Source organism: Hoplias malabaricus, chromosome 5 (genome assembly GCF_029633855.1).
Source record: "Hoplias malabaricus isolate fHopMal1 chromosome 5, fHopMal1.hap1, whole genome shotgun sequence".
Taxonomy (NCBI): Eukaryota; Metazoa; Chordata; class Actinopteri; order Characiformes; family Erythrinidae; genus Hoplias; species Hoplias malabaricus.
In genome coordinates this window covers 49551730-49612677 of record NC_089804.1, presented here as the reverse complement: position 1 = coordinate 49612677, position 60948 = coordinate 49551730, and the positions used below count along the sequence as shown (strand labels likewise).

General features: G+C 39.8%; 3 protein-coding genes and 1 long non-coding RNA gene across 7 annotated transcripts in view; 1 reads left to right on the top strand and 3 right to left on the bottom strand.

Annotated features, from left to right (window-relative positions):
• Positions 1-2248: 2248 nt before the first annotated feature.
• On the bottom strand, positions 2249-6750 carry LOC136698005 (uncharacterized). The gene is made up of 4 exons (XR_010802784.1): positions 6663-6750; positions 5248-5444; positions 4178-4363; positions 2249-3912 (listed from the first exon to the last, which is right to left on the bottom strand). It is a non-coding gene; the product is annotated as an uncharacterized lncRNA (long non-coding RNA).
• Positions 4188-10064, top strand: LOC136698004 (RING finger protein 223). Its single transcript, XM_066673383.1, has 2 exons — positions 4188-4319; positions 7314-10064. Exon 2 carries the CDS (start codon positions 7351-7353, stop codon positions 7990-7992), a length of 642 nt encoding a protein of 213 aa, XP_066529480.1. The 5' UTR covers positions 4188-4319; positions 7314-7350; the 3' UTR covers positions 7993-10064.
• A 1981-nt stretch (positions 10065-12045) lies between these two features.
• On the bottom strand, positions 12046-46067 carry ptpn11b (protein tyrosine phosphatase non-receptor type 11b). Of its 4 annotated transcripts, none has more exons than XM_066671638.1 (16): positions 45877-46067; positions 32204-32326; positions 25293-25487; positions 23792-23984; positions 22777-22893; positions 22467-22580; positions 21980-22076; positions 21776-21855; positions 21000-21155; positions 20484-20615; positions 19910-20064; positions 18467-18534; positions 18080-18231; positions 16792-16892; positions 16204-16321; positions 12046-14788 (listed from the first exon to the last, which is right to left on the bottom strand). In XM_066671638.1, exons 1-15 carry the CDS (start codon positions 45888-45890, stop codon positions 16237-16239), a joined length of 1782 nt encoding a protein of 593 aa, XP_066527735.1. In that variant the 5' UTR covers positions 45891-46067; the 3' UTR covers positions 12046-14788; positions 16204-16236. The 4 variants fall into 4 exon arrangements, with proteins under 4 accessions (XP_066527735.1, XP_066527736.1, XP_066527738.1 ...); XM_066671639.1 differs by having other exon boundaries at positions 12046-14785; XM_066671641.1 differs by lacking the exon at positions 45877-46067 and adding an exon at positions 29978-30114 and having other exon boundaries at positions 12047-14788; positions 32204-32285.
• A 5959-nt stretch (positions 46068-52026) lies between these two features.
• The window catches only part of agrn (agrin), a 330093-nt gene continuing 321171 nt past the window's right edge, over positions 52027-60948 (bottom strand). Inside the window, exons 33-35 of the mRNA XM_066672367.1 lie at positions 59786-60010; positions 58118-58221; positions 52027-53986 (exon numbers count right to left, since the gene is read on the bottom strand). Of these exons, the coding sequence (XP_066528464.1) occupies positions 53829-53986; positions 58118-58221; positions 59786-60010 (487 nt within the window). The 3' untranslated portion in view covers positions 52027-53828. The remainder of the gene's footprint in view (positions 53987-58117; positions 58222-59785; positions 60011-60948) is intronic.

Genomic DNA, 60948 nt, shown 5'->3' with positions numbered 1-60948 from the left:
CCCAGGTTGAAATGTTTGGCCATATTTCCAAACATATGATTAAAAACCAACACTGTACATCACCAAAAGAACACCACTCCCAGAGTGAAGCATGGCAGTGGAAGCAATATGTTTTATGGCTGTTTCTCTGGCGCCGGAACTGGGGCTTAGTCAAAGTGGAGGGAATTATGGACACTTCCAAATATCATTACATGATATGCAAGCAAAGATTGCCACGTCCCCATGTTCCATGCTTATAGACTCTTGCTCAAAAAACCTGAATGTTGTCATAAAATAAAAAGGTGCTTCAACAAAGTATAACTTTGGGGATTTGCACATTACACCATAGTTTTCTAAGATTCTTTTTAATTTTATTGTAGAGTTATATCTCATTAATCTTGTTCTCATATTTAGAAATCACAAATCTTGGCATTATAAAAAGGGTGTGTAAACTGGTATTTACATCTTGTTATATACTGAATAGCAGATTTTCTAAGAGGGGACTAGAGTCTAGGACTCTAGGTCCATGCCAAGCACATATTAGTGATTCCTACACTCAGATCCACTCCTGGTAGTAAACCTGGTAGTTGGCAGACAGGTTAACTCTGGTGTGTTTGAGCAGGAAAACCAGCAAATACTTGGACATTTTATTGCACATTGGTTTTCCAGGATCAGAGTTTCTTAAACAAGGACATTGCATTCTTTGACATAAGGTTCATGTGAAATAATTGGTGGTCTCCCACTTTCAACCACTTCTACAAAATGGTTTAAAAGAAAATGACTGTTCAATACTTTTTAACATCAGTATTTTCAGTGGTTCATAGAAGGACAAAAACAGCTGCAATAAAAAGTGAAACAAAAAGAGATTTCTGTGATATCTTAAACCATTATAGGGAAGGGGTTAGGTCACTGCTTGGAAAAATAAATGGGAAAGAAGGCACCCGCCCTTCAATAAAAAATCTGTAGACCACGAGCAGGAAAAGGCCTTCTTTTTTAAACTGAAACTAATGAGAATGGGTGTTTTGTGCTGAATTCAACGTGTGTTTTATGCTAATATAAACATAAATCGCACAATCCCTTATTGGGATTAAAAGGCCCATGAAATATTCTTCTTTTTTCCTTTTATCCTCATTTCCTTTATCACTAAAGGGCAGTTTATGCATTATTTTTGTTGTAAGGGCAGTGCAGCTTGCATTAAAATTAAGCCTTTTCTAAACATGATTGAATGGAATGTCTTTCGGAATAAAATATTGTCAGAGTTTGGAAGCCAAAGCTGCCTATAGCTTCTTTAAGCTCTTCAACTTATTATTGTTCGCTGCGCAGCATTAGTTCTTAGACACCTGCACCAATAAGAACAGAGAGTGCTTTTTTCCTGCCAGAAAATTCCCACATACTAAGGCTATAGTATCCTGCCTCAACCTGAATATCTACAACTCATCAACAACTTCACAATACGTTACACAAAGAGCCTGTTTACACCCTGCTTTAACAAGTGATCGGATCACATCATGTTCAGATTTCACTTCACTGCATTAAAAGCCAGGTGTGCATTTTAATCAGAAATGCTTAGTGAGCATTTTTTTTCTTGAAATATCCTGACTCTGTGAAACCAGCCAAAATTGTCTCCCACCAGTTCTGGCTTCTGCGCTGAAGCAGACCCTTCCATGTCTGTCATAGATGGCTTCCTCCAATGTTTGAGAGCAGGATATACACATGTAGCCTGCGAGATACTGCGTAAGATCAGATCTCATCTGGTCACACCAGACATGGTGTATATCCAGACATGAAAACCATGTTAATGCAGGGTGTAGACAGGTTCAACAACTTACACAAAAGAAGCCCATTCTGGTTGGGGATCACCATTTATTTATACCACACAAAGTTCATATGCTGTAGTCTCTGTGCTACATAAAGCAACAGATGTTGCTATTCAAAGACCATCAAGGTCATAGTGATGATAAACAGTCTGACAGAAGTGGCTAGGCCATAGCATTTTAGTTGTCAGACATTATAATGCCCCTAAACTAGAACTGAGCTCTGTGTGTCACCTTCATCTTTCAGAGAAATAGAGTGTGTTTCTCAGACTTTTTTTTTTTTACTTGCTTGGAAACAGTGGATTTATTTTAAAGATTTTGATTTGAGATTTTGACACAGACATTAAAGACAGTCAATTTATTGACATATACTTTAATTGCTTATCTCAATTTAATCTGAATCATGTTAGAGATTTAGATCCATAATGAAACATTTTTAAACAGAAAAACTTTGCAAAAAAAAAAAATTAATTTTTTTTTTTAACGACTGCTACACATCCTTTCAGACCAATATCGATTTGTTTTCTCACAGTGAAACGTAGGACAGTAAACCCTGTAGTATATATGTGGTTGTAATCTTAGCTCAGAAGCCATTGTAGAGGTGGAAAAATGTTTGATAAAACATTACAGAGGAGCAATGTTTTTCTATTTCTTCCAGTTTTTGTGATGTATATTGTATAAAAAGTAAAAAATTGAAAAACCACTGGCCTTTTAAATGTAACCTACATTTGACCCATATTTTTTTTATTTTATTTAATTATATATTTTTTTTCTTTCGAATGGGTCCTCTGTTTGGTCACACCAGTGCTCTGCTAGTGACCGTGTGGGCATTCATGTGTGAGATCATGCATGACTTTCAGGGTATCGGCGAGGCATACTTCACATTCTTGTAAAATGAGATTCGGGGCGGTGGAGGGTAACCTGAAACTGAGTGACCTGTTATTAAGTGTAAAAGACTGGATTAAATTGGATTAACTGATTATGAGCTGTTTGTGTTTACCGTCGTTGGCTCTTTACCATCTCTATGTTTACACACTGAACTGGTTGATTCAGTTTCACCAGATGAATGGAGAGTCTGAGGTCTTTTTTATGGGGGAGTGGTACACTGCTGTAGCCATTGTTGGCTTTGTTATCATCTCTCTCTCTCTCGCACGTGCATTGTCTGGCTTCCTCATTTGACTAACTGACCCGACTGGAAGCTTAACGTCCTCCCTATCCCTCATCAAAGGACAGTCCTTCAATTACAGGCCCTATTCTCTTAGTGAAGAGGTGGAGATGATGGCAAGCCTCCACCCGGACTCCTCATGTCGTCCACTCGTCCAGTAAATGTCACGGCTAATATGATACTGCAGTATTTGTGCCTGAGTTACTCAGTAACCAGCACAGAGCGTCTGTTGCTATCAGCAGTGGCTGGTATTCTTAATGCTTCCAGCTCAACCTGTCATAAAGCACATAGCGTAAACAAACAGAGCAGGCTTATAATTCAGGTTTACTGCCCAGAAACTAGTGAGGAGTTATTGCAGAAAAAGACGAAGATCTATTCAAGTTTGTGATTGGTTGTGTCAAAAAGATGCATCCAAAAAGTACAAATTATTTATGTAACAGAAACTTTAAAGGTGTTTAATGCTAATCTTTGGGGATCATTTCTAACAGTACAGTTGGAAACATTGTTTATTAATAAGAAGAGGACAGTTTTTCTTGTTTCTCCATGATATAAGCTATTTATATGAATGGCCTATATTTTGGCTTGTTTGCAACATATGGGGACCTTAAATGTGCTTTTCAAAAGTGTTGCTCCCAGGACTCTGATTGGGAACATATATTTTTAGGAGTGTTTTAAGAGTGTGTGTTTTTATTTCCTCCTCTAAAAGCTAAAACAGGACTTGTTTGATGCAGGTATAACAATAGTCCTATGAGGACTCCATTTTGTATAAGCAAACTTTCTTTGTCTGCTCAGTGTTTGCTTAGACAGCTCTCTGAGCTCCTGGCTTGTCGGTTGAGGTTTGCATACTGAGTCGACAGGTGGAAAACATACAGATGTATATTTCAGTATTGAGCAGCTTAAAATCAGTCCTAGTCCCAGAAGGAGAAATTGAGCCATCACACCTGGAATAGACAGCTGGAGAGAGTAGAGGAAAGGAACAAGAAAAAGACAGAGAGAGGGATTGGAAATGTTAGACTCCAGAATTCCCCCTTCGTTCATACCCCACTCCTCCCTCCCTCTCTAACACTCCCTCAAGGCTACATTATTGTTCCTGCCTATCAGTGTCATTTCCACAGGCAACACTGAGTGAAAAGGGAGGGTGGAAAGCGAGGCAGGTGAGAGAGGAGACCAGACAGAGACTGAGGAGGAACAAGAAGAGTATACAAAACAACTTCTACACCTTCATTCCAACTTGGACAGCGCTTCCCAGAAGACGACGCTGCTCTAAAACACCTGGACAACTGCAGACAACTTCAGATCCGAGAATGAGACTCCGTCCCTTGAGAGGCTGAAGCAGGACGTGTGAAGTGAATTCAGTCCAGGTGAGTGTTGGAGCTACCTGTGAGGATGTCTAAAACTGATGCATCTTATAGTTGGAAAAGGAAAGAAAAGCAGATGAAAACAGATCAGAATTTAATACCAAAAAAAAAAAAAAACGTTGACATAGTCTTTGCGGTAAGACTGGTCAGACATGTTGAACGGTTGATAGAGAGCAAACAATACACACACACAAGAATTAGCTCTAATGCTGAATATCCTGAAGTTCCTGATGTTTTCCCTGAAGGGCCTTAATACAATACCTCCTCTTTCTTTCTATGTAACTGACATAATGTCATAGTAGTTTCCAAGTGCCCTAAATACTGCTGTTACATTCCAAGACTAGTTTAAAAATTGTTTCTGATAAAGTTTTATTATTATTATTATTATTATTATTATTATCATTAATTATTATTATTATTATTATTATCATTAATTATTATTATTATTTACAGTCGTTCAAAAATACCAGGAAATTATTTTGAGTAATTAGTTTTCAGTAAGTTACTGAAAGGCACAACAGGTTCTAGGTATGAACAGGATGAGTGAGAGGAGCTTGAGTTATATTACAAAATTATAAATATAAAATGAGTGCAAAGACCTAAATTCCACTGAAATATCGAACAGATCTTAGGTGCACAGCAGAAAAAGAAACGATGATCTCATGTGCTCTCTTCAGAGCCATCCACTGAAAGATAGTGTTTGTGCCTTGGCACTGAATACAGAACTCTTTTAAACTACCAACTAATATTCCCCTGAAAATGAAATTTAATGGTCATCACATGATTATGCTCCACAGTATAGATATTTAAAGGTACATAGTTCTAATATACGTCCAACATGGTCAGTGTAAATGGTGCTGTATGATGTGGTTAAGGCTTGTGTCCCAGCACTGGGCTGAAGAATTCATGTTGTGTGTAATGTTTTACTCACAGCAGGGGTCAGGTACTGGAGGAAGTCTAGCGAGGTTGGCTTAATGTGTACACACACACACACACACACACACACACACATGGTGCTCCTCAGGCAGAAGAAGAGTAATGCTGAGTGTGTGAAAGCTGCAGGTGCTGTGAGAGGAGCCGGTCAGTTTGTCGGTCTATCTGTCATTGTGCTGCCCGGGCATAGGCCAGCTGTCCAGGAATGCCAAGGGGAGAGTAATAAAAGAGAGAACAAACAGGAGCATTGTGCACTGCAGGCAGAGTGAGAGAAACACACAGACAGACAGACACAGACATGCACTCTGCTTCTTCATAAAAGCTATTTGCTCATATGTTTACACTCAAAACACTCCATTAAATTAGGTTGCTCATTTTCAGGAAGCATTGCTGAGGGGATTAGATATTATACCCGCCTTAGTTAGGTGAAAGTCATAGATACCTGCAGTTCAAAACATCCTGCCACTTTGAGAACTCAACACCGTGGGTGTGAAAGGATGTGTAATCAAAAGAGCCATTACTGAGAAAAGAAATTAATTCATAAGGATCAAATGTAGGTAGAGCATATAAATGTGGCACTGCAGTCTCCAGAGCCCCAAGCACATCTTTATGATACCTGCTCTGTGGTGGTTCTTTGAGTGAAAGGGTACTAACAAAATATGTAGAGCAACTGATGGACTGTGGAATGCTTTATGGTCTAGATGGACCAATTTTAGGACGCAGTGAAACTGTATTGTAAGTGGACCTGGTCAAATGAATGAGAGTGGAATATAGGAGGCGCTTTTAATATTATGGCTGTTCTATGGTTGTTTTGGACCTGCATTCTAGCTTTATTCAGCTTAATTTCAGTCAATAGTGACATTCCACTCAACACTACATGGACACTGGGGTTTTTAAATAGTGTACTTCATCGGGTAGTTTGCATCTCCTGGTTTTGTGTGGTGTTTATGAACTCAGCTGAAGTAAGGATAATATAAAACAATAAAAAAAAGAGGTTATTTCTGGTGGTTAAAATAACTCATTATAATGAGCTATTATGGGAAGTTTACAAGGTGCTGACTTTGAATGTGTTGAAAAGGTTTCTGAAGGGCACTGGTGCTGACAGAAGCAAAAAAACAGTGATAACAAAGCAGTCTGTGTGTACTCGTTAACAGTAGAGAGGGAGTCCCACAGAGTTAGCATACATGCTAACGCATGATGATCAAGGTGCTGAAATGACTCAGCATTATGTGCTGTAATGTGAGACTGATGACATGAGAGAACTTTATGCTTAACACTTACCACACACCAGGGTTTTCAAAGCCTTTGTGAGAACATTATCAAATGCAAAGTGAAAGCTGTTGCAACTACAAGAATATTAACTGTATATGGTTTACTGAGGGACAAAACAGCACCAAATGCTATTTTAATTACCTCTAATAGGGTGACCAGACGTCCTCTTTTACCCGGACATGTCCTCTTTTTTAGACTAAAATGTCCAGGTGGAATTTCACAAACGTCCGGGATTTTGTTTTTCTAGAACTTACATAAAACTTCGAGAAGGGTTTCGTTCACAAACTAGTCCCGCCCTTCCCTACTCCGATTGGTTCGCTTGAGTGAGAAGGGGGCGTGGTGAAGTAGCCTAAAATCTTCTGATTGGACGGTCTGACTGTGGAGCTACCGTTATTGGTCGATAACCTTCTCTATACACATTTAATTGGTCAGTCTGCACCTCAGTTGTCCTCGTTTACGTCAGTAAAGAAAATGGTTCTGTGTAGAACCCCGAGCACTCAATTTTCTGCACGATTAAAGGTTCTTTACATAGTGAAGGGGTTCTTCAGATTGATGGAAAAATATATCGCACATTTTAGAGTATGAATATGGCACCAAAAACGGTTTGACAACTTAACAGTAGAGGGATCATTTTTGGTGCAATATATAACACTTTCACTAACAATTGTATGTCATGTGTATCAGTTTAATTTCTTTAGGATTTAAAAAGACATATTTTACATTAGTGTACATACAAAACAAAGTAGATACTGACCCAATTATAAACTTATTCTAAAATTATTCTCTTTTCAGCCAATCGAAAACCATAAGGAGAGGCTGTACCTATAAGATGGAGGGAGGGCCGATGGTGTGGCACACTCAGGTGTCCCCTGCTGAGGTGGATGTGGAGAAAGGTCCAGAGCTGCAGTGCTCAATCTGCTTCACCACCTACGACAATGTATTCAAAACACCAAAGCAGCTGGACTGCACACACACCTTCTGCCTGGAGTGCCTGTCCCGCCTTATGGCCATCTCCATGGACCCTCAGGAGAGCAAGATCCCTTGCCCCTTTTGCCGGAGGCCAACTCCCATCCCCAAAAACGGACCCCCTGCTTTGACTACCAGCCAGGAGGTGCTGTGCCGCCTGCCCAGCCACCAGCAGCAGGAGGAACCTGTGTGGCTGGAGGGTGAGAAACTATGCTACAAGCAGCCAATAGAAACCGGCACTCCTGCCTTCTGCATCTGCATTGATATCGGAGCTACCGGACAGGCTGTGAGTCCACCTGCCCAGACTCGCCCAAGACCAGGCCTGCTGGAGCGACTAACCGACTGGAAAAAGCTGCTTCTCTTCATCATCATCATGGTGCTGCTGGTGGTCATTGTGCTCTGGCCCCTGCAGTGCATGGTGACCACAGGTTCTATGCGCTGCATACCAAGACAACCGAGGCCCATGCCCAGCACACTGACCCCCTTCACTCTGTCCCAGCCGTAAGGGAAACACAAGGGAACTTCTTATACTGATCATATGAATCAGCATAATTTGTGCTGACCACACACTCCTTAGACTTGGGACTCTAAACCCATTAAGGAAAAAGGGTTAATGGTACGTCCTAAAGTCATTTAAAGGCCTTTGGATGAACTAAGCTGTGACAACACAACCTATTAGGACTGATGAGAGGGTTTTGTCACAATAAAATATTTTGTACAGTACTGTTCAAAAATCAGCCTTGGTGTATTAAATTTTATGTAGGAAATATCTCGCAAGTATGAGTTACAGTCAGCCATCTGTATGCATGGGATCTGCATAAAAATCTAATGCATTTCCAAAAAGAAAAATTGATTTTGATGCAGGCACTATGCTAAATCCACATGAATAATATGTTGGCATAATCTGCTTTAGGCTCCTGACGTTTTTTGCAGATCCTTCGTCTCTCTCCAGCACATTGTTTGAGCATTGTTTGCCTCGCGTCTCTATTGTTTATTTGTTCTTTAGCCATGTACTGTCGTTAGGCCTACAGTGATTATGACTGATCACATACATTTTCCTTGTTTTTATAGGGTGACCAGACTTCCTCTTTTTTAGACTTAAAAAAATGTCCGGGCGGAATCCCACAAACGTCCGGGATTTTGTTTTTCTAGAGCTTACATAGAACTTCGAGAAGCGTTTCGTTCACAAACTAGTCCCGCCCGCCCCTACTCCGATTGGTTCGCTTGAGTGAGAAGGGGGCGTGGTGAAGTAGCCTAAAATCTTCTGATTGGACGGTCTGACTGTAGAGCTACCGTTATTGGTCGATAACCTTCTCTGTAAACATTTAATTGGTCAGTCTGCACGTCAGTAGTCATTGTTTACGTCAGGCAAAGCTCATGTACCTACCCTCATCTTGAGCAGCTATGCCGAAACGTAAATGTAAGTTCTCAGATGAATTAAAAAAAAAGAAATTCCCATGTTTTCCCATGTGTAGCAAATAAAGGTGTAAAGGACCTAAAAGCACACATAGGTTCAGTTAAGCATTCACCCCTCCTCCCCTCCCCAGACGTGTCCTCTTTTTCACCATTCCAGATCTGGTCACCCTAATTTTTATTTCCCCCCAAAAAATACAGTGTAACGATTATGTACACAACAATCACATTATATTAGGTATTATTAGTAATCTAGAGATGAGGTAAAGTGTACGGGTGGATGTGTGTAGGTTATATATACTACACCGTTTCATAAATAAGAGGTTGATTTTGGCCTTCACTGGGGACCGAGACAATACTTAATTTCAGGAGATTAGATACAAGACTCATGCTGCAAACATTCTTGAATACGTTTGGATAAAGTCAAAATAAATAAATAAATAAAGCTCCTTCTGAGAAGCAGAAAATGTAGCCAACTCCAAAACTGAACTGAAGTGTGTGTGTGTGTGTGCAAAAAATGCCTGCAGTTGTTTTTTTGTTGTTTTGTTTCATTTTCTTTCCCCTTAAAGAGTGAAAGATAGTTTCCAGAAAAGAATGGAAGCTAAAATACTGAAATAAAAGCCAAGGTTGGAGAATAATACACAGGCTGTTGCTGTAACTTAGCTATTTTCACCATCCCACAGTGGAGCTACAGTGTCTAGTAGATTGTGATTCATGTTCATCTTCAAAAAGCTCCTGGAGAGCAAATGGGTCTAGATCAAGCGGTCAGAATGCACTGTCAACATAACTGAGCTGCTTTAATAGGACAGTGGTGATAATGTGTACTAGGATTACTTTTCTAAACGTCTAATACAGAAGAAGAGATGGCAGACAGATTCTTAACTAAGATCCACACACCAGTGCACTTTCTGAAAGTATTCACTTTATTTTATAATGCAGTCATAATGCTTGATTTTAGAAATGAACATGACTTCAGCGGTAGTTAATTGCCAGGTTGTGTGAGCAGTATAAAGACCTGTACTGGTTGAGTGATTTGCTTTTTGACAATTTTTCCAAATGTAATCACAGTATTCAACAAGTGGCTTTTTATAAGAGAAATGGCCAATGCCAACAAACATTAAAAGGTTATGTTAACCTTTTAATATATTTTTTTCTGTAACTGTATCTACATTGTTCATATTGTATTTGATTGCTCTGTATTGTGGAATACAGTATATTTTGTTTACAAAAAAATAAATGTTGGGAAGTTTTACCTAAAATGTCAGATCAGTTTTCTTCTGATACAGCAGTTACAATATTAACTTTATGGCGGGTAACCGGACGTGAAGCAGATGTTATGACGGAAAGTTAAACAGATTCACCAGGACATTTTCTTCACGACTTCCTTGTGTGGAGGTTAATGGCGTCCAATGAGTGTATTCCAGCTGAAACTCAAGCGTCTGGCAGCTACTGACCGAGTAAAAGAGCTCAAACCCATGTAAACCTACCTGCACTGTCTGAATGACACTGCAAATCTGAAGTGTTTGTAGAGAGTATTCACTCCATTCCTCATGGGCATTTTGTCATCCATGTGAAGCCAATTGAAGAAGTTTATTACAAAGCCCTGTGTGAGAATGAGGTTAAAAGTTAAACCATATCTGGAATCATCTTCAACATTTCCAGCTTCCTAATTTGGCCAAGTGTAAAAAGAAAATTTGATCATACCGCAGAGGGCAGACCTTTAGAACCACAGTTCAAATAACATTAAGGCTTTGGGGGAAACACAATAACCCTGATATAAACACAGGTGGAATAATACAATGAGGTCATAATTTGATTTCTTTCTCAAAAGAAATACAATATATTTTACACAGAAGGATATCAATGCCATTGTCCAAACAAACAATGTGAAGAGAAACTCAGTAATGTCTTGAACTGGAACAGTGATTGGTAATGTAGAACTGGCTGGTTTAGGTAAAGTTTAATATTAATGTGTCGAATCTAAAGGACTGGCGCCCCCTCCAGTGTGTATGCCTGCCTTGTGGCTAATGATTCCGGGTAGGCTCCGGACCCACCACGACCCTGAACTGGATAAGCAGTTACAGACAATGAATGAGTGTGTTTATGAGTTACAAGTGACAAGTCATTTGGCGCAGCAGGTAGGTGTCGCAGTCACACAGGGACCTGGAGGTTGTGGGTTCGATTCCCGCTCCGGGTGTCTGTGAGGAGCGTGGTGTGTTCTCCCTGTGTCTGCGTGGGTTTCCTCCAGGTGACTGTCTGTGAGGATTGTGGTGTGTTCTCCCCGTGTCCGCGTGGGTTTCCTCCGGGTGTTCCGGTTTCCTCCTAGAGTCCAAAAAACACACGTTGGTAGGTGGATTGGTGACTCAAAAGTGTCCGTAGGTGTGAGTGAATGTGTGAGTGTGTGTGTGTCTGTGTTGTCCTGTGAAGGACTGGCGCCCCCTCCAGTGTGTATTCCCGCCTTGCGGCTCATGATTCCAGGTAGGCTCTGGACCCACCGCGACCCTGAACTGGATAAGCGCTTACAGATAATGAATGAATTAATGAATGAATGAATCATTGTTGTCTAATTAAGATAGTTTAAAAAAAAAATGATGTAGAACACAAAAAAATATCCACAAAAATGGGGATACAAGGTTGTAACTGGACAGCAACGATATGCAAATGAGTTGATGCGCTGAAACAACATTTTCTGGCTCCATCAAATTTCTCAGCCCAATTATAAACGTGACAGTCTAAAATCTCCCATGTCTGCTCTCTGAAATTTTTGCTCCTACCTTTTGTTTTTGCCGTGTGAAATACTGTGACTCTTTGTTTAGCTGCTTGTGAGGGTGAGAACCCCCTGCAATGAAAATAAATGACTTTTCCACAAAGACCGCCATGTTGAAATAAAAAAGGACAGCACAACTACGGCCGGCTTGACTTTCAAGAGTTGTGTATGTCTGATACTATAAAATAGATTAATAACAGACACATGAACACATTTATAAATGTTAACTAGATTGCTTACCTGCACAGATGAATATGCAGTTTGCATTGTTTTGTAAATCTAATATTTCTTTGAACAATGTTCCACTGGAAAGAGAACAAATGCATAAACTGGTGAAGCTACAAAGCAGGCAGAAATGGCAAGCGTGGAAATGTATGAACCTATGAGTGTGTACTGTATAATTACAACTCCATACAAAATGCTTCACAAATCTCAGACATATTTTGAAATACCATTTCTCTTTATTCTCTCAAAATTTTATTATTATCATCATCGTAGACGGTCATCGCATCAGCTGTGTTTGCCAGGACAGAAGGCTTTTTTAGGCTGAGCCAGTGCAAGAGGGAATACGGTGTTCACACGAGGAGTCATCACACCACTACTAAGATCAGGCATAGTTCATCCACCAGAAAGAGGGATTTAAAAAAACAAAACAAAAAACTAAACAGAATATTCAAGTCAATTAAAAAAGTAGAATAACAATTTTTGATGATAAATCAACTTAATAATAATAACAATAGTAAGTGATGAATTGCCAAGGAACTCTAAAACAAAATACAAAAGCCATCAGTGAATATGTCAATGTTTCATCATACATTATGAAATATACAATTTTAAAATAAATCAATAACTGAGAAATTAAACACATCGTGTAAAATTCAACACCGATGGCAAAACACCTAAAAGACAATAACAAACTCATGTACTCTTCAACAGCTAAAAGACATTCTGACACTAGCCTGCAGCTAGGAATCAGCAGTTCATACAGAATTTCAAGTATTAAAACGTCAGTATCTCTGCAAATCGCCAAAGATTGACCTTCAGACATTTTTCACAGCGGCAAATTAAAAAGAAACGAGAAATAACCTTGCGTCCTAAAAGTATTAAGATTTAATAAATACAACTCTTCTTAATCTATTTCATTTCTGTGGTATATGATGTGGAAATAAGCTCGAGGTTTGTGACACAATCTCTTGCATCAACTGCAGTGTTTGGTTATTAGTAGCACAAGACACTTCATTTTCCACCTCTAAAAGTCCCATGCTCGGTTACATCTTTTTGTTTTTTACTACAAAAGTCATCCAAAGGTCACAGCAAATCTGCAGGTTAACGATAGTGCTCTAAATACTCAAAAACCACTGGACTGCTGCTTAATTGTCTGTGCGCGGGGGGGGGGGATCAGTGTTTTAACATCTGTCAGATTATGATCTAAAAGTGAGGAATCAAACCAAGGTGGAACTGAACTTAAATGAAGCACACATCTGTAGTCCTTCCACTCGTGACATCACTGGCTCCTCATGTAGCCCTGAATAAAACCACACACAAGGGTCATAGACAGTGATTAAACAGACCCATCGTGTTCTGTGGTATTTTAAGTTTGGAGAAACCACCACACAAGTGCAGCAATCCTCCCTCACAGCATTCAGCTTGTTTCATGACATCACCAGTGACGCTAGTGTCTTGCAATCATCGTGTCTGGATTATCAGCGTCTTTCAAATTACTTTTTATCCCCCCCCCCTCTAGACAAATCTATTCTTTTAATCTTGGGCTAGGGCCATCTGGCCTGCTGCTGTGTAGCTTAAGTCTGCTGTGAAGACTGTTCACGTCAGTGACCCAGGTCAGTGTGACTGAACACGTTTAGTAACATCACGGCTTTCGTTTACCGTCCTACGATTGAATAAATCTCGACCTGCAGTTGTACAGCATCATCCCTGAATATCTATTAATAATTCCTGTACACCCTGAATATCAACCAAAAAGGAGGAAACTGTGGAATAGCATAAAAATCCTGTCAACTCTGGTCAACATGAAATTCGACATCAGCTCACCAGAAACCTGCATGTATGCTGTACAGCATAAAACCACATTCACAAATATCACAGGACAGAAAAAAACGGAAGGAATCATAAGATAAAACATAGAAAACGACTAAAACCACCGAATAAAAAAAACACCTCTAGATTTGAAGGCTTGCCCACCGTGGTTCAAGAACGAGAAGGGGAATAGAAGCCTAGTTCTAGTGGGAGGAGCCCAGGCTGATTGGTCGGCGAGCCTGTCAAGAAACGTAGCATGCGACCCCCATACGTCTCAATTCAGTCAGGGGTGAAGCTTTCTTGTAAAGCAGCAATGAAGCAGACATTTCTGCACAAAAGCACAAAATACTGGCTGCTTATTGGCACAAATTAATCTTGCTGCACGCTAATATTTATTGCACCTGTCACACAAGCTACAAGACGTTTTCCATTCAAAATTACCCGTTTAGCACTGTTAGCCACAAACACCACCAGGAACAAGTTATCTAACCTGACATATGCTCCCAAAAGGGGGCAATCCTTGAGGCCTGTCATAGGTGTTAAACTTGTATGTGCTGAGATCCTCTGTTGAGATCCGGATTGCTTCAGTGTGCCATGTCCATCACTCAGCAGAGCCGCTAGAGAGATACAGTGAGAGATATATATCAAAAAAAGGTCTTTGGTTACAGTAGATCACATCCATTGAACAGCAGGCATGGAGAATGGACAGAAGGAAACATTGCCCCTGCTGAAGCTTGCATCGCCAAAGCGTATAAAAGTCCAGTTCAACAGACATCTTGTAGAAGTGAGTGTGTAGCTGAGTGGTGTACTGTGCAGGCTTATCATCAGACTGGAGGAAGAAGCACCGTGTTCAGGTGTGCTCTGGCTGTTTTTTCGCTGCACATCAGGCACTTAGACTGTGAGTCAGACACCCACAGAGCAGTCAGTCAATCAATCGGTCCGTCAGTCAGTCAGTCATCGAGGAAGGAGTGGATGAGCTGTGGCCCATTCAGGGCCGATCCAGGGCGAGGGCCAACACAAAAGGTGTCCACTCAGTGCCGAAGTCCAGAAACAACCCACAGCCAAACGCTTCCACACAACTCCTCTGCTGCAATGAGAAAAGAAAGTTAACACAACTTGTAAACAGTTAAATATACACTAGGTAAGACTTATTTTGGCTCCTGAGCTCCCCCTAGGATTGCAGAGTCTAAATCACTTTCACAGCTCTGTCCTAAAACAGAGAGAGGTCTTTCCCTACCCTCCACCAAAAGTTACACAGAGCAGTTTCTGTAGTGCTGAGCCTGGAGTAACTACAACAGAGGCTCTTTTCTTATTATTAAAGGTCGGTAAAGCATCACAATGATTTTAAAGCTTTGAATGTAGGGTAAAACTCCTACCTGGATTTTCATTCAAATTATCTGTTTTGATACTAATTATGTAAAGCTGCTTGGGAAAACCAACCTTTGGTCAATTTTCAGGACCAAATACATTCAAAAACTGAAATAAAACAGGCAGTTCATCAGCGCTCTTCTAACTATGGACAATACCCATGTGTATTATGATATACTGTGATATAATTGATAATTATATTATAAAATATAGCCATATTTCACTCTTCTAATTGTTACCTAGCTGTTGATGTAGTCTGGGAAAACACAAAAAAAGCAACAATCAAGTCTGTGTCACTGATGTATTGAGAATTATCTACCACAGCATGTTGAATGGGGGTTGATAAATTGTGCACAACAGATGGATTGCAGTCTGTAATTGTGCTCCCACTGTGTAAAACACAGGGCCCACATTTCATTAATTTATTTTTATTTTTTTAGTCAAAATGGCCTTTAAGTAAAAATAATTCATATTTTATTAATCGACAGAAAAACCCCAGAAAATTATATTTAACAGAAATTTCATTTTTTAGTGCGCTCCCCTGAGTCTTCATTACGGATTCCATGGTTTCAGTTTCTCATCTTGTGTTCTTCCAAGAAAAATAACCTGCAGATATATTTCTACATCTCTGAAGTATCTGGTCTTAGGAAAGTGATGCATATGTTCTCTTCCATGTTCTGAGCATTCTCAAGGAGAACCGAACACTGATTAGTCCATAAATATATGATGCAGGTTTGTAGCTCTATAATCACATAGAAATGTTGAAAAGGATATCAGTAATGTTTTTCAAGTAAAACAATTAATCCAACTATTTAGAACTCTAAAATACAGTTTGCTGATTTGTGTACGCTCAAGGACGAGCTCTCCTGCTCTACATAATTGATTCTCTTCTCAGTGGACCTGAGCTTTTCAGGGTCATCCAGCTATTGCTGAGTAAGTCGATACTAATGCTTTGTATCACAGATAGGCTTTGAAGACTGACACAAAGGCATAGTCGGCTCTACATCCTCTCACTCTATCTTTGAATTTCGTTTGCAGTTTTCTAATTTTCACACCCTTGATACCACCTGTGTGTGTGGGTGCTGCTAACTGCAACACAGCATGCAATATGTGTGTAAACAGATGCCTACTCACACAGAGGCAGTGTGAGGCAGAAGGCCACGTGGTCTATCTCCTGGTGTTAGTGCAGGCGGAGCTCTTTGGGTTTTTGATGTTTAAATTCTCATACACCCCGGAAGAGTCGTCGTTCATCCTGGAGAAACAGGACGGAATGGTTTACACAACTCCAAACACATCTCCACACTAAACTAACAGATACGGTGCAGTTTACAATATGTTATTGCTTCTCTCATGTTTCACAACGAAGTGTAGGAAGCGTCTGTTACATCCCTTTACGTCATGGGTTCAAACAGCAAATGTAGACAAGCATATCAAGCGTATATGTAAGCTACAGGGACAGTTTACATACTCTAAAAACCTTAATTAGCACACTGTCCTCAAAACAGTTTATGGAAAATGACTCCCATGGCTCAGTTGACTCACACATTTTGCCCGAGTCCTTCTGACTAGGACAACTTACGCAATTCAGCAGGGGACGACGACTCAGATGTACCAAGGCAATTATTTCCCATAAATCATGTGCATAAATTAAACGTTTTCAGACAGCAGTGAAGCTTTTTTGTGTGGGCTGTGCATGAGGAGAGGAAACTGAGCGCTACTCACACAGATGAAGAGCGTGAGGAGCTCATGTTGGGGTTGGCTCTGGCGTTCGTCATCTGAGGGTACTTGATATTGGAGTACTCTCTTTCCTTTGTCTTATTCCTCTGTAAACAGTTATAAACAACTTAATAAATCTTTATCGTATAAGCAGCAACTGCCCTATCAAAAATGATCTTGCAACTTCAAATAAGCAAAAATTATATAAAAGTATAATATCATAACACTACTTCACAGAGAGCATTTCAGAAAAGGTTCCAGGTAAAACATATTAGTGTTATGGTCCGATTTCAGTGGCGTACAGATTTTTCTTTTATACTTAGGCTCATGCTCCTGTTTATTATCGGTTTAGAAACATTTTTCTGACAATGAACAATTAACAACTAACACTTAAAAGCTGTTTTGATATGAAAGTAAATAAGTGTAAAGGTGATCTTTCAATTTTGCACAGAACATTAGCTGTCCAAATTCTGCCCTAAGTGTGCAAGGAGTTCATATAAATGTTTATTTTAATGAAGTTATATTGGTAATGAAATGTTGGATTAAATAATCATTCATTCATTCATTCATTCATTCATTATCTGCAACCGCTTATCCAGTTCAGGGTCGCGGTGGGTCCAGAGCCTACCTGAAATCATTGGGCGCAAGGCGGGAATACACCCTGGAGGGGGCGCCAGTCCTTCACAGGGCAAAACACACACACACACACACACACACACACACACACACACACCTACAGACACTTTCGAGTCGCCAATCCACCTACCAACATGTGTTTTTGGACTGTGAGAGTAAACCGGAGCACCCGGAGGAAACCCACGCGGACACAGGGAGAACACACCAAACTCCTCACAGACAGTCACCTGGAGTGGGAATCTAACCCACAACCTCCAGGTCCCTGGAGCTGTGTGACTGCGACGCTACCTGCTACGCCACCGTGCCGCCCTTAAATAATCATAACATTTTAAAAATGTGGCTTTGCAAACATACCACACACATACTTTGAAATTTATCACATATTAGAAAACAGAGTATCATACATACAAAAATATTACAGTATATTATTCAGGTTAATCATTTTTGTCACATTGCTTGCCCCTATAACAGACTACTCTGGATGTACACCCAGGCAGTGACGTTGCATTAGAGTAACAATGGATAATGGGGAGATCCCATAAAACCAAGTGAAGTACAATCTCATCAGGTGGGCACTATTTTTAGTCATGAAATCCCTTGTCCTTTGTAATACCCTGTGTGTTTGTGATTGTAAGTTAAACCCTGCTTGAGTGTATACCTGCTCCTCCTCCAGTCTCTTCTGTGCAGTATCGATATACTGTTGCACGGCCATGTAGATGAACTTATACTGAGCCTCAGTTTGAACCATGCCTGACCGCTGCTGACGCACTCTCTGAATGGTCTTTGGGATGTCAATATCACAGTCCAGCCCTAGAGAGAGAAGAACAGTTATGCACTTCATAAATATAACTTCTTTTTAAAAAAATATCGCTATTCACACAGAACCGCAACTTCTTAATGAACAAAACAAAAAAATAATGTGACAGTTGAATTGACATGCATTATTTATCTCATACATTTGCTTTGCGGTATCCCTCCTGCAATAGCTCTGTGCCACCCCTAGGAGGCCGCCCCACTTTGGAAACCAATACTATGACAAACATACCTTGTCTGTTTATGATGTCAATAAGGATGTCGATAACAATTATTGTGCCTGTTCTTCCTATCCCAGCACTGTAAAAAAAAAACCCAGAGATATCAATGCAATTCATTAAACTGGGTCATTGTTCTTTAAATCACAAGAAAATAACACATTATAAACATATATAGAGTATTAAACATAATACATTTTGTCAGCATGCTTAGTCATAATCAGTGCTTAGTTCTTCACCAGGTTTATTTGATTAGAAGGACTTAGATGATAGCCCTGGTATCAGTAGAAGGGGAAATTAGGTTTGTGCAGAAGGGGCAGTGTAATGGAAAAAAGCGGAGGGTGTTAATAATGATCAACATGTTGAAGGGCAAGACTGGAGGTTGGCAATGGATGCAGGTTTCATAGTGCATGGTGGTAACAAGCCTGAGGCGGGATATAGTGTTGTACTCAGACAACAAAATGATTGGTTCATTTGAAGGAAGAAGTTATATACAGATTTAGTGACTGAGGTGAGACCATGTGTCAAAAGAATTTTCAAAAACAGCTGAAAGGTCTAATGTGTATAGAAGAATAAGAGGAGGAAGGTAATGTGGGATTTTATTAATACCTTGGAGAAATCAAGTCTCTGCATTTAACCCATCTTTGATAGTGAACACACTCATTAGTGGGCGATATTTAGCGCAAATATTAGGGGGAAATAAACACACAATCCCAGAGCAGCAGGATGCTAGCCATAGCTGGGGGTGAAGGGCTTGGTTTTAGGTGTCTTGCTTAAGGGCAGTTTAGCAGTGGATACTGAGAGAGGAGAAGGCACTGTTTCTTTCACTTCCCCCACCCCTATTTTTCCTGGGATTTGGACTGGCAAACTTCCATTCCCAAACCCACCTTAATGCCACAGCTGCCCCACAGACTTCACTGTTGAGCCTTCCAAGGTGTCGTGGGTTTAACTGAGCAAAGCAGACATTGGAATGGGGCCTAACTGATGACCCGTATGCAGAGCTAGTGAAGTAGCGAGAGTGTATGGGTGTTATTGCATTACTGAAGGGAGTGGGCTGGACATTTGCCAGCTTATTGTGTGTAACGTAATTAAGCTGAGATATCAGAACCAGGCCAATAACAGGCTAGGATCTCGGGTCAATATTGGTGTCACTAGACACATTACAGTTCAGTACCATTATTTGCATTGCAAAAGAATATGAGGCATTATGCCAACTTTAAATATATATATTGGTATATATTTGTGTACAGACATAATACATAAGAGTCCATTGTTACTACAAGGAAAAAAATAACTTGAATTTCAAATAATTTACCATCTGGCAACGACATAATAAATTAACCAGTAGAAACCTCAAAATTATTATTTTTTTTAATATTAAAAGTTCATGATTTTAAACATGCAAAATACTGGTCCAATAGAAGTAATATGCTAAACGTAGCTGAGCTGTGGATTACCTGCAGTGGACCACGACAGGTCCAGTGTCTGGAATGGCACTCTGTGTTCTGTTGACCTGCTCCAGGAAGTTGAGAACTCCTCCTGGTTCATTGGGCACACCGTGGTCAGGCCAGCTCAGGTACTGGTAGTGCCAGATATACCTGATATGATCTTTCTACAATGAGACAGAACACCACTCACTCACTGAATTATGTCACTATTTTTTAGACGATCAGTACAGTAATGCTGATTTCATTTTCAATTTCATTTTTTCTAGTCAACATTGCGACCATAATTTAAGGGAGTATTCTGTCATTTTTCCATCAAGAAATGAAAGTTGCTCTTTATTTATTATTTTCCACAAATGGCAGCACAGGAGATGAAAAATCAAACTGCTTTGAAAAATCTACATGCTTCTTCATAGAGTGGGTTCCTCAAATGGGAGCAGTCATTTTAAATATTCCTCTTCACACTCATATTTTGGATTTTTTTTACTGCAAATTCAGTATAAAAAAATATACATTTTTCATCTTAAATGATGTGATGGTTTGTAAGAAACTTTTCTTGAAAAACGAAAGTATTCATTGCTCTTACCCTGTCTGTACGAGTAACCTCCAGCTCTCTAAGAATGTAGTCCTGAGCCGTGTGCTCCTCTATGTTCTTCACGCACACTTTTCCGAACTCCCTTGTTGTACCGATGTCTGGCCAGTAGCGAACACACTTATTCTGTGGATAGGCACAGACCCGGAAGTTCAGTTTAGGATAAATTAGAAAAGGCTGCTGATGTAGCTTTAATATAGAAACACATTAAAAATAAAACATAATGTACAAATAATACACTGCTACATAATACAATATAACATTCTCTACACCATCACACAAAGGGCCTGCTATTTAGTTGATGAGTCGAAGCAGTTGTTTTACAACAGGCAAAACACTAAAATATGCAGTGCCAAGCTCTTGGGATTGAAGAACGCTGTTGTAATGTGCAATATCTGTAGGCCTCCCATGAGGAGAATAAAGCCTGATTGTGTTCTGAACTCATGATGTGAATGCTTTCTGTACTGCAGCTGAAAATAAAGCACAGTGGCCTCCAGGGCCAGCCCTCACCCGGCCTCGCTCCATCTCCTTGGTCGTCATGACGATAACATGAGTGTTTTCCTGGTAGACCATTTTCCAGAAGTCTATCACTGTGTTCTGGAGGCAGCCCTGAGTAGCAATGAACACTTTGCCTTCATCCACATGACGACCCTCTTCATGTGTACTCTAAGGAAGAGCAGATTGTTTACAGCTGGAGAAACAAGCACCTGACAAGCAACTCAGAGGAAAAATGAAGTTTAATGAAACTCTTAGACATTTAACTGATATAAGCTGAGACTGTGCAATGAATGATAAAATCAGCAAAAAAAGATCGGCCTGAAGTGCTCATTATAAATGTTCAATCTATAACACTCTTGTGTCAATGTGTCAAGTACAAAAAGACTATTTGCATTTGATGTCACTGTTATGCATCTAATCTTGATATGCTAAAAACAAAACGTAAAAAGCAGAGTTACAGTTTAAAAGATATAATCATATAACTGACTTTGTACTTTGTTTTTTTTAACCAAAACCTCCAAAACTATTTTTAGTTTCTTTATACTTTATTTATTTCAAAGAAAAAGACTCTAACCACAACATCAACCTGAAGGAAGTCTCTTCGCAAGGAGAAAACACACTCAAACACTAATGTTCTCAAAGTCATTTGCCAAAAGAAAATGACAGCGTTGGTATGGTCTGCTTCAAACAACAACCTTGCTTTGATGTTAGTTTCCTAGCACTGTCACATATGTTCAAATAGCTTTTGAGGGCTCTGTATCTATTTAGAAGTGCTGAAGCAGACTTACTCTGATATAGTTGGCATTGATGTAATCAGAACCAGGCACGTCAGGATCAGCTTCTTTGATCTCCACACGAGTGGTGTCAACTATAACACACAGAAGGATGACTCAAACCAAACCAAACCACAGATGATCTGTAGATCTACATCACATTAGGTTAATAATATAGAAGATTTTAATAAAAAAATGTTTGTATGTTTGTTTACTCACAGGGCAGAATATTTTTATATCTGTTTTTGCTCTTGTTTTCTGGTCTCTGACCTTCTTTCCTGGGGTAAAGGAGTTTACATTCCTGCTGCTGTAGCACCTACAACAACATGGGGGAAGAGAAAGCTTTTAAAGATGAATAATGAACTACCAGCATTGTGATGGGACTCTGCTAAGGTAAGCTGCACTCAGAAATAATAAGATAAAATGGCTGAGCCATGGTTTTGTATCCAACCAGCGCCCCCTGGGGGACGAGCACTGATATTTTGAACAAACACTTGATAGAAGGTCATTTGTTCAACCTTCACTTAGCAACAGCGATGATTGACATACTGCAGTAACATACAAATCTTTCCAGACGCATATACAGTATAAGCTCAAATAAAATACCATGGCCCAACAGAAAGAAAATGATTGTGTATGGTATGTTCTACAGTATTTCATGGTGAAAAGAATCCACAGAAAATGAATAGGTAATCTATGGCTATACCTCAAATTCCTCCCAGAAGCCTTGCTTGGGTTTCTCTGAGTTGTCTGCCACTTTGTTTAATTCTCTCACCCTGTTCTCAATGTTGGCTGCATTTATCCGGGTGGCATTGAATGGCTGTCAATTATAAAAGAGAGAAAACACATCACTCACGATGAGAAGAGCGACTCTGGGAAAGAGCCTAAGATGTTGCAGTACAAACAGGAGAAAGCAGCTGCTTGGAAATTTTGAGCCAAATAAAGGACACAATGATCTCCATCTAGAAAGACAGAGAAACACTTGTGTAACTGGCAGCTTGATCACGATGACTAACCTGTTTAAGGTGCACTACAATGCCACTTTTTTCTACCATTGGGTTTTTTTTGTAGTGCTCCACCAAATCTGCCAGTGTGTCAAACTTCTCCCCTCCGCCGACATCATACTTGCCATCCTGCAAAGACAAATCTAAGTGAATCAATTAAAAAAATATATTGAAATAAAAAGAACTTCCATAACAAAATAGGTGCAACTAAATGCTCATTTCTGTTTGGCTCTTGTTCTTTCTTATCTGAACATCCATTTCTGATAGGCGGGGTTTCAGGTTTAAATTGTGACTTATTGACCATGTGACAATTTTAGTAAAAAATAATGGCAGCCATATTGTTGCCAAAATAAAGGATTTCCACAGGCATTAAAAGCCATAAATCAATATTTACTTTATGACATTTTGTAAATCGGATTTCATCAGCTTTGATGAATAGAAATGGATATTTCATTATAAAATCTCCTCTCAAACCATTATTTAACCCCAAAGTTTTGATCCGTATGAAATGTTCAGGGCAGCAGGTAGTGTCGCAGTCACACAGCTCCAGGGACCTGGAGGTTAGGGGTTCAAAGCCCACTCCGGGTGACTGTCTGTGAGGAGTGTTCTCCCTGTGTCCGTGTGGGTTTCCTCCGGGTGCTCTGGTTTCCTCCCACGGTCCAAAAACATACTTTGGTAAATGGAGTGGCAGCTCAAAAGTGAATGTGTGTGGCCCTGTAAAGGACTGGAGACCCCTCAAGGGTGTGTTTCAATTTGTCTTTCATCATTTTATCATAAAGTTTTTTTTGTAATTTACTGTGTTGTTGTACTGTTTTGTATTGCACTTAATTTTGTTGTACTACAATGAGTTCTTTTTTAATGCCATTTTACTCTGCCTTTCTGTAGTGCTTCTTATTGTACTGTTTTGGCATGTGTTGTATTGATGGTAACCACAGAACAACTACTGCTAATTAATTTATTTGTAAACTATTTACACATCTAAATAAAGTTAATTCAATGCAACTCTTTTTCAGTCTGTATTCTGTACCTGGTATCGTATCATGACATGGGTTACTTTTGTCTTGCGGTCCACATTTTCATGTTTCTCCTCATTAGTGAGGACAGATAGTACAAAGTCTCCAGGTTTGCTCTGACTCTCTCTCACCAGAAAGCTACCAGGCTTGCCTTTCTCTGTGAGGAGCTTCTCTGCATCCCTCCCTGAGAGATGCCCATGGTACCACCTGCAGAAACAAGTGAAATTTAAGGTATTATATCGCTGCTGTAGAAAAAGCTAAATGACTGATTAAAATGCAATGACAAAACGAGAGACCATCTGTTGTTTTGGAATGAAGATAATTCTGTGGAGCAATCACTGTCTATTAGTTATTAAGTAATCTTTTAATTCAACATTTAGTTGGGTAGTTTTCAAAAAAGGCCTAAAATGGAAGTTCTAGAGTAGTATCAAACTTGGCCCCATTCTTATAACAACATGAATTTGATCCCCAGAGATGCCACAGCCATTTGGTAACTTGCATAGCAGAATTTGCACATTTTGTTCTCCTCCAAGCACACTGAGCTATATCCTATGAAGATGCATTAGCAGCAGTTAAAAACGTGAAATGGCTGACATCACAAGATTCAGAGGAAGCACATGTAAGCATTCACTCACACCTTTGTCAGATTGTGTAATGGGGGACCACTGCACTCTAAAAAAAAATATTTATTTTAAAAAAGTATAAGTGTTGAATATACACAAGGATGTTTCCAGTAAAATCTTTTTAAATATGAATTATCTTCATGCAACTAATTGCACACAGTAGAATAAGTAAGTTTCAGGAAATCTTACAGCCTTAAATGTACAATTAGACATAATTGAACCACAAAAAATAGAGCACCACCTCTTTTGTATAATGAAATATTTTTTCACTCATAAAACCGACCTCAAACCTTTTCTCGCAGAGGAACATTTTACTGCGCAGTGTACATTTCTGCGACTATACGTTTGTGGTTGGAAAATTGACAAGTGCTTGTAGACAGCTCGCCTACATTATGTGGTTGTTCATGTGGAAAAGTGAAGGTATGTGTGGGAGGTTAGCCTGGTTGTTTTCATTTAAAGGAAAAACCACAAAACCAGAGCTATCATAAATTGTGAGCATTTTTTAACCAGAAAAAAAAAACCCAAAAAACACTAAAGCACCTCTGGGTTTAGAAGTAAACTAAAACATGGTGGCAGGATGGTCGAAGTCAATTAGGAAAGTAAAAGCAGCTGGCCTAGATATAAACACTACATACAAACGTAGCAACTGTGTCCTGTTTTGTGGATAAGCACAGAAGCATGGCTTGTGATTTGAAATGACTGAGCCAAGGATGGGCGCTGAACCAAAAAGACCAAATGAACAAATGTTGCAGACCGTATGTGCTACTGGTCAATGTTTTGTCTGCTCTGGCTCCAGTCCAAGCAGTAGCCATCTTTATGGTTTGTGCACTAGAGGGCAGGGTTTCCTACGTCCACAGTGAATGTGTGTGACATGCTGGTGCTACTGCTCTACCTCTCAGAGGTGGGGTCCTTGCAGTTGAGAGGGTATTTGAGCTCAATGATGTCACCGTTCCGCTCACGCAGGAGGTCATGCTGCTCCATGTAGTACTGCACCAGCTCGGCCAGAGTGGCAAACTTCTCACCTCCGTAGAGGTCGTAGTAGTCTCCGGAATTTTGGATCTTAATGTGGGTGACCTCATCGTTCCGTCTAATGAAATAAAGAACAAAACAGTGGATTTGTGGTAAAACAGATGGGAGAGAGAGTACAGATACAAAAGACAGACTGCAGTTTGCCCAGGTTTAAACACAGTGTGGAGAAACAGATGCCAATAATGCAGTGGTTCTCAAACTTTTTCTATTATTCCCCACCTCAGACGAAGGGGAAATTCCGTGCCCCACCTGTACCATATCGCCTCCAAAAAATGTTAATAAATACACATCCAATTTTACAATTTTCAAATTTATTTAAGTAACATCAACTTAACATTATAACACAAGATACATTAACAATATACAGTTAACAATAAACACATTTCTAATATCCAACAACATGACATGAATTAACAGGAACATTTGTTGTTTGTTACTTATTCCCTCAAAGGCCCCACTTTTCAAAACTTTTTAATTAATGTAATGTAAACATCTTTTTTTTATTGTTTTTTTTAATATTTATTTTGAATATTATCCTGAAACATTTAATGTTTATAGTACAGTTAAATTTTGCATGAGAAATGTTTTTACACTAGACAGTTTGCATGTTAATCAACTTTAAATCAAGGTACTGACATTTAATATGCAAATATGAGGTATGTTAATGAACAGAACATGTTTTTAAAAATAGAATCTGATGCGCTATTGCTCTTGCATATAGGAGTAGAATGACAAGAAAACCATCTTACAACATTTATTGTCCAGGAAATAACTGATAATACAGATTTTAATGTGATGGCAAAGCTAAAAAAGAGTAGCATTCATCACCTCTGGCTCTGCTTTTTATTCAACTGTGAGTGTCAGAGTGCTGAGAATGTGATGAGCCTTCAAATGCCAACGTATGGAAAAAGTGAAAGAGAACACCTGTGCAGATAGCATCAGCCGGGTTCAGGCACCAAGCCACAAGCTCACGCTGAGCTCTGATCGTATCTAGTACAAGGAAACGTTGCTTCAGCAAAATACGTGACCTCTTGTTTGGGAGCAATGAGCCAGTGTTGCAAATTGATTATGAGGGCTGTGCGCTAGGAAAGTGGAATAAATCCAATCTGTCTCCTCGTCATCTCTCGTGAGCCTCGTCCATCCATCTCTATATGGGCTTGGCTCATAAATCAGCACTCTCTCCTGGGTGTAATTGCATTATGGCAGGAGTTCTGGAGCCAAGGCATAGAAGGCTCTGTACGCTGAGGCCTAATGGCCGGGGGGATGGCTGCAAATGAGCGGCCAATGCTGGCTGTTTCTGTGCAAGGCTCTAATGTTATCATGTGCCAATAAGCCCCACCTGATCACATCTACCTCTCCGTACTCCGGCCATGTTCAGCTCACATTTGAGCACCAAAAAGATTAGTGAACAATATTTACGAAAGTAATTATTTTTATTTTGATTTCCTTACATGTGTTATAAAGGTTGTTTTATAAAATAAAGAAGAATCATTGGAGGAAATGACTCCTTTAAAGTTAATAAAGATCAAGAGCTGGAAAGTGGCTCATCATGGTTAGTTAATATGAATAGGTTAGGTATAAATTATTACAAAGTTAAAAAGGTCAGCACAACAAAGGTTACCTCACATTATCTGGATTTATTTATTAAAAAATTATACTGCTGTTCTGCGGATCAGTAATGTAGCATTAAAGACTGGCATTACTTGTTTTCACCAAGTAGATTTTGTTAAGTAAAAGTTGCAGTTGAAATCTCGTCTGTTATGCTGTCTTATCAAGATGCACAAAACGCTGTGCTAGGTTAAAGGGCTATTTTACATATTGTGGTCATCTATGTAATCTCTATTGATACATCCTGACAACGATTAATGAATGGCATTTTGTGCAGCACTATAGACTTTTAGACGCCTCGACGCTACAATGTTAATTCTGTGCTCACCAGCATTACAACACTGATTAAAGTCAGGTTGCAGGTTAGCAACTGCCTCAAGCAGTTACATAATAACTTTATGTAATTGGGGCACTTAGCTGCACAGAAGTCATAGGATGCTGAGCTACTCTCACCACCACTAAACAATTCTGACGGTTCTATAAATGGAGAGTTTTCCATCTAAACCTCGAATCCAAGAATTGTTTTATGCAGAATTTCCCTTTGATCTTAAAATTAAGATTATAGATTAGAGTTTGGGTTAGATTAGGTAGGAGGGTTAAGGGTTAGTAAAATATATAATTTAGATGCAAAACTTCTAAAGTGAACTATACATTTTTTTTATTTTTGGTAATTGGTGCCTAAGTTTACATTTAGTAAAGATAGTATAGAAGAGAATACCACTGCTTTCTTACCATCACTTCATTTGCCTACTTCAGTAACATGATTAGATTTCTAAGTCAATAAAAATTAGAAAACATGGTGAGATGTTGATTATTTATTATTTAAACTTCTGGCTTGTCTTTAAGTCTGAGAGAGGACAGACAGCACTATCTAGCCTCAGTGCTCTGATTCAAGGACGCCTGCTCACTAATTTTATCTTTCGAGCAACATGAGTTCATCATTGATTTTACTGCCAGAGGCAGGCTCGGCAGAAATGAGAGGAGAGGAACACAATAATGCTATTGAGTCACTCCACATGTCCCTGTTTAACCATTTCCTTCCTCAGTGCATAAAAACGTCCCTACCCATCCCCACACACACAAAACCCTTGTCCATCCCCCCCCCCATTTCTGGTCTAGTCACAATAGTGCACATTTAGAGTTTATGTTTGCACAATGCATTCGCTATAAGTCGATTTTAAAAATCCATAAATAGACAGAACACTGTCGAAATATGTTCTGCGAGCTAAGGCAATCCCACATTACGTAATTCACAGCTGAGAAAAAAATCTATAAGTGGCACTGAGGCAATGTTTATTTCCACAAGGTTGTGAAGCTGTGGTGAAGTGGGAACCACCATCAAAATGTAACTAGAAGTAACATGTCTTTATTTATGGTTCTGTGAAAAGATTAACCAGGGGTAACATATTTAACTCCCAGTTTCCAATGTGGATTCAAAACAGGTTCAGAAGGTCATTTCCTTCAGCTCTGCTGTGCTAGGCCTCGCTCTATCACCTGGCCCTGATGCATGACACATTTAAACTGCACTTCTGCAAGCTGTTTGTCTGCCTCGAGCCCCAGCTACATCCTCTCTGAACATGCTCCTGTGTTGTTAACAATAGAGTAAAACTGGGCCTGCAGTCTCCACCCAGGAAACACAGAGGGAAGGAGATAAGATAGAATGAGAGGCATGGAGGAGTAGATAATGCCCTGATGGAATCCCGCTGTGTCCATTTGGACGAAGAAAAAAAAAACTGAGTCCTTTATCTAATAATTCTCTTTTAAGGCGAGACTTTCCTAATGCCTTTGTAATTACCTTCTCATCTGTCACTTGAAAGAATTTACTCTCAGACTGAAATGTGTTTAGCTGTGATAGTCCAACTTTCTTTCTCTAACAGCCTTTAGACTGAAGACACACGTCAAAAGCCTTACTCATAGACACATCCAACTTTGCCATATTTTTAGATTGAGTACATTAAGAATTCAGCTTCACTGTTTGATTAAGGACCTGTTTTGGTAATTAATTAAATAAACATTAAATAACTATAGAACAACTGAAATGCTGTAATGGGCCTTAGAATATAATAAAAGATTTAACTAAAAACTTTATCCTATAACACCTTAAGAGGGCAGCTGTATGCTTGTTGAGCTTCAACTCTGTCTGATATGTAAGTATTTACAGCTAGTAAATAAAATAGATGGTCACTTTAGGGTTGTATTTTCCTATTTGCAAATCAGTGACTTGTGCGTTAAATCCGGAGATGAAAGGTGGACAGTAATGTCCAAGAGTTTATGCTAATTTTCATGTTCCTGTTGGCCCATGAGACCCTCTAAACAATGGCCATTTGGTAGGAATTATTGGAGCAGATCGTAAATGCTTGGAGAGGATCCAGTGTGGTGAAGATTAACTCCAAATCCACAACTGAGTAATTTCAACAGTTAGAAAATAATTTCCTGGGTAAAGTATTGGAGCTGTGGGGTCCTGGTATGTTATCACTATATGAGAAATGCTAATCATTATTCTGTGCAGTTACTGACCAGACGAATATGTAATTACATTAGTGCCTCTGACACAGCAATGCCACTCTGTCTCGGAGTACCCTGAATGGCACTATACCCTGACTAGATATTCCATTCACCAACAACCAAAGTTTATTACATCACCTTTTCAATGGGCTTATACAAGGCAGTGTGCCTTACTTCTACCCTGAAGAAAAGCAGTGGATAAATTGAAGTGGCTGGGCCAGAGTCTGGCAGAGCTGTGGTGGAGCTGTGCCACATGGTGCCAGTCTGTGTAGAACATTTCACATAGCGCCAGGCCTCACCGCCAAAGCCATAGTCTGTAGGTCATGGGTTCTTCAGGCTCCTTGGCCTAAAGCTATGAAGGGATATTACTGCTGGGTCCCTACCAGAAGCTCCAACACACAGCTTTCACCCTCTTCCCTTTTCTCTGTCACTTACCCTTTCTTACTCTCTCTCTCTCTGTGTCTTTGTGTCTCTCTCCTGCCTCTTCCTTTCCACTCACTCTTCAGACTAAGTAGACAGTGCTATACACAAGCTGTCAACTCAAACTCTTTCCTCAGACACACTCTGACTTCCTGGAGAGAGAGAGTGAAAGAGAAAACGTAGTCTAGGAACTCAAGAGGGCTCAGCAGTAATTCTAAGCCTATAACTCAGTATCAGCCAATGACAGTGCTAGCTTTAAAGAAATGGTTATGCCAAATCTGTACATATCCCCCTTCAATCAACCAATCAAAATTTATTTATATAGTGCTATTAACAATTGGTGTTGTCACAAAGCAGCATTACAGAACTCTTATCAGAACAGATAATGTGGATCAGAAAGCCCCACGCGAGCAAGACAACAGTAAAAACAATCCCTAGAAGCTAGAGAAAGAAACCTTGGGAGGAACTCAAGAGGGACCCACCTCCACTAGTCAAACCTCAATTTACCTACTGCTGAAAGATTAGAATGTGGTTTTCTCATAAAAAAAAAAAAAGTTTTAATTTCCTTTTCTTGGTGATACATTCATTCATTCATTATCTGTAAGCGCTTATCCAGTTCAGGGTCACGGTGGGTCCAGAACCTACCTGGAATCATTGGGCGTCACAGGGCAACACACCATCGTCAATCCACCTACCAACGTGTGTTTTTGGACTGTGAGAGGAAACCGGAGCACCCGGAGGAAACCCACGCGGACACAGGGAGAACACACCAACTCCTCACAGACAGTCACCCGGAGCGGGAATCGAACCCACAACCTCCAGGTCCCTGGAGCTGTGTGTCTACGACACTACCTGCTGCGAGGAGTGTAAATACGTAATCTATCTTCAGACTGTAGGCAAATTGGCACATCTGACCCGAGTCTTTCCTTAAAGCAATTATCTGTCAATACTCATACGACTTATTAAAACCAAATCCAAATAAGTAGAGTTTTTCTTGTTTTGAACAACAGGGAACAACAGTACTTAGAAAAGCATGGTGAGTTATACGTCTATACAGCAGGCTAGGATTGGAACTCTGGAGCACTGTAACGTGATTAAATTTATTTATCATTCTGAATAAGAAGAACAGCCAAATGCCTCTCTCTACGGTTCTCCAACCCCACCTAACCAAGATCGGAGTGAGAAACCTAGGTGTTATATCTGGCACTGATCTGACCTTTAATCCAGTTCACCAACACTGAGTTAGCTCTTTCCTAATACTCTACAATGCCAACGCTGAGCCATGTCTTTGCTTTTCTTCACACTTACTGTAGTGCTTTTATTAAATTACCTAAAGAGAAAACTGATAACACTACAACTTCAAACTCCAGCTTCCAGGGAATGAAGAATAAAGGTGAGATAGTGCTAACTGTTCTACAAAGATCACAGTAACTCTGTTAGACATGAATAGTTTTTTTAAATATATTTCTGCTTGCTTTAAAGTTCTTCATGGGCTTGTAGTAGGCGTATTTATTTCCAGTCAGACATGAATATTGATATAAAGAAAGATAAATTCAATATTTATATAAACATTCCAGTAACTCTGACATTTCTCTGGATCATTTTGGTGTTTATTTACAGTCCTTACTTTATATTGTAATTGTTTTTCAAAATTCGGGTCTAGGATTCTTTAAAGTCCCCTGGTTTTGTGATGTCTGCTGGCAGCTGTGAACGTTTTGGGAACATAAGGAGATATTTTGTATGATGTTTTCTATGACAGAATGTATCAATCAATGAACAAACAAACCAGTCAATTAATAAATCAAATAAAACTGTACGGCTGCAGTCTTGAGTCTGCTATAGTGTTTTGTCCTTTTTTTCCCCTCTGTATGTGTTTATACACACTCATTGCTCAAGATGGCCATATTCCTCGATGTGCAGCATGAGCCAAGAGCAAGTTCTGTGAAAGTACTGACCACAGCAATGTTTCACCAGGCCTGCAAGTGTCTGGAGAAACCACAAAGCTCACTCGAAGAAATCGATAACCCTCCGGACAAATGTTCTCAGCGCCCTGCTGGAGAGCCATGGATCAAGTTCGGCTTGACCAATTGCAATGGGGGAACAAACCACTTGTCTCATGTGATCAGTTACCAGCTTAACTGGCCTGAGGACGGAGCACTTTGACCTGGATTTATTCAAGGGCAGCATTGGGTGAGTGCAGAAAGAACATAAACCACAGAACACTGAGGTAATAAGGCACACCTGACAGATAGTGTGAAGTCTCCTGGGTTGCTCTTGCTGGGTCTGGCTAGGAAACTGCCGTGGACACCTCTGGTCAGGAGGAGGTGCTCTGCCTCTATGCCAGTGATGTTGGGGTGGAACCACCTGGATCGGAAAGCAGAGCAGTGTCATTACATTTAGAAATAAATTGAGAAAAAAAAGATCTCAAAAATAAAAAGCCATTTTAAATGGAGATCAGCAAAAAAAAAAAAAAAAAAACCTTTTGTAGCATACTTCATGCCGTGTCAGCCACATTTCACACACTGCTTTAGAGCTTTTAAAAGGATCTGCTGGAAAATCTATCAATGGCCCTCACTGACTGCTTAAATCCGAGCAGCAGCAATTACTCGACTCCTATCAGCTTCGGGTACACGAACTGCTCCAGGCAACTGCATCAGCTGCCAGCTTTCCCCCTTTTCCAGTTTGGATACGCCTCTGTGAATTTAAATGGAGGGTCAAGTAGGGCCTACAGCACATAATCTGTAAGTGTGCGATCAGTAAATCCATGCTAAATGGCCATGATTAACATGTTCATCAGATGCTGATAACACAATTCCATTACAATGATGACCTACTGGAATGTTTTCTCGCTGCATAATATATCTGCGGTTTGGCCCAATTCAAGATCAAAACCATTAAAACGAAAACATATTCATTAACAGGCAACGTGGGCTTTTATAAGCAGAGAGTGGAAAAGAGGCCTCCCTCTGACAGGTAAGTAAAAGCTTATTCTTTAGTGGCAGTGAATCATGGTCTATGTTTAGACAGTGAAGTGGAATGCTTGACTCAGTTTTGTTTTTCTTCTTGATTTAGATGGACTTTGAAACTCTACTACCTGCAGGGCATCGTTTGATGAAAGGACTGCATCATTTAACAAACGCAGATTTCAGAAGAAAACTGATGGAAAGATTGATGAATACATGGTTATTTAAGGAACAACTAAGACAAACATGATATTTTTAATTAATTCATAAAATTCAATTCATTATTAATGCAATTTTTTCCAGGAACAATAAAATATCTCAATATGACACCGTAGTATCTCAGTTCTGTCACTTTTTAAATACTGTTGCTGTTAATGTGCCTAGTGTTACAGATAATGAATGAATGAAATATATTTATTTCTATTTATTAGAGCAACTAGAGCCACAAAAGAACAATATCTAAAATAAAAGTAGTGGTTTTAGTTTTTCAGCCCAGTCCTCCAGTCGCAAGTTACTATATTAGCCCTAGGCTAATACACCAGCCCAAATTTAGTATCCTACCAATATAGAATATGATGCACTGTGACATACGTTAAAACGTTAAAATTATTACCTTGTTTCTACAGTGTTCATTTTGTTAGACCCCTTTTACACCATTCTACAAGGGTCAAGACCCCCCATAGAGCAGGTATTACTGGGCGGGCTATCATTGTGAGTGCTGCAGCAGCAATGATGTAATGGTGGTGTGGTAGTGTGTGTGTCGAGTTGGTATGAGTGGAACAAACAGCAATTTTTAAACACCTCAGTGCCACTTTTGGCTGGAGAATAGTCCACCAATAGTTACGGACACTTCTGTGACCACAGATGAAAACTATAGGTTGTTCAACACAAACTGTGCAGCAATAGATGAGCTACTGTTTCTGACTTTAAATGTACAATAAGGTTGGTGTGGCTACCTTAGTGGACAGGGAATGAACACAGCATTAACAAACTCCAGCAGCATTGCTGTTTCAGATCCACTCATACCAGAAGAACCAAAATGAATTGCTAAATTGCAATTTTTTCTACCATAAAATCCTGCCTGGTCAAGATTAAACCTTAATCTGTGTATGGAAACCAGCCACCAACGGTAGCCTGTATGAATTTTCCATTTCAGTTTTAGTTCTGGCAGTAACAATTGGTAAAATGTATTTAGTTTGTGTTAAAATGATGTATTTGACTTCTCTTAATAATCACTTTAAACAGTTTTTCTACAACCCGATGCTTCATACCCATCTTGAGCCTCGTTGCCTGTGGTTTACTGAATTAATGTGCCCTTCCCCCTCCCCCCCAAGTGTGTGATATCACAAAGCTTATCCAATTCCCGCTACACATATATTCGTGTCTAATCTCCTGGTGAATGCCAGCTGTAATCGGTTACGATTTGCTGTGTTTGAAAAGTTATTTTCTAATCCTCTGAGGGAATGAGAAGCTGGAGTTAGGGGGAGTTCAGGGGGAGGGGATAAGAGGGTCAGGTGCAATCTAGGCCAGTATAGGACCCCAGATGTCTGGCTGCCTGTGGTCTGTCTGCCCCTGGATAAGTTCCCCTCAATGTGACAGTGCTTTATGCAAGGCAGATCTGGGGTTAAAGGGTTAATTCCACTTACTGCAGGTTGGGCTAGCAGTCTGTTTAATAAAGAACTCAAAGTTAAATTGTAAGGCATTATTGTAGAAAGCTATATTTTCTTGAAACTGACCCAAACATTTGAAAGAGACATATTACTTTTTCAATAGCTTATTCATTTGAGGATCTGGAGCTCCTATCCACCCACAAACTTTGAAACAAGACAATCATCTCAGTTTCTCGCTGTCAGAAAACATGGGATTAAAGGAGCTGCACTGCTTCTTACATCGACTGCAGGCACCTCAGAATTATCCAGCTCCTTCATCCGAGTCTCTCCAGTTACAACGGTGGACCTACTTCTGAAGAGATGCAGACAAATGGGGAGTACAATTGTGTTGTGCCTGCACTCTTTGTAGGAAGTGGTGCTAAATCAGAAAGACCTGTTTTATTGAAGGTACTCTGACCTAGGCAGACACTACGTGAAAGCGCCACAAGAAGTCAAATGGACCAAAACCAACGTGCGTGCAGAGGAACACAGTACTGATTAAATATAGTGAAAACCAAAAACAGAAAAAGAGACTCAAGCAAAAATAACTAAACCAGAGCTTCTGCTCGCTTGCTTCTCATAACTCTGCCCTCACACTGAAATAAGCTGTGGCTGGTTCTCATTTAAAGGGAACAGGCACTGAAACTAGTCATTCTGAACAGAGCTGTTCAGACTAGTGAGAAAGATGCTGTGTTGTTTAATCTTTGTGACACAGAAAATTCTCTAAGACACCAGAACTGTGTTAATGTGTAAAAGTAATATTTAAACAATATAATACATAAATAAACATTCAAGCATTTACATTTAAATTTATTTTACGACTGTGCTGCTATTAATAATTGTTGTGAGGTCTGTGGGGAGCGATTTGCTCATCATTCATCTGCTCCGTGACTCATACTGTATGATTCTATGTTTCACAAAACTCTACTTTTTCCCTTGGTGTTGAATCATAGTTATTTACAGCCGTATCATAGTTATTTACAGCCACTAACTGCTCAGTTTTATCTGAAGTGTGCATCATGACCAAAGGATACAGCTTCAAATACATGTGGAAAGTGGATAAATAGTTCTCTATTCGCTCCAGAGTCAACTGCCTGTTCCTCATGATAACCATTCTTTATGACACCATGCCACAGCACTACTACTTCCTGGAAATGTGAACACATAAATAAAAAAAAGATATTTCCATTTAGCAACTTCCTGACTCGTTATGCCTTACAACATTCTCATGGCAGAAGTGCCAGCCGTGGAACACAGCAGAATACAGGCCAGAAGTTAGAAGGTGAGAAGATGCTACTGATATCATTGCACATTATAAATTAATGTACAATAGACCACCAACACAGGTACCGTATATATTCAATATATTATATTACTATCATCATTATTATACACCTGTCATCCATAACAGTATGACCACCTTTTTGTTTCTCCACTCATTGTCCATTCTTGTAACTCCACTTACCTTACAGGACCACTGTTGCTCTGCATACTTTGTTTGTCCCGTTTCACCCTGTTCTTGAATGATCAGGACCCCCACTGGACCAGCACAGAACAGGTATGATTGGGCTGATGGACATTTCTCAGCATTGCAATGACACTGACGTGGTGATGGTGTGTTAGTGTGTGTTGTGCTTGTACGGGTGGATCAGACACAGCAGTGCTGACTTTTAAGTACTAACTCACACCTACCTCATTGGTCCACCTTGTAGGTGTAAAGTCAGAGAGAGTAGCTTATCTGTTGCTGCACATTTCGTGTTGATCGTCCTCAAATCCTTCATCTGTAGACACTGCCCATAGGACGCAGTGGGCGGGATATTTTTGGTGGGTAGGTTATTCACAGGCCAGCTGTGACAGTGAGGGTTTTAAAAATTCCAGCAGCACTGCTGTGTCTGATCCACCTGTATCAGAACAACACACACTAACACACCACCACTGCCCAAAACATACCTGCTCTGTGATGGTCCTGACCATTGAAGGACAGGGTTAAAGGGGGCAGACAAAGTATACAGAGCAACATGTGGTTCATTGACTAGAATTGTAGAACTACAAAGAAAATGCACAGTAATCTCTACAGAATATAACAGCCATTACATTTTGCACAACTAGTCTCCAGTCCTATTTATGTCCACAATCATATTACATTTTCAGTGCTTCTATAAATTTAAAACATATCACTATGACACTGAGATATAGATGAATCATTCATAACAGTAAAGGAATGTGATATTATTCCACTGTGGAGCTGTGTTCTGAGGCTCCACAGAACTGCTGCCAATCATGTATTCCTATAAAACAATGTCAGCAGATTGAGCCTTGTTTCTGAACCTGCTGCTCAATCCTACAGAGACAAAATGACTCAGAAAATAAAAAGAAACCCACTATCTGTTCAAGATTCCCTCACAAAGTAGCATCTGGGCATGCATTTCCAATGCACTGTGCATAATAAAAGGCATTATACAACAGAACTGGACAGAGATCAAAAACAAAGGCACCAATTAACTATACAAAAAGACTTTTGGTAAAAATAAACTTTTTTTTGTTTTGTTTTTCGGTATCAGAATATCACAATATTTCCAAATACACTGAAATATCACATGGACATGACAACATTTTGGTCACAATACGTCATACGTAGTCTGCTTTTCTGAACACATATTTGCCTCTATGTTGTAAACAAAAAATAATTAGCCCTTTTTAATTGGGTATAGTGCATCCAAATATATTAAACATGGGGAAAATGTGATTGCTTTTATGGTTTATAACAATAGATTTGAATTTTGTTTTGTTTTCTTTTCTAATCTACCATGCACTAACTAATGTTTAGATGATAAAAATGTAACATGTAAAAGCACAGCGATGTTATAATTCTTCTATGTGACTCCACTTTATAACTTAACTATTCATTTACTAATTTTGTCTTAAGGAAGTCTGATAAGTATTCTAGACAGATAACAAGCACTACTTCATTCAAAACTGCTGTTACTTTATGCTGTATATCCATACTGCATAAAAAGAGAAATAATAATATAAAGGATGTATAGATGTACATTGCAGGATGGTATAGTTCTGACTCAGGCCCATGTGGATTCATGCTTCTGTGTGTGAGGATCACTCACTCGTTCACCCTGTTCAACCCACGACCGACAGTAGCATGACAGTAGTTTGGCCTGCTGTAATCCTGACCTCAGGGTGCTGTCCAACTAATGACACCCAATTCAGCCTCTCTCGCTCTCTCTAAAGCCCTTTCCGTCTCTTCAGGAGCTTTCCAGCAACTCTCAGATCCCCCACACATCATCAATCCATTAACATTTCCCATTTCTGCTTTTTGGCAACAACGTAAAATATACAGACAGATGGAGAAGGCTATCGATAAGCAATCGCTCATGTTCCTACCTCACCATTCTGGACGAAGCTTGTCAGAGCCCCTTGCTTCGCCTCAAAGCTTAGTAATCCACGCTCAGTACAGTTACACAAGGAGGAAAGGGGAGGAGGAGAGGAGGGGGGGGCAGGGACTTGTAGGAGTGCTGCTGGTTGGAGAGAGAGAGGCGGGGTGGTAGTGGTGGGGGGTTGGAGGGGGTGTGTGGTGGGGTGTTTAATCTGGGATTTGGATGAGCGTGAGCCGCCCTGATAGGAGCGCTAGCCAGTACAATCATCCACCGAGCAACTGTCCATCCTTCCCTCCCTCCCTCCCTCCTTCGCTCCCTCTGTGCGTGCATACACACACATACACACAGAAACACACAAACACACTCACAAACACACACAAACAGGGCTTTGGGGCTGAATGTGACACAGCTCTGCCCGGCTGCTCCCACATTCGCCTTCCCTTTATCTTCGCTTTCATTATGTCGAAATATAGAGTGGCAGCTGTTGCTGCTTTTATAAAAATATCACACTAAAACACACACACAGAGAGCGAGCGAGAGAACGAGCAAGAGAGAGAGAGAGAGAGACAGAGAGATGAGTACACAAAGAAAAACGGTGCAGGAGCAGAGAAGGACACTGCGGTTAACCCCCTAAACCCTAAGCTCATAATTCAGTTATTAACCTTAAGCCTAATTAAGATATGTATTATAAGGTAAACTACTGTGAAACTAGTATGTTTGCAGCTACAAGAGTGCAGATATGAAGAATGGTCCACAGAGATGTCTATTACAAATGATGTCTACCAACTTTTGGACATATGGTGTTTCTTGCAATTGCCAATATTTAGTCATAAATTCATTATAAGGGTCATGGTGGGTCTAGAGCCATCATAGGGCATTCCACATTCACTCAGTCACTCTGGGATACAGTGAGTTCCTAGAGAAAAAAAATAAGGAGCACCCAGAGGAAGCCTACTCCGACACTGGGAGAACACACAAAAATCATCACAGACAGTGACCAGAGGCAGGAATTGAATCCACACCCCTAGAGCTATGTGGAAGCAACACTACCTGCACCTCCACCTGCTGTGTCATGCCTCAACATGTATTCTGAATCCAAATTTCAAACATCATATTAACATTTAAACCAGTGATTTCTGCTTATTTCCGTGTTTATCCTTCTTTAGAACCAAAAACATAAAATATGTCCTGACTATTGGCTAAACATTTCCATGCCTGTCCCATGATATAAGGCAACTTTGAGACGTTAAAATGGTCACACGGACATGAAGGACGTCCACGGTGACATACTCAACGTCTGGTGAAGGAGCTGACAGAAGCACAGAAAGAAAACCGGTGGAAAAAAACCTGTATACACAGAATAAAAAAAAAACACATTCATTATAGCCCCATGACTATCAGTTTCCACTCACAGAGGTAATAATGAGCCAGTGATATAATGAGATAAAGTAGGTCAGGTTTCACACAGTTAGGAAAGCAAGTGAGTTTTTTCCCAGAGAAAAATGACAAGACAAGCACAGGACTCAGAAAACCAGTTAGAAATCCAGTTCCCTCCATTCGACTCAGCTAAATCTTATCAAACCATGTACACACACAACAACAAAACACCCAACATTCCAAAATGTAATTTAAAAGAAATGTGAGATTTGGCTCCCAATAGCAATGACATACACCCTGTATTTCTTTAAGTGCATTTCTCTAACTGTATGAGTGTTTGTGCTTCTCGTAACTGACCTAACACAGGTCATTCTTCACTGTGTGGGACGACAACTTGCCATTCTTTCTGAGGAAGCAGATCCTAATGTTTTTAAAGAAAGGAAACAGAGCTGCCTTTAGTTTTCTTTATTTCAAACCAAAGAACACACAGTCTACTCTTCCAGTTTAATGATTAACAGCTGATGTCAAGCTAGCTTGTGTTAAAAATTCAAATGGTAACTTCATACGGAGCACAACATAGGCTATTTATAAGCTAAAATCAACATATTCCTTGTTGCCATATGAAAACCTCCCAACCATTTTTCACCATTTGAAAATAATCACTGCTATTTAGCATCTGTGTGCATATCATTTCATAAGCAATGCATACAAATTTCCCAAATTTGTCTTGAATAAAAGCTACTCAGCCATATCATTAACACTACCTCCTTGTTTTTACACTTATTTTATCTTTTCAGATCCATTTGCCACATAGGAGCACAGTTGGGTTCTACAATTACAGAGTGTACTCCATCTGTTGCTGGGGATTTCAAGCAACTCAGTGTTTCTGCTGGACAAAGAACAGTCCACCAACAGATAAATCCAGCCCGCAGCGACCTGTGGGCAGCATCCTATGGCAACTGATGAAGGACTAGAGGATGACCAGCACAAAACAACAGATGAGCTACTCTCTGATTTACATCTACAAGGTGAACCAACAAGGTAGAGGCCGGTGAGTGAGCAGGGTTTAGAATCTCCAGCTGCATTGCAGTGTTTGCTTTATTCATACCAGAAAAACACACAGAATCACCCTGATAATACCTGCTCTGTGGTGGTCTTGTGTCTTCCTGACATGAAAGGGGGCTAATAATATATGCAAAATAACAGGTGATGTACAGCTTGTAATTGTAGAATTACACTGTTCACCTCCATGGTCAAAGCACCACAGACAGTGAGTGTAGAAATCAGTAGGTGGCTTCAATGTTATGGCTGATGTTTGTAGTTATGTTACATATATTTTTACTAATTTTTTTGTTCATCTGAGGCCTCCATTCTTTACATTACTAAATATGAAATGTTACAGGAGATATTTCTAGGAATATGGAACTGAAAACATAAAAGCCAGAAGCTGTAATAAAGGCAAAGAGCAGACACATTAAATATTGAAATAGTGTTGGCTAAGTGGACACTAAGTGGACAGGTGAAAATCTTCAGGAATCTGGAAAAATGGCATGGGTATTTTAACTGAAAACCAAATGTGGTATACCTTTATATTTGAGATGCATTTATAAATATACACATGTACTTTTATTGCATCTGTGGAGCACGTTAACTATTTTGCCACAGGTCCTGAACTAGTACTGCTTCAGTAAACCTGTTCCTAAAAAGATGTGCTTACAAGTCTGCAGCTCTGCTGGAGTGGGCTAAAGAGAGTGGGAGAGAGAGAGAGAGAGAGGGAGAGAGAGAGAGAGAGAAGCAGGGCAATAGCTGTGGAGCTTTGACAGGACAAACAGAGGGGGCCCACGTGCGTACTCGCACACACACACACACACACATAGCGCTGCTTCTATCCTCTTACATAATGTCTCAAGTTCAATACAGACAGCTATTTAGAGACCAGCCTGGTGACAAAAAGGTGATATTCTTAGTGCCCCCTGCTCTGCTTCAAAGCCCTAGGAGGCTATATCGGTCACAGACACACCATGCTGAGTGGATTTTGGTACTGTTACTGATATTTTTAGAAGAGCTGATCATGCTACAGCATGCAGGAGCAACAAAGCCCCCACTGCCCCCCTAGCAGCCCAATCCCCAATCCCCAAACAACATCAGACACACTGCAGACAGCCAGTCGCTTATCAGTGACACCTTAAATTATAAGTATATACCAAATAGAAATATTTATAAGAAAGAACATAAAATACATAGAGTGCATCCAACTTCAAAAATAAAAATAAATACATTCTTAAAACAGCAGTAATGTCCCCTTATGAGTCTCTGCGTCATTATGCAGCCTTTCTGCTGACACCTAGTAGTCTGGATGTATCAGAAATTCTGCACTGAACCCATTTTAAACATGGCTACCCCTGTGTAGGAGACCCACTCCACAGAGCACAAATTTGTTCAGTCAAAATTCGTTTGAATTTGTTCAAACCAGCTTTGAAATGTGTACTTTACAAAACACATATAAAAAGAATAAATGATCACTTCATAAATAATTCTTGTTACTATTTTGGAGGTACATTTGACCGATCCCCTTTAACAACAACAAAAATTTATAAATAATTAAAATCACAAAGACAAACATCGCAAAATTGAACTTTTTTCAGCTTAATGTGGATAGTACATACTGGGGAGTTAATGATCCAGAGTAAATATAAGTACTTAAAATATGAAATAACTGATTATACCATGTATTGTAAAGTCTCTCAAGGCCCTAAAAGCATGGTTAAATTAGTTGATAGGCCATGCGCAGCTCAAGCCTGCCTAGACACCAGCCCTCCTCTGCCCTTACGGGGTAGAAATATGTTGCCATTTTTGAACGCCTCAGCATGCACAGACCAAGGTCATATGAAATGAAATCTAACGTCCACTATCACATTCTAATTCGCAGCAGCTGATAACAGCCCTTCCAGTAGGAATAGCTCTAAAGAATGGGATCAAGTAATAATTGTGACACTTTGCAAAGGGCGTTTCTAAATAAATAATTTAAAATATGATTTGCAATAAAGAAAAACTTGAACTGGATGAAAGTGAAAAAACAGGCATCAATATATGCCTTGGATTACAAAATGAGCTTAGTCCAAGCAATAATTAATGACCAAATTGTCACCTATTTGAACTGATATTAAAATCCACCCAGTTAAAAAACATCAAGATTTTTTAATATTTAAAAAAAAAAAAAAAATATATATATATATATATATATATATATATATATATATATATAAAGGCCTGAGAAATAAATAAATGCTAATGTCAACAGTAATTCAACTCATGGTCTTATACAGAGATGTGGTTGGTCTGGAGATTACACAGAGGGGCAAACCCTTAAGCGACTGCCAGTCCTTTGCAGGGTGCCAAACACTCACACATTCACAACTATGTATACTTTTGAATTGTGTTTTTGGACCGTGGGAGGAGACTGGAGCACATGGAGGAAACTCATGCAAACACAGGGAGAACACATCCAACTTCTCACAGACAGTCACCCGTAGTGTGGGGCTCGAACCCACAACCCCTGGACCCTGGAGCAGTGTTACAGCAACACTAGCTGTTTCCACTGTGCCACTCTTCAATATTAAATTGACAGGGCTAAAATAAATCTAAATATATGAATAACGTTTTTAAATTTATAGATTCAATTAATGGTTCTAGTCAAAATTTTATTTATAAGTGGCTGATTTTACTGCTGTTTTTAAACTCAAAATGCATATAAATATGAATATGTTTTTCCCCCATGTCTATTTGTCTGCTGTATTTTGTACAATAGCTTCTTTAGTCAAATTAAATACATGTGGAGGCCCATTTTTAGCTATAGGTATTTATGAAATTGACTTTGAACTAAAAAATAAATAGAAGCAATATGGAGCCCTTCAGATAAACAGCTCTGAGCTGACTCTGAAAATCAACAAGGGAATGGATGTGCTCTCTATGTGGCTTTGGTTACATTTTATTTTGAGGGTCCATTTATAAAGTGATAAGTGCTTATCACCAGCCTATGAATCACATTGCAATATGGTAATGTAAAGCAGGCATATCATGCTAAAAACATACTAAACACATAGGCCATTTGTTTGGCTATTAGAGCATAGATAATGTGAAATAAGCTGAACACATGGAATAACACTTTCCAACAAAATACTGGAACAATATAGCCTTGGTCACAACAAGCATGAAGTCAATTCCAGGAAATTTTGGAGAGGCTATCTCTTCTCTCTACTCTGGCAGCTTTCCTAGCGTCGCAGCTATCAAAAACGGCCTCTGCACTGACTCACAGGTCCTGTCCCTCCTGTGTTCACACAAGCAAATCAACAGCAGCTCTCAGAAAAAAAAACAGCAAGTGAGAAATTACATTCACAATGTCATGAACTGACCAAAGCCCAAAATCTTCTGAAAATCTTCCTCAGTTCTCCTCTAGAACACCAGTCAAACACATGGAAAAGTAATGAAATGTTATGATGATACCTAGCAACAGGGAAACTAGGACCCTCGGTCTGACGGAAGGGGTAACACTAAAATGGACAAAGCCTGGAAGTGGATGGCAGCGTTTACTGATGTGTCATATCGTGATCTCAATCGTGATGACAGAGCGCTGACTGGAATACAAAATAAAGGCAAAAAGTAGGCTATTTGAATAGACAAAAAGATAATATATCTTTTAATATCCTTCCTCATAGGATCTCAATCTCAGTATTCTAGAATCCTCCAGTGTCATGAGGGCTATTAAATACCGAAACAGCTAATAAAAATGTACGTCTATGTAAAAAGGTTTTTTAGTTCAGAGACAATTTATGATGTCCATTATCACACCACATACGCTCAACTATCACAAACAAGGGAAAACCTCCACTTGCTTTCACTCGGCTATGACAAACAAGGGAAAACTTCCACTTGCTTTCACTCGGCTATGACAAACAAGGGACTTGCTTTCAATTTCCTAAACAATCTGCAACTCTTTAATCTTCAAACTATAATTAAGAGCATTTTTAAACAAAACAATTTTATTTCTTTTGATATTTGTTACCACAATAATATTTAAGACAATATATATATATACAGATATATATTTGGAGATTACTTACATTTATGAACCCCTTTAACACAAAAAATAAGTCAATTCAAGCATCATTTTTTCCTGAGTGTATATAAAGTCATGTATCATATTCACTAGACCTTTGAACAGATTTCTCTCCAGACATTGAAGATCCTGACCATTGCTTACATAATAAAAGTCCTCCAGACCAAAACACGTCAATAAAATTCAGAGTTCTACAGTTCACAATGCAACGAAAATGTATGGACAAACAGTTGGTTAGTCACACCCAGACAGTGCTGTCCCCATGGTCCTGTTCTGTTTACCCAAAACCAAGGCAGGCCACCTGTCCAAACATACAGCCTCTCAGATTAAACGGTCAGGAGCACAGCCCTCTGTTTGGGTCTATTAACACCATTACGTAGAAGCTTTTAAAAAGCTGATAAGAGAGTGCTTTTGTTGCTACACATCTGCATCACATATTTGAGTTTTATATATATATATATGGATTATGATGTCACAATGCTTGATGACATTTTCACTATACATATGCATATTCTGTTATTGGAAGTTCTTGGACGTTTGTAAAGTAATAAATTAGATAGAGTGCTAGTATCAATAATTATACTTGTGGGCAACATGGGGATATGTAATGATTATAAATGAGAATGAAAAAAAATATTGTTATGCTGCCCACCTCAGCACAGAGTCTAGTACAGGGATATCAAAATATGAGTGATAGGCAATAATAATGAGGGTTTTTAGATAAGCTATAATGCAAGCCCAGATTTCATAACATAATGGATATTTCAAAACCATTCCACTCTTTCCATTGGTGTGATAATCCTCATATTGTGTTGTAACTTTTTGTCTAGCCTGCTCAGAGTCAGACAGACTGAAAAAAGGAAATCTCAGACTTGTGCTAAGATACATAGCTGATACCGTCTTACATATTTGACTTCATTATTTTAGAACAAATGCGCGTTTATCTATAGTTTTACTTTGCTGAAGGGTTTACTGCGTGAAGAAGTTAGTAAAGTTAATACAGATAGTAAAACCACAGGTAACCCCATCGTTTAAAAGCCTTAATGCTAACTACAGCCTCACTAACCATATCGTCACCGTTACAATACTATCTACACAGGTAACGGTTACTTTAACGGTAGCGATGATCATTCAGTTATGGCTACCAGGTTTGAAAACATTCATAGTTATTCATGGTTAAAACTTTCACCACTGAACACAAATACGCCCTACAATCGTCGCATACCTAGAACTGTTAGTTTACCCCGATTTTTCGTGGCAATAAGGGTCATTTGTGAGGACGCGAACAAGCGCCTGGAGGAGTAAAAGCACCACGGTAAGAAGTAGCTACGTGTGTCCGCCGCACGGAGCTCTGCTCCCGGCTATAGAGAGCCGGCGCAGCCCGGTCCTATCGCCGTATTTTCTGCTAGCTTTAACTTACCTACGAGACGTCATAGCGCTGTGAGCGGCTGTCAGAGGCCGGTGAATGGAAGCGGAAAGTCAGGTGGACTGACTCTAACCCCTGGTGTGTGAGTATGTGTGTGTGAGAGGGAGGGCGTTTTGATTTTAGGAGGAGCACTGCAGCTTACTCCGCGTCCGTCCGTCTCTCTCTCTCTCTCTCTCTCTCTCTCTCTCTCTCTTATTTTCGAATGGCATCGTGACACCTCAAGAAGAAGTCGTTCAAAGGTGAATTCCACCACTTTCCTCAATTTTACATTTTTTTTAATCGGTGAAATATAAACGGTCATAAGTTTATTAAGGAGAAATTTTATCAGCTCTGATTGGCTTACAGTGCTGCTGACAGGAAACAGGGTTGAAGACGTGTAGCACAAATTCAAAAATATGCTGTTCAAAAGTGCTCATGCACTTGTGCTCGTGCACGTTGAAATGCTCCATTAAAGGCAGTGTAGATTATTCAGAAGGTCTGCATTTTTAATGTGGATCCGTATATTTGAGTAAGTAGCCAACTGTAGCTTGTATGTGGCTGAAGATTAACTTGCCTGTATGTTTTATTCACTGTTTCAGTTACCACAGTGAAACCACTGTTTCAGTTACTCCCAAATTTGGGGTCCATTCCACCTTAAATAATTTGAAACAGCAAAAATAAGTCAATATTTAATGTTCTGAAGTCTCTCCACAATCCAAACACATTTCTTAATGGATCATCTAGCAAATGTCAAAGAAAAAGTGTGTGCCATTTCAGACAGAGACCCTTAGTTTTTCCCCATTTACTGATCCAGGGCTGTGTACAAACACTGAAGCTTTTTTTTCAGCATGCAAACAGACTGGAAAACTAGCAAATGGTAAGGAAATAGCCTATGAATTTTATAAATATGTTTTTTTTAACACATCGCCTTTAAGGGCTTTATCTAACACTTTGCATTAATGACCCTGTAGATGTCAATTTCAATCAGGCATTTGTTTTTTATTTTATCAAAACATACAGTAATAAACTATTTCTAAAAAGCTCTCAGACATCTTTCTGTAACATTTAATCAAATAACTGAAGAACCTTTCGAGGCATTACATACTTACTTCAGACGTCTGGTTACTATCTCCACAACTGTTCACAATCATCGGGTTACTCTTGAACAGATAATTTCACATGAATCCACTCTTAATTACTTTGTTTACATATTAATTTTGTAATTATAAACATAATGTGAAATCTCAGTGGGATGTACTTTTAAGCATAAATGGGTTGAGTGGATTATACACACATTGTTAAAAAAAATAAAAATAAATGTCGCATTGCAATGATTTGTCGAAGGAAGATAAAGGCTACTTTGAACAATATATGATTACAAAGGTAGACAGATATGGGCATTTTTATTGAGTTAGGCTATTCATATCAAAGTAATGTACTTTAGTATGGCGTTGGGCTGCCTTGTTTGCTAACACAACATGTCAGAAATCTCAGCATGGAGTTGTATAGATTTCTAATGATCTTCTGTCATAATCCATCCCATGCCTTTAATGAAGACATTCTGGACGCGTGACAACAAATCTTGGTGCTGACCACGATGCTGCCCAGACTAAAGTGGGCCTCATCACTGAATGTGACCCGCTGCAGTTCTGAGTGACTCCATCACAGTCTGACACGACAGCATTGCAGTCTTTGGCATCTTTGACACGGTGTTAAGGGCAGGCGTCATAACGGTCATGTAGTCCTACGTTCAGCAATTGTCTGCCAGTGGTGCTGGCACTAACAGGATGACTCACTGCTCGATGACTGTCTGCTAACGTGACTGTTGTGTGACTTCGCACATGTCGGACAATCTGTTAGTTCTCCTTCTCTGTGGTTCATATAGGTTTCCTAGATTCTTCTTCTATCCACTGCCAGGTACCTACATGTGCCAATACATCCCTTATAAACTCTGATTAAATTGTTTCCAAACTCTCAACTCAACTGTTCTTGCAAAGGATGCTACCAACACAACACCATGATTCAGAATGGAAATATTTCTTGACATACTGTGTCGCACTCCAAAGGACTGGCGCCCCCTCCAGGGTGTGTTACTGCTTTATGTCCAGTGATTCCAAGTAGGCTCGGGACCCACCGCAACCATGAACTGGATTAGGAGTTACAGAAAATAAATGAATGAATGAAAGAATATTATAATTGGATGTCTCACAATGTCAGATTTACCCACCAAGTTTCATTCCAATCGATTGAATTCTTCTGGGTGAAATTATGTTTTTGTAAATGAGTGTATATTCACCACTCAGCTAAAACATAAAATTGCCCTATAAGTGGACTTTGTGGTTCTATATCAGACTGAAGTCCGTCTTTTGTTTTGAATACATTGTTAGGTGTATTTCACATTGTCAATTTCAGGGCAAGAAGCTGTTACTGAAAAAGGAAATAGATAAAATAATCTGCAAATCAAAAAGAGAAGCTACTGATAATCTCAGAGCCAACTCAGAGTGTATTTCCTTTACTCAATGCTACATTGCACATCAAATGTACAGATGTTGTTGTCTGCATTAACACACGTCTGTACTTCATGTGTGTAGATAAATAATAATTTATGCCGGAAGATACAGTACTGTGTACATCACACTTAAAAAAAAAAAAAACGATATGTATAAACAATACAGATTGAAATATTTGAATTTTATGAGTAGCAACCCAGGCTACATCCCACTTGCACGAGAGTGATTTGCAGGTGGCAGCTGTGAACAAGCAAGCCTCAGAGACTTTGAGGCATTGCACTGAAACCATGTCTGTGATCACGTCACTGGCCACTACTGTGTTTAATCTGCCTAGGGGATGGAGTTATGCAATTGTCTCAAACAGCAGGCTTTCAGCTATGGATTTCTCACTCCCTGTTGCTGTCCACTGATAGGGACTAACCTGCTGCTCTCTGTACTCGGTGAGAGTGCCAATGCAAACAGTGTATTAGTCACTACTCCACTGACCTGTCCACAGCAGCTACTGCGTTCAAGGCACTCCAGCACTTTGCCAAAATGGACCCATCAACTTTGTATATGATCTGAACTATGGGGAAAGCCTGTAATTACATGTGACTGGTTTTGAATACTCAACTGCTTTACTGCATTTGGTTGTAAAATGCTATGAATCAAACTAATTTGAATGTTTGCATATTCAGTATGACTGCATAGTATAATACTTGTATAGAATATTATTATAATAGCAGTATATTAGATATATAACAATTGGACATGGTTTAAAATGATCTTATAACTGTTACAGGAGTAACACCCCAGGTGTGGGTGGTGCTCCCAAAAGCAGAGCTCCTGTTATTTCTTTTTAATTTATACATTCTTTTAATTAATGATTATTAGTTGGCACATGGTGTTAATGTGTGGAGGTGCTTTGTGTATTAACTATGACTGCCTTAGGCTGGATTTGAACCAGCAGCCCCTTGCATCAAGGAGCAATGCTTCCACAGCTCTACAGTGGGAGTGGGAAAACAGGTGGACTAAAAATAGAGGTTTAAAAAAAGGCGGGAATGGCAAACAAAGGAAATGCTGACAATGGCGTCTACAAACAAAGGATTACCATAAAAATACCAAACTAAAATCAGCCTTGACACTGAAACACTCTGATAACTAAAGTGAACTTCCACATTTTCTAAAGTTAACTGTAATTATTTAGTTACAATATTTTTTCAGTTAGACTTCTTGTTATTTTCTCTTTACTTTTGTTTACATCTCTTGCTATGCTCCTATAAAACGATGCAGCACTGAACTGTGGTTTGAGTTAGGCTTTAATACAGAGCCCAGCAGGTGTGTCTGCTCAGCCTCAATCAGCACTAATTAGTGCTTGGGCTTCTGGGATACTGAGTTCTGAGAGCTGCTGCCAGCTTCTCTTTTACTGCGCCGCCCTGACCCCCTGCTGGTGAGTGGTGGCCTGAACCGACCTCTTACAATATCTCTTGTAAAACATTGTAAAACTATATTAAACCTGCATTTATATAATATTATAACTTTCCTGCATTGCCCATTAACCCACTCTGGGCAACTTTGTTAATATGCATAAAAAATCTAACATATAAATAAAATAATAAATAAATAAACAAACACGAAACGCAGAACCAGACAGTTGTGATGCAGTAAAGAATGCCATGGCTTTGGGCGGGGGGGATGTGCCTGTGATTTTACTGCCTAAAGAGTCTCTGGTCCAAAAAAAAAAAAAAAATTGCATGGGAAGAAACAATGGAGCGGCTGATGTGGCCAGATAGCTGAGGCCTTGTTACAAGATGTAAAAGGCCCCTTTATAACACTAGTGGGAGCATAAAAACACACAGAGAAGCCTCTACTCATCCATGGTCAGATAATTTCATCGTTATTTCCCATCTAGTGCAAATCAAATGGGTTTTTCCAACGCTTGTCACAAGACTGAGCTCTTTGATAGGATCTTGTCCTTGAGCATGTTTAGGCAACCCTGAGCTCATCATATTGGATTACATTTTATATGACCTCAGGAGGGTTTATACCTCAGAAGTGCCTTTGGAAAGTTCAGTGCGTTTATTTAATCAGAGAAGGTCTTGAGAGATTTTTATGACACGTGAAGTATTTGCTTATTGGATGGGTTTTAAAAATTAATTTTCAAAGTTTATTCAGATTAATAAATGTCAGATCTACCGTGACCACTACCACTATTAATGCAAGGCACTGATGAATAGGGTAATTTTTGAGAACAGCTGCATTGAACACCATCAAAAACCTTTGGACTTTTGTGATCAAAAGAGAATCATCCACCTGACCTTACTAATGCTCTCTTAGCTGAACTCCTCAAAAGAACGTTCCAATATCAAGAGCAAAGCTTCAGAAACACCCTGAAGAGCAAAGCATTAGAGTCACACAAACAGGTTCCTTACTCAGGGGGGTTGTTGTTTTACACTTTATTTCATGGTGGTAGGAACACAAGACACAAGTAATAAAGTTAGTAATGGTAACGTCATGCCACTCTCATTCTGAGCACTGCCCTTCAGGAATAGTTCAATCAAAACAGTAGTTTACAAAGGCCAGTATTGGAATCCACTTGTAGACATAAATAAGATACTGAAAATAGTATTTATACAGTAAATATTATATTTTTGTAGAGCCCAGAATAGCTATATTTTTTGAGGCATTCTGGAATATTCTCATCAACAGTATTAATACAAGTATTAACATGGATGGATTAAACTTACATGATGGGAATGTGGCTAATACACTGGCTGAAGTGAGAGCATGAAACGCTATGGGGTTTTAAGGCATTTCTCAGACAGTTCCCACCCCCCACCTCCCCCCCACCCAACAGTCTGGTCCTCTTCATGAGCCCAGAACACTGTCCTTTCAGCACCCTCCAGTCACGTGGGTGAGAAGGGATCCTTTTCGTCCTTTTGATACACAGTCATTGGACAAAAAGATGAAAAACAAAAGAACACAGAACCATGTATGGAAAGGTGAAGTGGACAGTACATTATTGAGTTTGGATGTTCAGATATGGAGGGTTTTGGTTTGGAACACCACCCTACATTGCAGTTCTCTATTACTCCCTGTGCCCCCCTACATATTAACAGAGTATGTGTAGTGAACAGACAAGTTTGACTTCCAGTGTATAATACTAAAAACATAAGATCCACAGATGCACGAGTAATTTACAGGGCTGTACATATGGTCTTGGTTGTCTCATGGTTTAAAAATCAAAAGGAAAAACAAACGAAACAAAGCAAATAATTCTTTTTCAACACAAAAAAGGTAACATTATACTATGAACAGGCATACCTTTGTCTTTGATTATCATTTTGTATTGAAACTAGTTATTTCTTACAATGTTTGGGTCAGCAGTACAAACAATTGCATCACATTTTTGTTTTCAAACATGTTACAAAAAAAAATCATTTCAATATAACAAACCCATGCATTATTATTTCATCTCTGTTATTGTTATTGATACGTTTGCTTAGTCTAACCACTGCTTAAGAGCCATAGTCATTGAAATGCAGGGGTCTACACACATCATCCCTTTCTTTTTATTTTTTTTCAAAGCAAGTACTGACAGTATGTTTTTGAAGCGACATTCTCATTTGAACAAAATCACGGTGTCCTGACTGAGAAACCTCCACACATTTCAGTGTTCTTGCATCCGTCCATGTTCTGTTGCTCTGGCTCCTGATTCCTTTACTTTTTCTCCTTGTGCTACAGTGCCTCCCCATGGCAAACATTGTAACAACCATTTTGTTCTCCTCAGCATTGGCAAAAGTCCACCACGATTAGAAATCCAGACCAAAAAGAAAAGAAAAAAAAAAAAAGAGAAAATGTCCATTGTTTCTCCCAACTCAAAAAAACAAACCAAAAGAGAATTACAATTCAAATCAGAAGTAAGAACATTTACATTTTAATATTTCAATGCAAACCACCTGAAAAACTCTTTTTCTTTATTATTATTCTTTTTTTCTTTGTTTTTTTTAGTTTTTTTTTTTTTTTTTTTTTTTTGCCCTGAACAGAATATGCAATCGAGACCAAATGATACAAACTGAGGGAAAAGTAACAAATTAAACAAACAAAAATAACTGGACATTTAAAAAGTTGCATGCAGCAAGTGGTCATTTTCCGTAAAAGTCACTGTCGATTTAATATGGTGCATGACATATGAGACGGACAAGGTTGCCACAGAAAAGAGAGTTTTCCCTCGATATTCACAGTCTTGCGTGTTTCTGTAACTAACTAGTTGTTGCACCTCACAGGCCTTTTCATAACGGTTCGCTGGAGTGAAATGATATGTAATTAAAGGTTTTAAAGACACTAATCAGTCCTACATCTATAAGCTCAGTGTTAGCAAGGATCTGGAAATGTTCTTGAGGGCTCGAACCCCAGTTAGTGGCATGATGGGACTGGGCTAAGTTAACAGTGACAGTCCACTGTCGTGCGTTAGTCTGTATTCACGTAATGCACGTATTCGGAATTGGGATGGGATGCGCTAATTTTACTGCTGTTATTCCCTGTGGTAAATGAAATTGTTGAAAACCTGATATATTTTGCCTACAGTTTTGAACAAGGTTGCTTAGCAGTTGGCATGTGAATAATGCTACATCCATGCTACACGTTAGCTAATATTCTGGCTATTGAAATGACAATGTATAAAATAATTGTCGCTAAATCACTTCCATAAGTCGCTAACTGCTTTTGGTGGTAAAAGTATGAATGTTGTTTTAAACGATATTATAAATCACCACCAGTGCTTCAGACTAGTCAAATATTATCACGCCTCTTATGAGGAGCCAATGTGTGACAAAATTCATGTTCCTGGATGTTCAGAGGACGAAAGTCTATAGGACAAAAGGTGTCAAGTTTTGAACTATTTTGTTTACCATAGGGCACGCACAGTGTTACGAACTGGAAACACATTCTGTTCCCATACAAACATCAGGCCTGGAATTCCTAATATCGGCATATCGTCGACTACAGGCTGATGACATGACTTCAGTGGTCTATTAGAGAAAAAGCAGGTAATCGCTTATGTTTTTGTTCATGGAATGCTGCTGAAAGCAAACAGGAAACAGGCTCAGTGGAATGTTATACAGCGTCAGAGTTATGGCACCGAGAGAAAGGCAATCAAAAAAGGACAAAAAGCACCAACCTCATTCGCCATTTCAAGTAATGAGCAAGATAATGTTTTATATATTCATATATTTATAATTCTATTTTTTTTATGTGCTGTCAACACCACAAATCATAATACATGTTTTTGTCTTGTCTTGCAACACCATATTCAACTGCAATCTGGAAAAAGAAAAAAAAAATCCATGGATGGAGGCGCAGATTAAAAAAAAAAATTAAACAATGTAATTTTCCGATATAAAAAGCAATGAAAAGTATACAAAAATAGAAAATAATTACAGCAGTAGACATGGTGTAAGGGAGGGAGGTGGTGCCAGGTTATTTGGCTGAACAGTGTAATATTTTGGGGCTGTTTAAGGCATCCTCCACTAGATGCAGGTCCACCCCATCCACTATCACATCTTTCACACAACCCACAAAGCCTGTGCTGTAGGCCTTGGGCAGCCGGCGTGCCACAGACAGCTCCTCGAGACCACCTAGGAAGAGAGGACAGAAGAGACACATGAGTAACATACCACACACATACACACAAACATATATGTGTGTATTATTTCCCCAAAGATGATCAAGAAAGACGTGTTCTGCCTTTATTTTCAAGTTTGCTTATTTAGTAAAATAAATATAATAAAAAAATCATCCCACATCAATGTAAGGTTTTTAAGTTTAAAACTTTATAATTATATACATTTATATAATTACCATCCAAACTAAAACATTACTCTAAAATGATAACTGTATTCTGTTGATAAAGCATGCGCCACATATCGGCAAAGTGCTGCATTTAACCTTCTAAATATCCATTAGAGCTCATTCATTATACTAATTACAGTTAGCATATAGCTAACACTATCAGAAATGGAAATTCTCCTCAGGTCTTGATACAAAAGCAGTAGAACAAATACAGGGATTCCTAAGAACGGCTGATTCTAAAGTGAAGAGGCAGCAGAGGTATGCTGTGATAGTTCAGAAAACACAGGCAGACACAGTGAAGTGTGTGATTTTGGAAGGCTGATATGAAGTGAAGAAGCAAGGGAAGACAGAGAGAGAGAGCGACAGAGAGAGTGAGTAATAGGTGAGCAGATCAAACAGCGTTGTTCCTGGCCGGGTTATAGGGATGTGCTCTGACAGTCTGAGAGCGAGAGCTAAATTCCTCTCCCTCAGGGTCTCAGTGTGTTTGAAACTCTGACTCCAGTGTCTCTCACTCACTACAGCGCCGCCAGCATGCCTCAATGCACAGAACCTTCTTTATTTCACACACACAAACCCTCACACTTTATCTCCTCACTCTTCCACTACGCTACCACATCAGCAACTTATCACAATTACTGCGGCTGATGGCTGCTATCATTTACTTGCAACTAGAAGAAATATGTTTATTCACTTGTTTATATTTCCCCCCATTTTCAGTCCTCGCTGATTCCACCTGCTGCCAACATGTCCCCAATCACATGATATACTCCGACAAACAGAAGGTTAAGTTTAGTGTAACACTGGACAGGTTCATGGAGAACATAAACATTCCTCTTATGTCAGGTAATAGACGCAGAGAGTTGGGGAGAAAGGGAGGACCATCTTACACTAGGGTGACCAGACGTCCTCTTTTACCCGGACATGTCCTCTTTTTTAGACTTAAAAAAAATGTCCGGGCAGAATTTCACAAACGTCCGGGATTTTGTTTTTCTAGAGCTTACATAGAACTTCGAGAAGCGTTTCGTTCACAAACTAGTCCCGCCCTCCCCTACTCCGATTGGTTCGCTTGAGTGAGAAGGGGGCGTGGTGAAGTAGCCTAAAATCTTCTGATTGGACGGTCTGACTGTAGAGCTACCGTTATTGGTCGATAACCTTCTCTGTACACATTTAATTGGTCAGTCTGCACGTCAGTAGTCCCACCCCCCGCCTAAGATAGGTCACCCTATCTTACACAGAGCTGCCAATATTGTTATGTTCGTCCTGTGATGCTAACACTGCTAGCATCTGAGAGAAAAGGGTGGACTATGGATGGAACTGTTATCACTGGGGGATGAATCTCACAATATTCTAAGCCAATGTGTGTGTTGGAAAAAGAGTTTTCGCTCATAAAACCAAAGCCATGCGAAAGCACTATAAATATCAAAAGCTACAAAGCAAGATGTCGATTCAGTCTGTTTGGCAAATTTTGGCTTGAACTGCATTGGTTTCAATGAACCAAAAGAAGACAATTAAACGGTTAATCACAATTATTAAAATGGCAGTTTTTCATTAGATACAGTTTCATGATTGTGCCAAGCCTTCTACCCCCTGTCCTCTTTAATCAGGCAGTGCGTTTCAGAAAAGGAGCATGGACAGGACTGATTTCATGCAAGTTACAGCTGAATAAGTAAATAAATAATGAGCTACGAAAGAGGGGATTTCAGAAGCTGACTCTTGATGCGCAGGGCTGCCTGAGGATAATGTATTCTAGCTGCGGGGCGTCCAGAGCACCTGTTCCACTGCTGTACGAACCGGAGGTGGCGGGCCCTCAAAATTCAACACGTCACAAAAAAAAAACACTCCAGTATTTCAGGTATAACTGTGAGTTTAACCTTTTTCCATGTTATTTCTCTCTCTGTTGTTTTTTTTCCTGCTATCCTCCCGATTCCCAATTCAGCCTCCAATCTGTACGAGTCTCTCCGTTCCACATGGCCGCGTCAGAAACACGGTAGAGCCACGGCTCAATGCTCCACTCTCTGATGCATTTTACAGCTTCAGTGAAAAATTAATTGCTCTGTGAGTACAACGCTAAACTCTAGACTGTAACATGCCACAACTCACACCTTACAACGGGGAGAGAGGTTAACCTGTACCTGAACTGGCTAATATTGCCCCCATAGGGAAATGTATGGGCTCTCACTACCACATATCTCAGGGATTTTTATTTTTATCCTCTAGGTTCCCCACAGCACAATGAAAAACCTCTTCCTACAGCCTCTTTAAGTATTCCTCACTTGTAGCTCACTGAGAATAGAGGAATTCTTCAAAAAGTGCAGATTCTAAACCTTTGTGCCACTTATTTGACGATGAGATATAGTATTCAGAGTAGATTTTATATGCAGTCTTGTTTTCAATGCTGTAATGAACCAGATTTTCAGTATAAACATAGTGAAATGTACAATATACACAATATAGAGCAGGAAAAGAACAACATCCTCATCTTGGTTCATGCTTTTTAACATTTGAAGGTCTGTTAGTTGTCTAAAAACAAACTCCAGATGCCTTTTCACTACCGTGAGCAAAGAGAGAGATAAAGCCTATCATACCGGACTGAGACACTTTGTTTTTTTAGCCATTTACAGACACTGAGGCTTTGTATACACATTAGGTCAGTTTCAAGCGCGCAAACTGGCAGACTTTCAGCACCAAACAGAGTGAAAAGGTTCAGTAAATCCAGAGATATCACAGTCTATGTAGGACATGGCTGGAAAACTACTGTTGAATGAATGTTACCTTCTAGCCCTCAGATGGCACTGCATTAGAATCTGTTATGCTTTTGAGATAACTGTAGTCACAAGGGTGTGGGAGTACTTCAGAAAACTATCATTTAAAACTGCTGCATCACAAAATGGGACCTGAAAAGAATTATTATTTTGATAATAAATATTATTCCACTTCCACACTCTCTTGGCACAAGCTCATCGCAGATGGTCTGAAAAACAGTGGAAATATTTGATGTGGTCTAATGAGTCCATGTTTCAGTTAGTTTTCTGGAAAAATAGATAGTCAAATTCCTCATGCTAAGACCATCCAGATTCTATCATCAAACAGTTCAAAGGTGAACTAACTGCACATGTATTAAGGGGCCACAGGGACTAATATTTAAATACAGACAAATATTTACATTTTAGAGAGACACAAGCAGCCATCAAAGTCCATGGTTCTTTCAGCAAGACAATGCCAGGCCTCATTCTCCAAGTGTTACAACAACATGGCTTCACAGACACAGAGCGTGTACCTGACGGGCCTGGCTGCAGTCCATATGTGTCTCCTATTTGAAATGTATTGTGGTTCGTGAGGAAGAGAATAAGACAATGGCTCTCAGAGCTTTGAGCAGCTTGTATTAGGCAACAACAGGCAAAAATGTGCAAAACTGCAGCCTTTAGCTTCCTTCATTCTCAAGTGATTAAATGTCGTAATTAAAAGGATGTAAAAGGTGATGTAATGCCGTGGTAAACATGCCTCTATCCAATTCTTTTTCTTTTTTTGAGAGTGTTAGACAGCAACACCTAAATATATTTACCATTGCAAAACAAATTCGAGATGATCTGTGAAAACACTGATTTTTTACAGATACCAACACAGTAAAGAGGTGATGCTTTCTGGCAACATTGCACTTTCCTGTGAAACCCCAGGCCCCATCAAATTCAACTTCAATGTGCCTATGTATGCACAGACATCCCAAGACAGTGTAAGGAATCAAGTCACAGTCGGATATATGCAAATATTCTTAGTTGACCACATTTTTAAAGTTCTAAGATGGCTGAAATGCATGTAGAGGCTGAATAAAAAGGACGTGGAAATATTTAGTTAGGAAGGAGCATACATAGAGGGTGTTGGAGTGGTGGGTGGGTGTGATGGATGGAGGGGTGTCTTACCCAGCCAAAGGGCACCGTCTGTGTCCAGCTGAGTGGCAGCCAGAGGTGAGGAGCCAGTGACAGCAGCCTCATTACCCACCTGCAGAGAGCCGTCCCTAAGGGCTCTGATGAAAGAGAGAGAAAGAGAGAGAGCGAGAGAGAGAGAGAGAGATAGATAGAGGGAGAGGGAGATATGGTCGGGTGGTCAGACATAGTACATAAATTACTTACAAACTCAACTTTTTATAGTTTAATGCATCCTTCATGTGCTGGTGACATTACTGTTTCTAACTTTTACTCTCACTGTGGCAGAGGAAAGAAGTGGTAGATGGGAAAATACATCATTTAACTGAATGTAACCTATTTCTAGCTTCGGCTAATTAAGTCAGAGACATTGTGCATCTGTCTGTAGTTGCATTAAATATAGTCTCTGCATATAAGCAAAATATCACAGTTACACTATGCAGTCATTCAGGCCAAGGTCAATTGTTGGCAAGAGGTGCATAACCCTCCTGTAACACTGGGCTATTGAGCAGTGGAGCTGCATTCTCTGCTTCTTTGGGATGATTAGTGGTATCTGGGATGCAATATCAGTACCAGCAATAAACAATATTGTATATATGGCCATCAAACCATCACAGAAATGTTCCAACATCTAGAGCATTAGATCTACAGATAGGCTTTGAAATGTTTTGTCATTTTCTAGTAACTGTTGCATAATATTAAAAATTACTATTGCCATTTTATTTAAAAAGAAAAAAATTGATTAATTTATTTATAGGGGCAGCACAGTGGAGCAGCAGGTAGTGTCGCAGTCACACAGCTCCAGGGACCTGGAGGTTGTGGGTTCGATTCCCGCTCCGGGTGACTGTCTGTGAGGAGTTTGGTGTGTTCTCCCTGTGTCTGCGTGGGTTTCCTCCGGGTGACTGTCTGTGAGGAGTTTGGTGTGTTCTCCCTGTGTCTGCGTGGGTTTCCTCCGGGTGACTGTCTGTGAGGAGTTTGGTGTGTTCACCCTGTGTCTGCGTGGGTTTCCTCCGGGTGACTGTCTGTGAGGAGTTTGGTGTGTTCTCCCTGTGTCTGCGTGGGTTTCCTCCGGGTGCTCCGGTTTCCTCCCACAGTCCAAAAACACACGTTGTTAGGTGGATTGGCGACTCAATAGTGTGCGAGTGTGTGAGTGAATGTGTGTGTCTGTGTTGCCCTGTGAAGGACTGGCGCCCCCTCCAGGGTGTATTCCCGCCTTGCGCCCAATGATTCCAGGTAGGCTCTGGACCCACCGCGACCCTGAACTGGATAAGCGCTTACAGATAATGAATGAATGTATTTATTTATATAGTTATGAATTAAATGACGGATGTAATTTTTAATACTACGCAACAGTTACTAGAAAATGACAAAAGAGCAGGAGAATGTTTGAGTTTCAATTGTACGTTACACACACACACGAAATGATTTAAATCTCATTGGTACACTTAATATAATAAAATAGAAGTAGCTACTTACAGCAAATGAGGCACATACAGAATGCTGCTTTATTTCACTCTAAATATAAAATGAGTAGGAGTCCACAAAGCCGTAATATCTCAATGCTCTGCACATGTTTGTAATCATCACTTGTAAATGTTCATACTAACATCTGGTAAGGGCATAAAGGCAGCACACAAATCTATAGCGGTCAGAATCTGAAGATACCTGCTGGCTTTGATGCGAATCCAACGGTTAGTGTTGATCCGCACAGAAGAGCGCAGGACTACGGGTTTGGAGCCGAGGTCGTAGGTCATCTGGATGCGGCCGTCCACTATGGCCAGGGCAATGTAGTCAGAGCGCTCCACGCCCTTTCCGCTCCACAGGATCAGACCATGAGTGGCCTCTGTTTTGATGCTCAGCTCAAATTTGTTCACCAGCAAGGCCTTCTCACTGCACCAGGAGGAAGGAACATAACATAAAAGGGTGAGTAAAGGAAAATAAAATAAAGGGGAGTGTGGTCATGCTGCGATCTGGGAGATGTAGCCTACTTTCTTACAGGGATTCTACTCTTGCTCCAGCGTTACTGTGCTCCCCTGAGTGTGAATGTTTGTGTGTGTGTGTGTGTGTGTGTGTGTGTGTGTGGTTAGACCTAACAGCTTCCCTGCTGATTAAGCAACAGACTGCACTTAATTGTGTAGAGTCAAACCTAATGGAGCTAAGGTCACTTCCTGCACTAATTATGCGAAAGCCTTGTTACTTGGCCGTTGATAAGGTCCACTGATGACGAGCTGTTTCTAAGCAGGATGGTAAACTAATGACTGAACTTGGAGCACGGCAGATTGGGAAGGTACTCAGATCCTGAGGGGTCTTCATGGTTCATCAGTAAACTAGGCCACACTGCATGGAGGAGGGGTTCTGGCATGTGAATGTGTGTGTGTGTTTGAGGGAGAGAGAGAGTGAAAGAGGAGGGAGCTAGCTAGTGGTGACACAATTTAGGTTAGCTAGCTACGTCTTAAGATGTTCCACTTCATCCTGTGCTGCCTCCCCAGGGTTTGCTGCTTTTTTTTCCCTGCGTGGGGGAGGGGCTGGGGAGGAAGGATGCTCATATTAGCTGCTGTCTGATCTGTTTTTTGATCTGCGCCCTTGCTCCCTCACTGTCTGCTCCCTTGATGTGGGCCACTGCCGGGGAGGTGGTGAGGAGGAGGGGACAAGCAACATCCTGTATCCTCTGGGACGAATGAGTCAAGCTTATAGTAAGTCTGGGCAATATCTAAATATTTATTTCTCATATTTATTGTCTTACTAAATAGTTTCTTACTAAATCAGAATCATCTGATTAAATTTGAGAATCAAAAGTGTATATTTCAAATGAATGCAAACTCTAACTG

What these genes read in the sequence shown, in the direction of transcription:
- LOC136698004 (XM_066673383.1), top strand. Translation starts at nt 7,351, where the DNA reads ATGGAGGGAGGGCCGATGGTGTGGCACACTCAGGTGTCCCCTGCTGAG.
- ptpn11b (XM_066671638.1), bottom strand. An exon ending in AGGAGATGGAGCGAGGCCGG is followed by an intron (nt 20,616 to 20,999) that starts GTGAGGGCTGGC and finishes GCCTATCCACAG; the next exon opens with AATAAGTGTGTTCGCTACTG. An exon ending in AGGTTACTCGTACAGACAGG is followed by an intron (nt 20,065 to 20,483) that starts GTAAGAGCAATG and finishes GTCTCATTGTAG; the next exon opens with AAAGATCATATCAGGTATAT.